This window comes from Pyrus communis, chromosome 17 (assembly GCF_041283825.1).
Source record: "Pyrus communis isolate YQ-2024b chromosome 17, ASM4128382v1, whole genome shotgun sequence".
In the NCBI taxonomy this organism is placed as follows: domain Eukaryota; kingdom Viridiplantae; phylum Streptophyta; class Magnoliopsida; order Rosales; family Rosaceae; genus Pyrus; species Pyrus communis.
In genome coordinates, this window is record NC_142581.1 from 13,187,204 (window position 1) to 13,259,009 (window position 71,806).

A 71,806-nucleotide genomic window follows, 5' to 3' on the forward strand; every position below is an offset into this window, starting at 1 on the left:
CTAGTATAGATTGATTGAACACCTGATTTTACTTATATTACTATTAAGATATTGTGATGTGGCATACTTTTGGATTTATTGTTGTTTTGCATTTGATTTCATACCTATACGTAGTATGATTTTCAAGAAACTATACTTGTTTTACGGCGAAGGGTTATAACATTTTCAAAATGTTTTTATTAAAACTTTATTTTTAGGCCCACTCACCCTTGTTTTTCGCCCCTCCAGGTTTTAGTAGTTGAGCTTTCTTATCGACAAGGATTCTTGGCAAATCTTGGTGCAGACGAATACCTTCGATGGTATAATTCTCACCCTATTTTATTGTACTGTACTTATACTCTAACATCATGTGTGAAATGGGTTCATTCCCGCTCACAACGCACTCTTGTATTTAGGTACTTTTAGGTTTAAATTTATTCACATTTTCCACATCACTACTCTTTATGGCTTCGTCACTTTCCAGGTGTCGGCTAGCATAGCTCGATTTGGAGTCCTAGTGGACATTTCGGGTCGGGGGGTGTCACGTCACCCACGTGCCGCGAGTACCACGGTATTCGCCTTTCTCTCAACTTGCATTTTGCAGGTTGAACTGCCAAATTCTAGAGCTCATTTTGAGCTCGATTCTCAACCAAATTCAGTGATTCAAACACCCATGTAAAGTTAGGGACATAGGGAATCGATCTATACCCATTTGAGGATGTGCCATAATCAGAGTTCATTGAACAAGTGGTCCGAAAGTGGCTCGACGGCCACGATTCATTCCTTCTAAAAATCTGGAAAAATCTCCCCCAACTTGTTTTTTGCACTAAATCACCCCCAATCATAATTAAGGTTAAAAGAACAGTATAAGGCTTTGAAATAAGAAAGATGTGAAGGTCTTGAGGATCACCATGGTCGGGAAAGAAAATGAACAATGATATGGCCACTGTACAGTGCAAATTCCATGGTTGGGTTGCGTTCATAGCTTAAAGTCCTAGTTTTTCGACTGCGAAGCTTGCAGAATTTTTTGGGGTACAAAGTTAGCCATGGTGATGGTATTGCCAAACCACTCAATCGGTGTTTGCAGAGAAAAATTAGGAGTGAGACAAGAAGGAGTAAGGTTGCAGAGGTCGAACTCGCCTGGGTTGATGTCAAGTGGTGTATGGTAGGGGTGTGCATCTCAGCCTCTAAGTGTTGTACACAGATAGAAGAGAGTTTAAGAGGGATGGAGAGTGTGCGAGTGACAAAGAACAAAGAAGAAAAATAATGAGAAAGTTAGAGGGATAAAGGTCCGAGAGAGTTGGAGAGAAACTGAGAGGAGACACGGAAGTGAGGGGAGGATTGGTGTGGGCCCCGCTTGGCACGCAACTCAAAGTCACCAATGAAGAAATAGAAGAATGTCTCCCGTAATGTGAATTTACCAAACGGCCCAGCACGCTCCTTAGTTTGTAAAATCTTCATCGTAACTCCAAATTCAGTTCCGCATACACTTATGCATTCGTACCGTCGAGTACATCGAGAATACAGTAAAATAATAACTCATGTGTCACGAAGAGACGGTCAAAGAAAGTCAACAATCTCTCTTCTAAGGGCATTTTGATCAACTCACACTTTTAAAATTTATAAAATCGTAAAAATTAGGGACGGGTTGTTACAATTTACATTACAACGTATTTCAATTTTAAAATTAAAAACTTATTTAATCATTTTTAAATATACTCTTTTAGTATTTTTCATGTATTTCTTTTTGAATTTGTACCCATTTTTTTTTTTTTATATACCAATTTCCCTTTAATTTTAATTACTACCCAAAAATTTTAATTTTTTTGTGCCCATATTTTTTTATTTAAATGTTGATTTGTACCCCATAATTTTAATTTTTAATATGCTGTTTTTTAATTTAATTTGTAACCATATTTATTTTTGCCGAATGTATCCATGCTAACTTAGATTATTAAAAGGGTTATTTTTGTTCCAATCTCTACTCAACCCATTTGTTAGATTGAAAGTATGTTTGTTTAAAATGTTTTAATCGAAGTCCTTAGCTTCATTGTAACTCTTGCATTTATATCTCACAAATTATGATATTTAAAAAAAATTCAAATAAGAGTAAATAATAGTGTTATATAAGAATTACTTAAAATCAATAATTGTCACATCCCGACCCGGGGCGGATCACTTCCCGGGCCCGCTCCACTACTGTAGCACGATATTGTCCGTTTTGGGCTTACCATTCCCTCACGGTTTTGTTTTTGGGAACTCACGAGCAACTTCCCAGTGGGTCACCCATCATGGGATTGCTCTAGCCCCTTTCTTGCTTAACTTCGGAGTTCCTACGGAACCCGAAGCCAGTGAGCTCCCAAAAGGCCTCGTGCTAGGTAGGGATGGGAATATACATATAAGGATCACTCCCCTGGGCGATGTGGGATGTCACAATCCACCCCTTTAGGGGCCCGACGTCCTCGTCGGCACACACGCGACCAGGGTTAGGCTCTGATACCAAATGTCACATCCCGACCCAGGGCGGAACCACTTCCCAGGCCCGCTCCACGACCGTAGCACGATATTGTCCGCTTTGGGCTTATCATTCCCTCACGGTTTTGTTTTTGGGAACTCACAAGCAACTTCCCAGTGGGTCACCCATCATGGGATTGCTCTAGCCCTCTTCTCACTTAACTTCGGAGTTCCTACGGAACCCGAAGCCAGTGAGCTCCCAAAAGGCCTCGTGCTAGGTAGGGATGAGAATATACATATAAGGATCACTCCTCTGGGCGATGTGGGATGTCACAATAATAGAGTAATATTCTTCTTCGCATAGTTGCAAAAAATACTAATAATAATAATAATAATAATAATGTACCATGCAATTATTAATATTAAAAAAAATAACTATTGGTATATTTTAAAATATAAAATAAAATAAAAACCATTTTAATAATCTAACGATTTAAAGCATACATACACGTAACTACATAGTGGACTGCCTAGCTCGTAGTCTAGCCCAGCTCAGTCACTCATCCGCGATATTCCACCATCACCACCCCCACCTTCTTCGTCTCCTCCTCCACCATTTATTTTCATATTTTAGATTGATGGCTATGTCGAGTTTTCTTCTTCTTATTCGGTTTGAATTGATTGATTAGGGAGAAATCTATTTAAATAATACTAGGTACACTAAATGATGTGACACCAAATATGAGTTTGTTAGTTATCATGAATTTGGTGTAGAAGCGTAATTTGATAGATTCCATTGCCAAATGTTAGCTTTTCCTTTTTATTTTAGGAAAGAGATCCTATTTGGATCTTTTCCTCCAAAGCCCATGAATCAGGTGATCCGGATCTTTGAAATTTGATCAAACGGCTAAAAATAGAGAAATTAGCACTACTACAATATTAGCTTTAGATGTCGGATGATGGTGGCGGTTTAATAAGCCATTATGTCGTATAAAAGATATCTGACACATCATTCAGTTAATGTCGGATAACAATAAAGTCCTATCGGTTATATCCAACATAAATTCCTGACGGATATTTAGTGTCAGATGCAATCGCCATAAAAGTATTATAACCGTTAGTATTTTTGAATTCTTTTATTTTAATATTTTTAACAGAGTCTGGCAGTTTTGAAGTTAATGGTGGCGGTTATAACCAACAGAAATTGACTATTCTATTATTTTAGTTTCTAGCGGTTATTAATTTAGTATTCAAGCGGTTATAACAGACAAAAATTAACTATTTTATTATTTTTACGCCAAAAGTTTTTCAATTTGTTGTTCATTCAAATTACTTCCTCTTGCTCTTCATCTTCAATCTTTTTCTTCTCTTTATCTTCAATCTTTAGATTTTAATTTAATTAGTAAGATAAATTAAGAAAATTTGTGTTCGATTAGTTTATTTTATTCGCTTAAATTGTTATGAAGAAATTGAGATAAATATTTATGTTAAATTGATAATATTTAATATAGCATAAATTGGTAATATTTAGTAATATAGGTATATATTATGTTAATTAATTAAATATTTCACTCTAATTGCTATGAGGATATACAAAACTTGAATTTAATAAATAATCAAGAGTGTAGATAAACATATTTTTGTTAACCTTTTATTGTCTTTTTAATTTGTTTTACTATTTTTGTTAACATCTTTATAAGATTTTATAATTTATAATGATAATTTTTATTAGTAATTATAATAATTTGTGTTTCGTATTATAATTATAGGTATTTTGGGTGGGATATTTCCCACGACTTTGATTCAAAAAAATTAATGGCGCAGAAAATCCGAGGAAGAAAATTTTGTGGCGGTTTTTGGTTATCTTTGTCTATTATAACCGACACTAATCTAACATCCATAAATGCACCGTACTGACAGAAGCATAAAAGCTCTGTCGGATTTTAATTTCCTGGCGGTTTTAGTTGACTTCATGTCGGATATAATCGACACAAAACTGAAAGAATTATAAAAGCTTTGTCGGATTTTAATTTCTTGGCGGTTTTAATTGACGTCCTGTTGGTTATAACCGACAACATTTATTACCCTGAGCTAAAATAATTCAACTTCCCATTTTTACTTCAGCCGTTCCTCTTTTCCTTCTCATTTTCACTTCCAGCCGTTCTTCTCCTTCCCATTTTCACTTCCAGCCATTTCTATGGAGGAACAAAATGAAGGCCATGAATTCCAAGAACAAACTGAAAACGGTGCATTTTAAAGTAATTATATTGTGAGTTTTTTCTTTGTTGTTTTTCAAATACATGACCAATGTTTGTTTTTCATGAATTCCAGGAATACCGGAATATTATACCAAACAATTAATGATTTGATATTTGGTATTCAAAGATGTTTGTCTTATAATGTTTTTTTTTTTTATTTTACTTTTCAGGAGGTGGCGGAGACAAACAAATATAATTGAGAGTTAAAAACTATGAACCATACAACTGGTTCAAAAACTTTTGCTCGGGTGCATGAGGAATATGTATGTGTTGCTAATTTGTAATATATGTAGTTAATATGTATTTGTTGTTCTCTTTTAACATATTTAAAGAAGAACAAGCATGGAAAGGAGCCGGGTCCCATCTCTTTTTTTGGAGCTACCCATACTCGGAAAGATGACTCTTGGATTGATGAATCGTCACAACAGAGAGGAGTAAATGTTTTATAACTCTATTCAGATTATGACTATTTGTATTTCATTCTTATTTATCTTTCAATTTGGATTGATAAATCTATGTTCTAACACATTATTTAAAACAATAATATTGTATTTTTTAGAACACATTATTTAAACAAAATATTATTTAAACACAAAATCTGTGTTTTTATGAACCTTGTTTATCTTTCTATTTGGATTGATGAATCTATGTTTTTATGAACCTTATTTATCTTTCTATATTTCAACTCTTAATAATCTTTTATTATTTTGTTTAAATATTATATTGCAAGACATCTATGCAAGATCTTCAGGTGCTAGTTATTCCAGGAAATCATCCAGGGGTGCATTGGCCAAGGTGCTAGCTGAGAACAACGAATTGAGGAGGAGGGAGGAAGAAACCTCCAAACAGTTGGCGGCGGTAACGGTTCGGCTTGAGCAATCAACCAGTAGCAGCAGGCGATGAACCAACGGATCATGATGTAGCAATAGCAAATATTGATGTTGCTTATTCCACAAATGCAGCAGCCACCACTCAGCCCTCAGGCATCATAGCATTCGGCGCTCAGGCATCACGGTTTTGTATTTTTTTTTTAATTATTAATATTGTTCTGTCAGTTGTGATCGACGAAAAATAAATAGATTTTGTTTTTTTTTTAAATGTTTTTGTCGATTAGAACCGACAGGAACATGATGTGAATCCAACAGTATTTTTAATTTCCTGGCGGTCACGAATGACATTAATTGATAATATCCGACAGTAATTTAGTATTTATTGTCGCATATATCTGACACAAGTTCTGTCGGTTTTAGAGCCTTAACCGACAGAAAATTCATTTCCTGACTCTGGCAATTCTCTCGCTTATTATATCCGCCACTGCATCCATTTTCTATTGGATTTTGCTAAATATCTGACAGTAATATACGTTTCTTGTCGGTTTTCATAGAGACACTAATAAATGATTTCATGATGTGTTAAAAACTAGCACACAAATTAAACCCTATAATTTAGACAATTGTAGTATAAGCAATATACGTTTCTTGTCGGTTTTCATAGACACTAATAAATGATTTCGTGATGTGTTAAAAACCAGCACACAAATTAAACCCTATAATTTAGACAATTGTAGTATGAGCAAGTAGGGATTGTTCTAGGCCGGGGATTAGGAGGGATGCTAATCAACACAAATTAAACTTAAAAACTGAAAACTAAACTAGACTAACAGAAAATAAGAACTAAGGGGGATTTTTGACGAATTTTAAGAAACAAAAGTAAATAGCAACAATTAAATTGAGTTGTAAAGGGAATATGGGTGAAAAGCTAGCTAAAGGATTCTTCTCCACACATGAAACATATGCACATAAATCGATTTCTAGTTATTATTTCTATAAACCATGAATGACAATACCCCAAATTAATTGTGAATGCACTAATTAAGTCTCTTCTCAGACTTTCCTAAGTTCATTGAATTGGACTCAGCAACGCAACCAAATTATTCTTCTCAAGTTCCCTAACTATGAAAAGCATGATAGAGATACATCTCAAAGATCATTAAGTTCTGTGAAAATCATAAGCATTGACAAAGCATTCGTAACTATGAAAAGCATGATACTCCTGCCAGGAATTTACTTAACTCAATCATGACTAGTGATTTTTACTACTTGGAAATATAAGTTCATAACAATTAGGTGAAATTCCCTTATATTCTAGCATCAATTCCCTACATGCAAACTAAGTATGTATCCTTAATAAACATACAAGAATAAGTTTTCTATAAAACAGATAAGTAAATCACATTCATGTTTTACGAAACAATAACTAGATGTAATTAATTCGTATAAAACATATGATCATGGCTTCGAATTCACCTGTAGCTAAAAAGAAATTTAGTTACGCATGTTCAACATAACTGAAAAACAATCTAAAATAAACATTAAAACTAAACAAGGATAGAAAGAACTCTGAAAACTCCAATGGTTGAATGGTAGGTTGCGGCACAATCTCTCCCTCCTGATATTTGCGGCACAACTTGTTTATATAGGGCAAAGGGCACGGCTGAATCCAAGGAGAAAAAGGATTAGGTTGTTTGAATTATCTTAGGACTCCTAGAATCAGATGGGAATTATTTAAAATGTGATAAGGATTCCTTTTGCAGCTGGAAATAAGATAAGATAATGTTGGATAAAATGGGATAATGTTGGATAAGGTTATATAAGATAAGATAACATTGGATAAGATGAAATAAGTTTGGATAATGTTCGATAATAAGTTTGGATAAGGTTCGATAAGATAATGTATTTCCTTGTTTTCCAAGCTTCAACTTTGATTCCTCCATATCTTAGCACATGTTAAACACCAAAAACGTCCAGCCCATATGCTCTCCACACGTGATATTCAATCCAAGTCCAAAACTGCTCCAAATTGCTCCATTTGGCCATTTATTGTCATCTTTACCAATTAGACCTACAATAATACGAAAATAACATAAATTACCAAAATAAATAGAAATTAACGAAGTAAATGCAATGAAATTAGATAACAAAGTTGCATAAATATATCATTTCGTAGTAGTGTAGGAAAAACTTTTAAAAGTCATAATAATTTTTAACCGTTGGATCAAATTTCAAGAGCCTGGATCACTTGATCCATGGGCTTTGGAGGAATAGCTCCGGAGAGGATCTCTTTCCTTATTTTAGAACTACCTTGGGACTTAGGAGTGAGATTAACATAGAATTTCGTTTGAAGGTGAAAAATGTTTGATGACTCACTTCCTCCTAATGTATTATTTAGAGCATCTAATACCATCTCCAACCGAATGGTCCAGAGAGCCAGAGAGCTCGTGGAATCTGAGAGGGCCCCATGGAATCTGAAAGAAGTCAATAGTGCGCATTATTATTTCAGCAGTGCAACATTTTTCACTTGGACAACAAGTGGATTTTAACAATAAGAGTTTGGATTACCTCCTGTTTACTTTTGGTAAGCTAGCTGCTAATTATTTTAGGACCTTTGGTTGACGCTTAAACAGAAAAATGAAGATCACTTGTTTGGGTATGTAGAGGCAATAAGGTTCATTAAGAAGAACGTTAACCAGTGCTATTTAGGCAGTAACTTTACCTGCTTTTGATATGAATATTTGAGGTTAGAAGCCACCATTGGCAAATAAGCCACAACTTCTTTACAGCCGTCATAATCTATAATCCACCACTGGCTATGTATAAAAATTGTTACCAAATAAGCCACATCTATAAACACAATCCTAATATTGCTGGATCCATGTACACAATTAAATATCACAGAATAGTTCAGGTTACGAATAAGATATAACTGTATTAAAATATGTTATAGTGAACTTATGACATATAACCTGAAAGTTGAATTATAACATTCAAGGGGAAAACAGTAAAACCCAACCCTAATTAGTCATATTGATTGATATACCCTCACCTTCACAGCTGTCGTAATCCATTTTGTCAAAATTGTACAAGCCTTCATCAAAATCTCCTAAACCATCGATGTAGCCTTCAATCATGACCGTTGTACTCTCTACCGTAACCAAAATCATCACGTTGGAGTATTCTTCGATGTTAGCCATGTCACAAAACAAAATTAGAACGAGATGTGAAGAGAAAGATGATCTAGAGAGTACAATTGCAGACAAAGAAGAACAAACGCATGCACGTGCGATAAAATCTGGAGAAGTTGGCGTCAAATGTGGGAACTCGATTTGGAGATGAAGAAACACGTTATTGGTAAGAACTGGTGAATTTGACGCGCACAAAAAAAACGTACACAAAATGCCACATAGGTATCTCGTTTATAAAAAATAAAAAAATTAAACAATGATATAAGATAATTCATTGAACTTAATCTTTGGTCTAAGATAATTGTTAATGTTTAATGTTTACGGTTTACACTTTCTCCAAAAAATAAAAAAAAAAATGTTTACTGTTAGCATAATTTCTTTAACTTAATCAATCGTCTAAAGATAATCTCAAATTTTTATTAGGCTTTTATCCAAAATGACCCCTAAAATTGGTACATCCTTCACTTTGGTCATTGAGAATTGAAATCGATTGAAGTGGTTCCTAAATAAGGATACAATGACAAAATACCCTCAATTTGGTCATTATTTATTGAGGGTATTTTTGTTATTTTGAGCATTATTTAATAAATTTTTATAAATAATGACTATAATAATTGATGATAGACAAACTCAGAAATCAATTCGATTGAATATCAAGAACCATTTTAACTAGAAACCTTTTTATTAATAAATAAAAATTGTACCTAACTGTCAAGATCATTCATTGTACTTAATCAATAATTTAAGATAATTTTAAAATATTATTAAAGGCTATCGATACATTATTTTTTAATAAGGTACCGTAGAATCCTCCTTACCGATTACTGGCAATATGCAGAAATGGATTATGGATCCAAATCTCATTGATAGAAATAATAATTACAAAATTTAAGATGGAAGAATAAGTTTTGCGTTTAAGAACACACAGGAAATCATAAGCCCCCAGATATTAACCCCTATATAGAATAGTAAACTCTAAATCTAATAAAAACTGCGAGACAATTATATCTCTACAGCCTGAGCTCAAGCTGTTTTGAACTTTGGTCTTCTGCCCTCGAACTCGTTTACTCGTCACTTTTGGCAGGAGAAGATGCTTTCTGGTTTTTCAGTTGATATGGTGCTATTGCTGCCACCCTTACAAATTAAAATAACCTAATTAGGTAAATATTCAACCATGCATGCATGCTTTGATTCGCTTTTTGCTAAAAAATTTTCAGAAAATATATAATTTTGTAAAGTAGTTTTACCTTTCTTTTCTCTTAGCCAAGAACTTTTGAAGCGAAGCTCTTCTAGCAATAGGCAAATCTGACGCAGCTGCTTGGGGTTGCACCTTCTGAATTTCCTGGTAATTATTTTTAGCGACAACATTTGACTGATTCCCAGAAGCCAATTTCTCCACAAACCGACCAGAACTCTTGGAGCTTCCAATTATAGCCAAATCCATAATCTCCTTTGCCTTCTCAGCCTGCAGATCATTGAAAACCAGCACCTGCCCACCGTAAAAAACAGTCATCGGGGCAACAGATCCAGGCTGCTGATTTCCCAAAACCGCTTCTGGGCCTTTGGTGAAGTGCTGAAACAAATCGATACTGGGTTTCGATGATGGAGTCTGAGCCACCTGATGGGCTGGGTTCGAAGCAGCAGCCTCCATGGTCGTCAGCAAGTTCATTGTTGTGGGAGGGACGACTTGCAGGGTTCTCTTCTCCCTCAAGAATTGGCTCAGCAGGTTGCATGTCTGTGAAAATTTCAACTTTTCAGCTGCCATATCTGATATCTTTGGCGACGAAAATTTTCGATGAAAAAAATTGAGAGCGAGATTTGATGAAACACCTTGGTGATCGTTGCTTAATGGTGGGATTAGAGGGGTGGGAGGGGTGGGAGGAGGAGAGGAATATATATCATATATGAGGAAGTCAAGTAAGGCCGCCTCAAAATTTTCTTTGAATCTTTACAACAACCATTGTCTTTGAATATAATAAGGATTTAATTGGTTAATGGGTTTCGTTTTTATTTTTTTTATTGGGGGTTTTTCAAGCACGTTTTTAAGGTATTACAAAATTTAGAGGAAAGAACATGGGAAAATGATAGGATGATAGGAGATAGGATTCAAACACGTGGAATAGGCGGTCAGACCTTCAATATGTGTTTTTTACGAAAAAGCCCTTTAAATTATATTTCATAATAAAAATAAGGTTATATATTTACAACTTCAGCTTTGAGTCGCGCAATAAACTCATACCTTATCTTTGGACATTGTAATGTTATACATCAATTTATGAATTTATTATAATGTCAAACCTTTCTCTCAAGTTTTGTTAGTTTTCTGTTATCTGCCTACATGGACATCACGTGACCACAATATTAGTGCCACGTAAATAAAGATAAAAACTAAAAAAATCCCTTTAAAAAAAAAAGTGTGGATAATAATAAAAATAAAATTTTAAAATTTTTAAAATTTTACAAACCAAAAGAATTTTTTTTTTTAAATAAAATATTTCTATTTGGCAACGACCTCACTGTTGAAGTGGGTCACCGCTTTGTCGTTTGATACGAGCTCTGCACCACTCAAAAACACTCATTTCGCTGTCTTTACTCCAATGATCCTCTTGCTCTAAAATGACCTAACCTAATAAGGAAATCCCAATTCATTGGGTCTTTTGATACACTCAAATAGAAAGCTCAAAGGCGCAATATGCTCGGAGGAAAAACTATATGATCAAATAAATCACCTTCTCTCTCTTTCCTTTTTTATGCCCTCACGTCACCACATGGAAGGGACATGAGAACTTAAAAAATGGGATCCTATCAACTTGTTCAAACCTAGGATAATAAGCTCATGAGCTTAGTCTTACTTCACCGTCGAGAAACAAAATAAGACTTTCATCTCCAATTTAACTCGGATGTGTGATTTGATCAAAATTTTATTTTTATTGATTTTGAATGAGAAACTATCGTCCCATTCAATCAAATTGGGATTCCCTAGATCTGACATGTATCTTAGTATGAGTAAAAGTAACATGAAACTCATAATTATTGGCGTATTCAGTTGTTCCAGCCAATATCGAGTCAACAGTTACCATCCCACCCCACCCCACCCTACCCACGACCTCGACTTCTTTGTCACCCTAGCCAAATGCAACTATCAGGTCAAATCTGTGACCCAACTTAGTATGCAACTCCTCCTAGACTCGATTCTGAATCGAAATCCCATCTTGTTCTTCATCCATTGAATCTCTGATTCAAAAGTTTTAGTTTTGTTGGAAGAAAGAACAGGTGATTTTGCATCTGAGGCGCTTTCATTCTTAAATCGGTTGAAATCTGATTTTGAGGAGGTTAGTAGAAGTAGGGCGATCTTGATTCGGGATAATTTGCCTCCAGTTGCTTGTGAGTCCAATTTGATTCGCTTATTAAAAAGTAATGGCCTTGGACTTGCCCAATTTGGTTGCAGCAAGGAATCTACGATTGGGTGCGAGTAAAAGGAAGAAAATGGTGCTGAAACTGCTGCTTGGGAAGAAGTCGAGTGAAGGGTTGAAAAGCTACTAGTACAACAACAGTTTGGTGATATACTTATACACTTATACATTTGTAAGTAAGACATCTTAAGTCCAAATCAGAATTCCATTTTATCATAGCTAGCCAATTGTGCAATTTAGCCTAAATTCATCTCTAGGTAGTAAAATATTATCGTTTTACTAAAAAAAGTACAAGACCAAGTTGTTATAGCACCATATTGTTTAATGCGCTACAAATGAATTATTTATTTTCTAATTATAAGTATGGGTAATTGTTTGGGCCCAAAATAATATTATTGGGCCGAGTGTAGGTTTGTGCTCGGCCCAAAGCCGTGTCAAAATACTATGGGCTGCCTGATGATTCCGACTCATTTAGCAGGGATGGTCGAGTCATATCGCAAGAAGGAGTAGTCCAGATAAGCAAAGAGGGTCGAGGAAGTCCTGGTGCAGCTAGGATTCTCGACCAGCAATGGATAAAGCCCCGAAGGGGGTGAGTTCAAAGTCCTAATGGGAGTAGGGTTGTTCGAAGCAAAGTTGGAACAGAGCAAGGACTCCCAATCCAGATAGGGGTTTAACTCGATCTCAAGGAGTTGGTGCTATAAATACAAGAAATCATGCAACAATTGAGGACCTTCAATTCAACATACAATTGCCCTACGCAAAACCTCTCAAACATCTTAAGATTTTTCTTTTTCTTTTTTCTGCCGACACATCTTCAGTTTGGATAAACAGCACTGCGGAGGCAATCGGCGAACACCTTCAGTTTGGATAAACAACACTGTTGCCGTATAATCAGCCGACCGAGGAGCACCTTCAATTTGGATAAACAACACTGCGTCGAGGCCGACTGGTTACCTATCCAAGTCTCTGCCGATAAGGGGTTTTCGAATCCTTATTGGCAGGGGTCATCTTATCAGCCATCTCGGTGAAGTAAGGTGTTACGAGTTACGACATTCGGCGTACTGGATGTCGAGTGATTTTATGATTGGATATTCACAAGTGAGTTTTAGAGTTCGGCATTCTGACGGCCGAACCACGTTCACCATCAAGACATACATCACCTTTGAATATTCGTGTCCGTATAGTCTGGTGTCGATTCGACGTGCTTATACTCTTACGAATATAATCACGGTGATCGAATCGGGCGGCAATGATTTGTGAACTTTGCAGAACCAGCAACCTTGTCTTCAGACTCTAGAACCCAAAGACCGAGAGTGTTCCTTCCTCGGTCGCAGTTGCAAGATAGAGAAGTCAGCAACGCGCTCAACGCAACATCAACGAATTTTACTCCTCGGCCAAGCTCGGCCGGCGAGTTGGCACGCCCCGCATTCAATCGAAGGACTTAGTTAGCTTATTAGTTATTCGGCCTGCGCGCCGCGTAGGGTTTGTAATTTTTAGGGTCAACAGTAATGCTAGGTAAACTAAATTTTTAAACCAAATTTTGTAACCAAATGATGTAGTTGTTGATGATTGAAATATTACTTAAGTGTTGATTGACGTGCTTATTCCCTATTGATAATATATTATTTGATTTGCAAATTTAGTTTGAAAATTTGATCTACATAGCATTATCATTTTAAGTATATTCAGAAGTGCTTCCAATAATCCAAATTTTTTTTAATTATTTACAAGAGATAAATCCAGAATAAATAAATTTTACTTAACACTAGGACGATTTCAATTACAATATAACGGTCTAGTGCGGTTCAAACCAAACCACATATAGATAACAAAAGGAATTTAAAAAAACAATGGCAATTTTTGTAGCTCCAGGAAAATGTGGGGTATATCGGTCATTTCATCACAAAGAAGGGTTTGGTGGAGACGGAGAGTTCGGTTCCTCGTTTCTGTGCCGACAGCGACCGACATGTTGGGGGGACCACGCGTGACAACTCTCTTCCTCGAGATTCGAGACTTGGGCCTCCAGCAGCACATGATGCAAAGACAGTTTTAAATTCAATTCGGGTTGCGCAGTTTCGTCAGTTTACCCTAGTGGCGCATCGCGGTTGCCACGTGTCGAAGTAGGACGATATTCGGCCTTAGTTGGCAGTGGTCCTGCTTATAAAGAGATTTTTTAATATGATTGCTACACGAAATAATATATTATGTATCATTGCACAAATAATGAAATTTTTATGCTAAAAATTTAATAACTTAAAAAATAAAATTTTTCATCACTTCTATTAAAATACATAATGTATCACTTATGTTTCCGTCACAATGAAAAATTTCTCTATAATATGAAATTGTGATTATAATAAAATAGAAATTGCTACTTGCAATGAAAGACGACTCCGATTCCGTTTTGTCTGCAAATAAGGAAGCTACAAGAAGAGTTCAATTTTGGCTCAAGGATAAATGTTGGCGGCATTGCCTAACACACGCGAGTTGGACAGAAAATGGCGTCTTCAGTGGCAGACGGGTGAATAACGTGTAAGAGCCTGCCATCGGAAAGGACAAGTTTTGGAAACACGTAAAATAGTTTAAGGAAATTTTGTTTAAATTTATGTAACTTCTTTCGACACCCAATTTAAATTTTAAATCTAAATTATCATTTTTATCCTATTGCATAATTATCATTAAGTACAAAATGAAATTTATAATAAAATTAAAATTTATCAATAAACCCACACTATAATTAAATCTTACTATCACTCAATGTTTATCCTGTATTCAGTCTGACTAAAACCCTAATAGCTTTTATGGAGAAAAACAAGTTTTTTTTTTTTTATCGATAGATGGTGATTTTAAGTTTTAAATTCTCCAACAAAGGTATGACTTGGTTTATCGAAATTTTTGCTCATCTGATTTCAATTCTTTTTAGAACATAGAAGATGAGTATTTGGGTTTCAATTTATTTTTCGTCAATGAGGCTGCACATAGTTTGTTAAACTTTCTACAATAGTCGTAGTGAAAGTATAGATATATAAGACCTTTTATATGGAAAGTAGAAGTATTTGTAATTTGTTTGGCTTTGGCATATCAGAAAGTGAAAGTTGTTGCCATGCTAGTCTGTCCTCCTATACAAAACCTTCACTTCAACTTCATATTACAATTTGTTGTCGTTCTGATTGACATTTGTTATCCTTCTAATAAATTGCTTGGGATAGTGTATGTTAGTGAGTGCAGGTTTGATGAATTTCTTTCATCAAATAAAATTAAATAATTGCAGCAGAAAAACAAACACACAAACACCGAAACACAAATAAATAAAAAACCATAGCCATGAAAAATGCTATAATGTTGTACGCAGCTCTAGTAAAAATTTGAAACTTTACCAAAAAATCAAGTAAGATGCAAGGAAGCAAAAAAATGCAGAGAGACATTTGAAAAACAAAAAGCTCAGTTTCTTTGAGATTTTATTTTATAATGGGTGCAAAGATAAATATACTTTTTAATTGGGTTTGATAGGGTAATTTAGGTAATAAAATTGGGTTTAAAGAGATATTAATTCTTTAGTTAAAAATAATATGGGTGTAAAAAGTAAGTTGAATGTAGAAAGATGTTAAATGGGTTCAAATAAAATTTCTCAATAATTTATATCTTTTATTTTTGTCAAACACGTAAAATAGTTTAATTAAATGTTTATTTGTTTGCCTCTTTGTAACCGCAATACATTTAATTAAACCTATATAACCGCACAACATTTAATGAAAATAGTTATATAGGTTTGTCTTTTTGTACAATTGGTAGTACCTACACTATGGGGTGGGAGAGTAAGTTAAGTCTTATACTAGGGCTGGTTTAACTTCGCTTTTTGTGAGAATTATATCTAAAATTTCCCACTTACATGTAAAAAAAAAATAACATTAGACCGTAATACTAAGTGACAGATTTACCTTTTTCTACTTAAATTACAATGTTGATTTCATGTTTTATTTGTTGGATTTGGGTTTGTTCAAGAAATTTGGCTTCACAACATAATAGAAATACGTATTTTTATTCTCTCTTGAAAAGTCAATCACCCTAAAACTCATTTCTTTTGAGTTATATGATTTCAAGAGAAAATTTAAGCATTATTCTCTAGATTTTGGTCTATTGGGAACTTTGGTTGTAAACTAAAACTTAGTAAGTATTGGTCATGAATTTGTTACAATGTTGAGAGTAATGGTAATTTTAAGCAACGCCATTACAAATTTCAATCAAAGTAAAGTAATTAAAGGAACAAAAAAATGAAAGAAAATTCCAACAAAATTAGTTATAAGGATCACTACAACAGAATGTAATAAGTTGAAAGAATTAATACTTAATGATGTTTAGTTTAGGGACCAAAACATTCAGAGACTATTGCTCCATTAACAATTAAATTAACCATTTCACACAATTTTTCTTTTTATTATTTAAAAAAGACCATCACTTAGTGGCTCGCCATGGCAGTCCACCCTTTCGGGAGCCGTGATGACTCAAATAGGTATTTCAACCTCTTTATAGCCATCATCGTGCTATTCACCATTGCCAAGAATTGAACTCAAGATGTGCCGTGTGTAATAGTGACTTGAAATTCGATCTCAACTACTGAGCCACCCCATGGTGGTAAGGATATCTCACAATTTAACAACGGAAAAAAACACAAACACAATAAAACATGACGTGTGTACATATACTTTGTCTTTTGTACATTTTAGTCCATCGGGACTATCCGGTTGATTATCTTTGAAGTTTCTTCGAATATTCATCACCAACCATTTCTTCCTAAGAAGAAGTTCCCGTATGCTTAGACTTAATCACTTGATCAAAAGCCTATTTCACTTTTCTAACCACACCATTTGACTGGTTTAAAGTATGATTTTTAAATTAACTCACCTTATTTTCTACATGCATATTGAAAAAATGGACAGTCCACACCATTGGACTGGTTTGAGGTACGATTTTCAATCAAAATCCTGTTTCAATTTTCTAAACCCTATATATTGTTATTATTTCTTAACAAATCACATCGAAATAATGGTAACTCTACTATGGTTGTCCACAAGCTCCTGTTTCATACAACTTCATATCCTTTCACTACAACCAAAGTGTAAATCAAGCAATTACATTGACTACTAAATGTGGATAGAGAAAATACTTTGAGAGCTTGAAGCATAACAATCTAGTCATTGTTCTAAAAATCAGCTTGGGCGAATGTTTAGACAGTGAACGACCGATGTGATTTTGGCTAAAACTAGGCCTGCCTACGCGGCCTAGGCATCGGCTAGCTGGTTTAGGGTTCCATTGGTTTTATTTTATTTTTATTTTTTTTGGTTTAATTAAGTTAAGAGTTTTTTGGGAACCTACCCATAAAGAAACCATATTTCTTTCACCGTTTCGTGTTTCTTTTCTCCATTCTCTCCGCATGATTCCATTTACATATATTGATTCATTGAATCATTGATTAATATATGATGCAAGATTATCTCAATTTAGATTATGAATTTTCGAAATTTCGAATTTTGTTTTGGGTTTTGGTTTTTATCTTACATTTTGTTGCATTGTCTCTGATGATGCCAATGTGAGGTGTATTAAAAACAGAATTTTCATTTTAAAATATTATGTGGCATAAATAGTCATTATATATTGGGTACATAAGTTATTTAATAATACAATATGTGAATGAAACTATTATTAGCACTCCTCAAATTTCATTTTATATTCCTCACCAATGTATTTTTCTTTCTAATTATAAAAAAATTTAGTGTAAAATGAGATTTTTAAAGTGACTATAATCTCTACGTGAAACAACTAATAAAACCCAAAAAAAAATTCAGCTGAAACCTTCAACTCAGTATGTTGCTGGATTTGGATCCCATCCGGATCCAAATTGTGGGGATCCTAGGGATCTTAACCATTCATCGTACACCATGTGATCAGAAATCATTTGACTTTTTTTTATTTAAAATTAAACACAAATAGTACTTAACGAAAACTGACTATACAATGTACGATAAATGACTAGAATATGAAGATCTTTAGAATCCCTATCAAGTAAATCCGGAGAGAATCCTCTTCCTATGTTGCTCACCACTCTTTTAATTAAGGACAAGGATTGTCTACCCTCCCACTTCCGGTACTCTTTTAATTAAATGTTTATTTGTTTGCCTCTTTGTAACCGCAATACATTTAATTAAACCTATATAACCGCACAACATTTAATGAAAATAGTTATATAGGTTTGTCTTTTTGTACAACCGGTTGTACCTACACTGTGGGGGTGGAGAGTAAGTTAAGTCTTATAATAGGGCTAATTTAACTTCGCTTTTTACGAGAATTATATCTAAACTTTCTCACTTAAATGTAAAAAGGAATAACATTAGACCGTAATACTAAGTGACAGATTTACCTTTTTCTACTTAAATTACAATGTTGATTTCATGTTTTATTTGTTGGATTTGGGTTTGTTCACGAAATTTGGTTTCACAACATAATAGAAATACGTATTTTTATTCTCTCTTGAAAAGTCAATTACCTAAAACTCATTTCTTTTGAGTTATATGATTTCAAGAGAAAATTAAAGCATTATTCTCTAGATTTTGGTCTATTGGGAACTTTGGTTGTAAACTAAAACTTAGCAAGTATTGGTCATGAATTTGTTGCAATGTTGAGAGTAATGGTAATTTTAAGCAACGCCATTACAAATTTCAATCAAAGTAAAGTAATTAAAGGAACAAAAAAATGAAGGAAAATTCCAACAAAATTAGTTATAAGGATCACTACTACAGAATGTAATAAGTTGAAAGAATTAATACTTAATGATGTTTAGTTTAGGGACCAAAACATCCAGAGACTATTGCTCCATTAACAATTAAATTAACCATTTCACACAATTTTTCTTTTTATTATTTAAAAATGACGATCAGTTAGTGGCTTGCCATGGAAATCCACCCTTTCGGGAGTCGTGATGGTTCAAATAGGCATTTCAGCTTCTTCCTAGCCACCTTTGTGTGATTCACCATTGTCAATAATCGAACTCAGGATGTGCCGTGTGTAATAGTGACTTGAAATTCGATCTCAACTACTGAGCCATCCCGTGGTGGTGGTAAGGATTTCACACAATTTAACAACGGAAAAAAACACAAACACAATAAAACATGACGTGTGTACATATACTTTGTCTTTTGTACATTTTAGTCCATCGGGTCTATCCGGTTGATTATCTTTGAAGTTTCTTCGAATATTCATCACCAACCATTTCTTCCTAAGAAGAAGTTTCCCGTATGCTTGGACTTAATCACTTGATCAAAAGCCTATTTCACTTTTCTAACCACACCATTTGACTGGTTTAAAGTATGATTTTTAAATTAACACACCTTATTTTCTTCATGCATATTGAAAAAATGGATTGTCCACACCATTGGAATGGTTTGAGGTACGATTTTCAATCAAAATCCTGTTTCAATTTTCTAAACCCTATATATTGTTATTATTTCTTAAAAAATCACATCGAAATAATGGTAACTCTACTATGGTTGTCCACAAGCTCCTGTTTCATGCAACTTCATATCCTTTCACTACAACCAAAGAGTAAATCAAGCAATTACATTGACTACTATATGTGGATAGAGAAAATACTTTGAGAGCTTGAAGCACAACAATCTAGTCATTGTTCTAAAAATCAGCTTAGGCGGACGTTTAAACAGTGAACGACCGATGTGATTTTGGCTAAAACTAGGCCTGCCTACGAGGCATAGGCGGTGACTAGCTGGTTCATTTAGGGTTCCATTGGTTTTTCTTTCTTTCTTTTTTTTTTTAATTAAGTTAAGAGCTTTTTGGGAACCTACCCAAAAAGAAACCATATTTCTTTCGCCCGTTTTGTGTTTCTTTTCTCCATTCTCTCTGCATGATTCCATTTACATATGTTGATTCATTGAATCATTGATTAATATATGATGCAAGATTATCTCAATTTAGACTATGAATTTTCGAATTTTGTTTTGGGTTTTGGTTTTTATCTTACATTTTGTTGCATTGTCTCTGATGATGCCAATGTGAGGTGTATTAAAAACATAATTTTCTTTTTAAAATATTATGTGGCATAAATAGTCATTATATATTGGGTACATAAGTTATTTAATAATACAATATGTGAATGAAACTATTATTAGCACTTCTTAAATCTCATTTTATATTCATCACCAATGTATTTTTCTATCTAATTATAAAAAAATTTAATGTAAAATGAAAATTTTAAAGTGATTATAATCTCTACGTGAAACAACTAATAAAACCCAAAAAAAATTTAGCTGAAACCTTCAACTCAATGTGTTGCTGGATTTGGATCCCATCCGGATCCAAATTGTGGGGATTCTAGGGATCTTAACTATTCATCGTACATCATATGATTAGAAATCATTTGACTTTTTTTTATTTAAAATTAAACACAAATAGTACTTAACGAAAACTGATTATACAATGTACGATAAATGATTAAACTATGAAGATCTTTAGAATCCCCGTCAAGTAAATCCAAAGAGAATCCTCTTCCTATGTTGCTCACCACTCTTTTAATTAAGAACAAGGATTGTTTGCCCTCCCACTTCTGGTGCCCTCCCATGCCCTTCTGTTTGTGTGGTCACGGATAAGCTACGTCAATATTTTATATTACTATTTATTTTTATCTTATTATCTTTATAAAAAATAATATAAAATATTAAAATGATTTAACCGTGACCATATAAAACAGAAGAATATAAAAGGGCATCAAAAATGAAAGTGGAAACAATCCTTGTCCTTTAATTAAATGGCCTAATTTCTATGTTCATGCATGTTGATTGACATTGACAATTCGGGCCAAAGAAAAAAGTGAATATAAAACTGAAAACGTCACGTAACTCCACAGTTTTCTCTTTGCCGAGTACTTTCTGCATGTTGTCTTAAGGGATAGATTTCTTGCTGTACTTGGAATATTATTGACAGGTATTGTTATAATTCATTTAAATATAAAACATGTATTTATGTTTTTGTTATTATATATATTTTTTAAATAAAAAATATTATCTATATTACCAGAAGGTGAATTTAGTCTCATAATGAATTAGTAATAATGTGATTTAAATTTTTCTTTGTCAAGAATCGAACTAAAAATCTCTTACTTACAACTGAAAAGAAATACCACTAGATCGTAATATAAAATAACTATTTTTAAAAGACACATTAATTTACATATATTTATTCTTTTATTTATTAGATTTTAAATAGACACATTAATTTTTATTTTTATTTATCTTATAACCCGAAAAGTTATCAAGTATTCTAAATGCACGCAATTTCTTTTCTAAATACATTCAAAAGTTTCACCCCTTAAACGTTTGTACATATTATTATTAAGTAGTGTTATTTGGACACATATTTTTACTTTTTATATATTCTTCTTAATTTTTAACAAGATTCTAAAAAACGTTTTGACGCTAGTCGAGCGGCAAGCTGGGACCTAGCGCCTAAGCGGCTAGGTGAAGCCTAGGCGGCTAGGTGGAGCCTAGACGGGTGCCTAGGACGACTAGATAGATTAAGTAAATCTATTTTATTTCGTGTAAATAAGTGTCTGTTTATACTTAAAATATATATAATTTCATCATAAACTAGAAAATAAAATGACATATATATTATGAAGTATTGAAACATAATGCAAACATGGGGAGCAAACATATAATGTGCATTTATTTAAGTATTCAATAAGTCTCTTACAATTTATTGGAAACAATAAAATGCAAAAGAAAGTTATTTATTTTTTATCTAAGTGAGTTGAAACCTAGGCAGGTGTCTAGTCAGGTCTGGATAGGCTAGGCGGGTGCCTATGCGGTCTAGACGGGTACCTAAGCAGGTCTAGACATCTTTTCTTAATTTTCAAGCACTTAAGCATTAATCGGAACAATGATCAGACGTTTAGCGTCTAGACGGAAATTTTTAAAAGAATGATTTTCAACGTCAAATCAAACAAATTAAATAATACTAATGCTGAAAATTAACAAAAATATATAAAAAGTAAAATTTACCGACAAAGAAGCAGCCATGCATGTTATAAACGTGGTACCTTTCTTATCATTGTATAGTCTTTGTTGGAAGGTCAGGTCACCCATCACCACAAATAATGCTGAAAAGGTGAAGAAATATGTTAATTTTTAATTTTGAGAGAATGTGGTGGTAGGTCCACAGAGAAGGATGGACTAATGGTAACGGGGAATCATTCAATTTGACTTGATAGGTCAAAAAAGTTGAGAGTTTAAGACTATCTCAAACAATAGGCTAAATGTCAAATTTTCCCTCTAGTCCCTCCCCAAACCCACTTCAAACCCAAGCTAAATCTTTGGACTAAAAGCCGAATGCCAAAGTTAGGGCCAAATACCCCCCAAATTCCCCCATGTGAGTGGACTCGCGGGCAGTTGGGCCACCCTCAACCTAGTCACTCTCCAACCTGCCCACGCAATGAGCTTGCAGACATTGCCCGACAGGGGTGGGCCCTTTTGTCATAGGCTGTCGGCCACCCATAAAAAACCCCAACAACTCTATTTTTAAACCAAGGGCTATGATCTAAGGACCTTTGGTTGATCCAACGATCCAGATTCAAATTTAATTTTTTTAGAATATGTTATTTTAAAATACATTGAATCCAAAGGCTAAAATCAAATATAATCAAATCTAATGGTAAAAAAAAAAAAGATCTAACGTCCCAAATTTAAATCCAACAGCTAAAATAATTAAAAAAAAATATTTAACTCAAAATTCACCCAAAAACTCTATAAATACCTATGTATTTGTTCAAACATCTACACAAAACTCAATTTTCTCCTATAATTCTTCCAATTTATCTTTCTACCATTTCTTTCCATTTCCAAATTGTTCAACATGGCAAGAGAGCATATTAGAGGTCATAATTGGATCTGCGAGGAAGATGTTACTTTATGTTTGGCATGAGTTTCTGTTAGCGAAGATGGTGTAGTTGGCACAAATCAAAATAAGAAAGTTTTGTGGGATAAAATCATTGCAAAGTTTCAAGAAAATTGCAATGGCGGCGGAACAGTTGGTGAATTGAAAGTTGAAAGCTTGCTTTGTGGAAAATTTAGTGATTTTTCAATATTTATCGGAATTTAAATACTTTTAGATTAAAATGTTCATAAAATTAATTTACGATAGTCTACATATTTATTTTTTTTTAAATTAATTTAAGGAAAAAAATAGCCTAAGTTCATTCTTTAATAATCCCGGGCTAAAATTTTAGGCCAGAACAGTTGGAGCAAAAAGCTGTTTCTGGGCTAAAAGATAAATTTTCCGAACTAAAAAATTTGGCTTTTAGCCCAACCTTTGGAGATGGTCTAAGGGCGCATGATAAAGGAGGTGGATTGTCTGCCCTTTCATTTTCATATTCTCTTTATACCTTCATGTGATGTATGGTCACGGTTAAGCCACATTAATTTTTTTATATTAATTTCTTATAAAAATAATAAAATAAAAACTAATAAAAATATAAAATGTTGACGTGATTTAACCGTGACCACAGAAACATTAGGGCATGAGGAGAGTAAGGAAATGGGAGGATAGGCAATCCACCTTTTATGATAAATGTTTCCTTGTTTGTCTTTGTACTAGTTTTTTTTTATTTATTTATTGAAAAATATTTAGTGTCCATATTAGCCAGCAGGCATGAATAATTGGATATTGGTATGGTTGGTTAGTGGGAACTTGCCCGAAATTTACAGAGGCAGATTCTCTGCCCTCCCACTTTTCGTGTCCTTCCGTGCCCTTCTGTTTGTATGGTCACGGTTAAGTCACGTCAACATTTTATATTACTATTCTTATCTCTATAAAAAATACAATATAACTCATCACTTTTTTGTCTTATTATCTCTATAAAAAATACAATATAACTCATCACTTTTTTGTCTTATTACCTCTCTATTTTTTTTGGCTTGGGATAACGTTGGAATTGTTCAGTTTTTTTTTAACATAACTTATCACTTTTGAAATCGTTTGACTTTTTAATATTAATCTACATCAGCTTTGTTCATACCCTTAACTTCACCTCCTGGTATTAACGGCAATTGGGTTGATTTAGAGTCACCGGCCTATTTCCCATATCAGTTGGATAGGGACAAACTGTTCAAGAGGACCACTTAGACATTGAAATTGTATCTTTAATCCGGATATCTTGTACTCAAGATTTCATGAACTATGTTGACCCTCAATTTCTTGAATGTTCTTTTAACCTTTTTGACATGGTTTCACGCTCAGTTAGTGAGGAATTCATGACAGATCGATTTGGCGGGTGTATGTGCCACTTTCGCATCGATGCTAATGAGAACCATTTGGAATGAGTTATTTTATCCATGACTTGAAGTCAACATTTATTATTTTTGCTTAGAAATCAAATGATATTTCTCGGTGGAGAATGTGTCCGAAATCTTTATCAACCTTAGAACTTCTTTGATATGCTCAAATTTTTGAAATGGACTAAGTTTTTGACAGTGGCAGTGGAAGAATTTAATCAACAATTATGAGTATCGATATGGAGTTACCTTTAACCTATCAAGAAATGGTTCGAATATGGTTCAAATGACTATGATCATTTTGTTATATGAGTGAAAGTTGGGAAGTATCATTGTTCACTATCAGTTAGGGATATTTTGTATGTGTAGAGAATGTGAAAGTCAATAATTGTGATGCTGAACCAAGATTATGCTCATGTGGTATTTCAATTGGTGGTAGTTTTACTTAAGTAGAAAAGAATTTTCTTCCAGCCTTAAAACTTAAAGTATTGGCAATAGTTATTTCCTTAAAATGGGTGTTGAAATTTCAACAACAAGACACTTATGAAGACAACTAAGATAGAAGTGGGATGTAGTCAACTTCTTCGGGTAATGTGATCTAGAAGTTCTCTTTGTGACGTGATCAAATGTGGAGGTAGGGAAGGAACAAAATCGAGGCTTCCTTTGATGTGTTCTAAATGAATCCTCACTCTAGATGCACCCCGCTTTTGATTAATGTTGTGGGGATATTGAGGATATAGAGTTCAAATTTCCTGGACAACTACAATTTTCTAATTGCGTCCAGAGGACGATGACTTTTTGAGAAAACTACTCCTAGACTTCTATACAAATTCAGCAAACAGAAACCCGACAAGATTATCATCTTGGTGTATTTATATTTCATCGTGTTACATGTTTCACCTCCAAGCCTTTGGAAGTCGTTATGAAGGTATTGAGTATTAGAAGTTGTTCAATATTGCATTTCTACCCCTAGATTAACAATTAGTTTGAAATGAGTTACTCAGACCTTTATGGACGAGTTGCATCTTGTTTGTCTTACCATTAGCATGGATGCAGTATATCCTTATCTTTATTCTAGACACTTGTAACCACAATTACAATTTTGGGTTAGCTATGGTATCATTGGAGTTGACGTACAGAGCTTTTACGCACAATGCATATTTAATAGACGCATACTTTTGTTAGAATTATGGGTAACTACGGTTACATTCCTGTTTAGGAGTATGGTATCATTTGAAATATAATATAATTATTGTATGTGCAGCTTGTGATTTACTGAAGATTATTGCGAACAAATATTTGATTGATTGAGATTGTGATGTAGAAAATTTATGTTATTGACGATGTTGCCTAAGAAGGTAGTGAATGAATACGATCGAGACTTGTATGTGTATTTCCCATTGAGGGGCAAGATGGTAATATTGCACCCTCGAGAATTGTTAGAACAAGTAGATTATTCTACGTTAATATTTATATTTACTTATTTAATTAGTTAATTGTTGTTTGGGCTTGACCCAAAAATATTACATGCTTAATTTCAAAGTACGTTACACTTTGAACACGTTTATGAAAAAAAATATTATATTTTGACATGGTACTGAAGGAGAAGGAAAGTAGGAATTTGGAGGCATGAAAGAAGAGTCACTACACTCCGATCATGACGGAATGTCATCCTCTTTTATGTAGTCCCTATAACTTGATGTCTTCCTCGTGTATGTTTACATACATATCCCTCTTTAATTTTGAGTATTCTACATTTAACTGATGATTTTAAATTTCGAGGACAAAATTTTCTTAAGGTGGGTAGATTGTGACAACCCGTTCCAAATTTTACGTTTTTATTTTATTTTAAAAGCGTGAATTTATGAAAATGCCCTAGAGGCAAGGATTTTGACTTCCGTTGACCATCGGCTTGAGAGATGTGGGACTTATTCTTTTAGCATATTCTCGTATTACTCGTTGGTACGAACGTATAGGCGAAAGCCATTTGCGAATCCGAATTATAACGGTATAGTTACGGACGTTCGAAATTGATTATTCAAGGTTTAGTTCTAATTAAATTAAATCCCCACTTTGTGGGGTGAAGCCAAATCAGAAATGAGGAAAGAAAAAAAGAAAGAAAAAAAGAAAGAAAGAAAAAAAAAAGAACAGGGAAGTAGCCTTCCCGTCGACCTACACCGACCACAAACTCCCATTTTCGAAGGTCGATTCCGGCCAACTCCGGTGGAGTTTTTCGACACCACCACCACCATCTTGAAGCTCTCATTCCTTTCTACAAAACTCATCCAAGAACCACCTTGATTAACCATGGTATATGGCGGTTGGAGGCCACGAAAGTCGACGAAAATCAACAGTGGTCCGGCCACTCTTTTCGATTTTCCGGCAAATCGGCAAAGCAATGGCCGATGCCACCACTTGGGATTTGTAGCCCATCATCCCAGGAGCAAAACCCAACCAACTTTGACCCAGTTGGACCACTGTAGAAGACGAATCGACACCGGGAAGCTTTAGGCACCCACTGGCTTTGTGGGCAAAATTGACCATCTTCCATCCACTTTTGGACTTCATGGCAAGTATGAAAGTTGCCCCACTCATTGAGATATTCATTTATGTGAAGTTTGAGAATTTTTGGAAATAGTTGGATTTTCCGACGAGTCGGGTTAACCAACCACCACCCATGGTGGCGCGTACGGCGGCGCGTGGCCAGTGGGCCGCCAATGCTATTTTTAGGCTATGTCGAATGTCTTGAATTCAATTTTGATATTTGAATGACGTAGGTTGATCGTTGGAACCTAAATTCGTTACGATACGTTACTTGATAAAAATGTGAATCGACGATCCGACCGTTGGATCGTCATCAAACTTGGGTACATTATAATACGTAATATTTAAAGATCATAGGAATTTATGGATCAGGAATCCGACATACGGATCTTCTCGAATTGGATTTGTAAGTTAGTAAAATAAATGTTTACGGCCACTTGGTTTTGGGCAATTGGCAGAGATCCGACCGTTGGATCGTAATGAAATTTTAATATGTTATTCTAGAAGAATATTGTGGATCTTTGGGAGTTGTGGATTAGAAATCTGATATGCGGATCTTCTGGGTTGAGTTATACAAGGTGTAGACCCTACCGTCGATCTTTGATTGATAGTTCACTTGTGGTCAATGGGTCTCAAACTATTTTAGAATGTCCTTGAGGATGTGTTTTACGTGAATTATGTATTTTATTGATAAGAGTTCTGAGATGTGATTCGATAATTGGTCGCAGGCGCCAATCATTCGAGACGCCTCGATGCGTGCGTTAGAGAATCATAGCGTGGACTTCAGGTGAGTAGATATTTTCCTTTTATCGTACATATTATTGATAGTTCCATCGACACTTTTAAATTGATTTAGATATATTACCTTCATATAATTATTATGAATACTTGAAGTACTAATATGAACTATGAATGGTTTGATCCCTGTTTAGGGTACGTAGGCAGTCTAACGAGACGTTAGATGCAGCCATAATATATTTGAGACAAAAGCCTTATTTGGGAAATTGAGTAATGCGAAGGAAATTGGTAAAGGCAAGTTTTAGTTTTGTGAATTAGTTAGTTAAATTAGTGTTAATTGGGCTTGTCACGAATAGTTATTGATTGTACATTTTACACCGTATTGTGTATAATTTAAAATGCTACGACATGGTTGAGTATTAGATTACATCATGGTATATCTATATGTATATTACTTGCACATAATTATTGTGAATGCTTTGAAGTGCAAAGGTGAACGCAGGACATCCAAGTAAATTCAGGTGAGTTTATGGTATTAGTTGAATCGATGAAGTTATAGCATGACTACATTTATGTGTTAAGCAACTCCGATACTGTCGTACTGGTTGCCCATGAGTTGTACATGTTATATTGAGATGCATTGAGAGCTCATAAACCTGCACCCCAGTGTTAGTGCTCCCATCTTTGGCCAGAGCAAGTCCTTCACGTGATGTTTGCCTCCCGCACCTTACGCTCACCTTGGACTCAAGGTAGGTGCACAGGTCTGTCGTACAAACCACTATAGGTGGTTCCGACTCGTAGGTGACCCGCGATTATTCGCCCAGTCTTCACGTGACTTGAGCGTACTTATTTACACCCATTCCTGTCGTACAGACCACTAGAGATGGTTCCGACTCGTGTGCAGGGATATTTGATGAGCTATAGATTAAGTCGTACAGGTCACTATAGGTGACTCCCGACTTGTATGCTAGCATTGATTGATGAGATATGGATACCTGCACCTCGGTGTTAATGTTGCCGCCCATGGTCAGGGCACAGTCTTTCACGTGATGTTCACCTCCTGTACCTTACGCTCACCTTGAACTCAAGGTAGGTGCATAGGCCTATCGTACAGACCATTATAGGTGGTTCCGACTCGTAGGTGACCCGTAATTATTTGCCCAGCCTTTACATGATTGTAGCACTTGAGCGTACTTATTTACACTCAGTCCTGTCGTACAGACCGCTAGAGGTGGTTCCGACTCGTGTGCAGGGATGATTGATGAGATATGGATAAGTTGTATGGGTTACTAGAGGTGACTCCTGACTTATATGCTAGCATTGATTGATGAGATATGAGTACAGTCGTACGGGTCACGTTAGGTGATTCCGGCTGTTGTATCATTTTATATCGATTAAGTTCATTTGGCCTACTTATTAATGCATTGTAGAGTCTATGGATATGGCATACCCGTGATTTTGGCCATTTTTATTTAGCATGGGTGGATATATATATATATATATAGTACTATTTTATAGAAAACAATAAGGGATTTACAGTGAGGGGTTATTATTGTTAGAAAGGTAATAGTTTTGGGAAGCTTGGTTTTACTGCTTACTCACAATTTCTGTTTTGTACCCCTCCAGGTTATAATTGCTAAGTCCGTATTGATGAGGATATATGGCTAATCTTAGTACTGGTGGCTACTTTTAAGGGTATGATTCTTACCCACACTACTGCACTTTACTTATGCTTTGACATCGCGTGTGAAATGGGTTCGCTCCCACTCATAACACACTCTGGTGTTTAGACACTTTTAGGTTCAAGTTTATTCACACTTTATGGCTTCGTCACCTTCCAGGTGTCGGCCAACACAACTCGATTTGGGGTCCTAGTGGACATTCCGGGTCGGGGTGTATCATTAAATCCTTGTGCATCACATCTACTAAAATTCAACTTGATCACCAATCACAATACTTTACTACAACCCAATTGAAAAGTTAAGTTTGCCATAATACAACTAAGGTTCAAACTTCAAAGTTTCAAACAAAGTTCAATGTCAAAATGCCTTATGGCATTAGTACAACCAAAAAATTAAATGGTTCATGGAATTCAGCAAGTCTTGGTTTTCAACTTACTTTGCATCGTTCAAGTTTCAAACATTTGCCTTTGCTTTTCCTTTTGGACACTTATTCTTCAAAGGTTTAGGAGGCATTTGAGCTTGTGAATGGGTTTAAGAAGGCAATACTTGTGAAGTTGCATCTTATAAACACAAAAATGGAGGTTCTTATGAACTAGAACCTTGAGATTGCTTTGGAGCTTGTTGTGGTTGTGGATCAAGAGTAAGAGAGGCAATGCTTGAAGCTGATTTGGCCAACTCTACACAATACAAAACATAAAAAATATAATTGATGTTTAGTTGAAAAAAGAAAACAAAGAAAGTTCTTTTACTTCAAATGATATACTTACCCGATTCAATACTTTCATAGAACTCAATGTGGTCAATCGAAGGTGCATCATCCTCCAAAGTAATAATGTTATAGCCCCTCAACCAATTTTGCATGCATATCAAGGCCTCCATCGATTTAGGAGTTAAAGAACTCCTAAAATCCGAAATCACTCGACCACCGGTGCTAAAAGCACTCTTCTATGCCACGGTCGAAACTTGAATTGCAAGAATATCTTTTGCAATTGCGGCCAAGATAGGATACTTATTCCCATTCACCTTCCACCATACAATTTAATACTTACCCGATTTGTCTAACCATATGCAACAGTATCACCAATCTACAACACATAAGCATTAAAGAAAGTATATATGTATACATCTTTCATAAAGCACAATTTGTTTAAGTTATATATCAAGATAAGCATTGTTAAGCTCCTAGCGCATCGATTTCCTTAAATTATTGACAGGTCATGCACTCATACAGATTCCATCATGTGTTTTAGAATACTTGCAAATTTTAAATATATTAAATTTTATTTACTTGGCAAACTCCAAACAAGACAATTTTGAACCAAATCAAGGCAATATAGTACAATACGACTTGGTATGAGGATATGAGTAAATAAAGAAAACAAAATCCAAAAAGAAGCAGGTGAAAACAGTGGAGGGCGGTTCCTAAAGAAATTAATAATTTAGAACTTAAATTGATACTTGGGTCGTTCCTAATCTAGTTCCCTTTTTTATTCACAAACCCTATCCCTAAAATTAATTATAAACCCTAACCCAGTTCCCCTTTTGAATCTTTGATTCAAACGAACCCTAACTCTAAAATTAATTTAATTAAAATTTCTCTTAACTAAACTAACTAATACAAGTTCTAAGTTCTTACCATATTAGCTGGAATGAAGAGCAGGTGAATGATTTGCCAAGTTTGTTTTGCAAAGCTTTTGATTTGCAGAGTTTAGGGCTTGCGGATGAAGGGGATCTGGGGATGCAAGCAGTGAGGTCGCAGAGATGCAAGCACCGAGGGCATTGATGTCGACTGTGGAAGAGATGAAGATGAGAGAGAGATGAAGATGAGTTTTGAGAAAGAGAAAGACAGACTGATGTATCATGTATAGACTCGAATAGTGGTGCAAAATTGGATGAGTAGTGTAGTTGAACTAATTAAAACATAACATTCAGTATATGGTGCGAATTCTACGGCTCCAGTGCTGTTAAGACTAGCTGAGGTGTCGCTGATTGTCAACCACAGTGCTGTTAAGACTAACTGAAGATGCGCTTGACAAAGTTAGAAAGGTCAGTGGTTTCTCAAGAATGAGAGTGTTTCGCGTAGAGCGAGAGTTTGCACAAGGCAGAGATAAAATCCTACTAGAACTAGACTTCCTCAACATATTTCTCTTCATACGGATTGAACTCGACTACTCCTACTAGTCTGGGGATTCTGAACTATACGTCTTCCAATATCCAATCCATTTCCTTATTTTTACCAAACTCTCGAGAATTCAAAGAATATTCTCAATTTACCTGCTTATTGAGGACTCCTAGCGGAATCAAACCTTGACCGAACCTATCTAGAAAATCCAAGTATCCTTCATTAACTTGAACTCAACCAGAATATTCTGGACTAGGCTGAGATATCTAATCATGGGCCTAGCACACAACTCACTCGGCCCAAAATTTATTAATTTGAGCTCAAACAAAAGCTAAATATAAACAAAACCATTCTTTAGTCTAGAAATGCATTCTTGCTTCTGGGAATGTTGTTTTAAAGGGTGGGCACTTGAAACTGAAAATCAAAACCGAAACACAAAACAAATCGGACCGCACAAAATAGTTTGGTTAAGCGGCTATGAAACGGTTCGGTTAGGAAAACGATTTGGTTTCAGGTTTGGCTTTTGAAAATTGCACCAAGGTCGAACTGCACTACAAATATAATAAACATTTAATTAAATATTCATATTAGATGTCATGTTTTAATTGGTTGTTTGTTAGAGTCCATACATTTAGATGGACTCAACCACACTCGAATATTATAATTCATCATTTGCTTCAAGTTTGCTATTGTCCCAATTTTAGATGAAAATAGATTATCAAAATATCCTCACTTAATGCACTAACTGTTGACATGCGTTCATTAACTAATGTATTATGTAGAAAATGAAACCATCTTGTACTTAGATAAGTGTATAATGTCAACTTTACAATTTTTCTTAAGAACCGAACCGCAAACCTCAACCAATATACGAAAACGACAGATTCAGTGTTCGATCGCCGCAGCAATCCAAGAGCTCCATTGCCTGGCTGAGCCAAACTCCCCGAGCATTGCCAACAACATGGAATTAATGGAGTCGCCGAGAATGACGTGGCTTAGTGGACAAATTTTCTATTCGGTGAGTTCTCATACCGGTCAAAAGTCATAATTGAGTTCTTCAAGTTACAGTCATGTGACATCAAAGGCTGTCAAAGGCATTAAATTTTGGACCTTGATCGGAGTTCGGCCATTAAAATATCCAAAGGCCGAAGCTTATGTCTCGTTTTATGAATGCTCGACTATGGTGGATCCGTTGAAGGGCGGTAAAGCATAATTTCCTCAACCATTCGATTTACGGGCTGAAGTTCAAGAAAATTAAGAGTAATGTTTGGATCTGATTTTTTTTTTTATTGACCTCAACAATCGAGATCGTTGAGTGAGTAGAGTTCTAGAATGCTGGATGAAAAATTAAGATAATCTTGTTATTTTAAAAGATAATATTATGATTTTTTTTTAATCATAAATTATCTTTTAATATTAATTATCTTGACATTTTCTTCTACAAGATAAGTGGGATACAAAATATATATCTAACTGGGAAGCAAGCAGTATAGGGTTGTATTTCCGCGTTTATATGCCTATGTTGCATATTTTTTAAAGAAAACTAATAATAAAAAAAAAGCTTTAAAACTTTGCATTTTAACAAAAAATCACCTAATTACTCTCTAGGAAATTGGCTTGCCTCAGATATTACAGGATACAACCTTTTTCAATAGACAAATTTTTATTCCAACATCACAGGCGTTTGATCATTCAATATCTTTCAACAATACTTAGAATTAACTTTAATCTTGCATTGCAAAACATGTCACTTCCATTCACAAACTTATAGCCTTTGACAAAGCAAAATAACACAAACACACGTCTAGTACTATAATCTCGTAAGGTGTATTTTTATGTGTATAATAAATAATATATATATATGTATGTATGTATGCATGTATGTAAATTTCACTCATACCTACTTAAGGCAAAAGAAAAAATATACGTATATACACAATGTAGTACCGTTAAGTTTCCTAAACAGTGTAGTATCGTTAAGGTTCATAAATAGTATCATTAAGTTTCATAAACAGTATAGTACCGTTAAGTTTTATAAACAATGCAATAAATTTCATAAACATCAGTTTTTTTTTTTTTTTGATTAAAATAAACTTAGCCCAAGCCATTTTCATGAAAGTTCCCTATTTTTTATGGAGCTGAAAGATAGGTTTATGTAGAATTATTAGAGAGATGGGCCAAATTCCAAATTCCAACTTCCAACAATTTGATATTGTCTCCAACTTGATGGTAAGATAGATTTGTGTAGAATTATCAAATAAATGGGCCAAATGTCTACTTCCAACAACACCGATATTGTCTCCAACTGGGTAGATACCACCTGTACAATCCGTTAGTTGTATGGATTTATCACAAAAGACCTCAGTATTAGTTGAAGTGGGATTACTATATTTAAACTCTTTTTTTCTCATATCTACGATCGATATGAGACATTTCAACAATTTGTTCCCTCTTTGGCCTTGTCATTTGACAAGGAGGGCAAGTGATTGGATGGAAGAAATCATGGAATTAGTGCATGCATAAGCGTATGCAAATAGGATGAAGTCCAACAGCAAATTGGATAGGACGACATTTGCAAGTGCAAGGCATATGGGCATTGAATAAAAAAGCAAGTGATGGTTTTGGAAATGAAAAGATCCGTGTGTGACTATCGGAAATAGATTATGTCCGGATCTCTTCCTCCTAATTCATCAAGTTCGGAAATCTGAGTTGTTGAAATTTAATCAAACGGCTATAAACAGGAAGTCACTTTAAAAGGTATAATAACTTTAACCGTTTAATCAAATTTCAATGGTCCGGATCTCCGAACTTGGTGGATTAGGAGAAAAAGATCCAAAGAGAATCTCTTTCCGTGACTATCCAACCAATTTGGTTATGGGATAAAGTATATAAGTCAGTCGGGAAGAGATGGATTAGCGTGCAGAGTTATCAAGTGGCCTCCAATTGCATGAAAGTGTCAAAGTACCTACGTATCAAAAGAAAGGAGGAACAAAGTGAAGAAACAAAACCCATTTTCTCTTTTCTACATGTTTTATACAGTTTCAAAACCCACAATACCTCTCGGGCATTCTTTCTAGTAATCCCTACTTGTTATCCAAATATGCATGTGGTCGGTGCTTTTCTCAGAATATTTCCATTACAAAGTCTTCAGGTACAATCGAAATTGTTCTGCTTATCATCCAAGCCGTGCGAAGCCGTGCCTTGCCTATCAATAAGAGATGCTTAGCAAACAGTGAACCCCTTCAAATCAACACATAAATTTACTCTGCGCAAACTCTTGCACTGCAAAACCTCTCAAACCCTCATCCCTATTTCAAATGTAGAACAAGCAGCTGACCGCAAAAAGAAAAGGTAAAAAACAGAAACTACAACCTACAAGAAGAAGCCAACTTAATCCAGTAGCTTTATCTAGGAACAACAGGAAGGCAAAGCATGCAGCATAATAATTTCATTGTCCCTCACAATATAAACGGCGTCGTTTTAAGGGTTTACAGGTTTGGTTCAGTTTCATTTCTGAATCACTGAAACCAAACCAATAGATTTCAGTTCAATTCGGTTTTCCTACTTCGGTTTAGTTTTTTTCAGTTCGATTTTTTTTTTCGATTTGGTTCAATGTTTGGTTTGATTTTTTCGGTTTTCGATTTTTTCAAACCCACCATTATATTTCCCATCCTTATAGGCCGGCTGAAGTTTTGGTGCAAGTGTAGGACAATATGATTAATTGTTTTGTGGGTCCAAAAAATGGGGCAACCAAATTGAACAGATCTTGACGGGCTTAGAAGATTTCCATGTATAGTTGTTGGGCAAGCAAAGAAAAGTGAAATCAAACCCAACTCAACGTTTGTGTGGTCCACCCAAATTCTGTTTCCAACCTCTCAATGTCTTGGATCATCAGTACTCAGTAGTGGGCTAGCGTTTCCTAAGATAAAAAACAAAAAGTTGAAAACTTGTTTGATAATTTGTTCAGTTTTCAAATAACTTGAGATTAAAATTAACAACAAAATAATTATCAAACGACCTTTAAGTAAAACACAACTTTAGAATATTGTCATTTACTTCTCTGAACTATCATCTAATTGCCAATTTATGTCTAAACTAAATTTTCAATGAGTTTATACCCACAACTATATATATATAAAGATCAACTTCAACCTTATCGTAAAAAAATACGGTCTATCAGTATTTATTTTTACTTATAAATGAGAGATTTTATATTCGATTCTTATTAATAACAAGTTTGAACCAAATTATTATATCAATACCTATTGTCGAATTTTATACTAATTACAATTAATAATTACTTGATATACAAAACGATAACGAAGAAGTAGGATTTAGAGTTGAGAATTGTATTCTAACACATTCGTATTGACCAGTAAGATGGTACGATCACCGAGAGTTATATTAGCAATAACCAATTCTTTGCTAATTTGAAGCTAGATTCCATATGCTAATGTTAAACTTTATCTTCCAAAATTGAATCATAGTTTACTCAAATATAAACAAATATTTTCATATTTCCACTCAAGTCAACCCTTCTCTTGCAAAACAACAAAAAAATAATAATAATAAAATGAACGTCACACAGCTGGAAATATAGGTTTGCCAAATAAAACCCACAGTCCAATTAAATATCTGTACTATTACTATAATTTTAATAATTATATTGTACTCTAATTGACATTTATCAATGCTAATACATTGAACCAAGATCGTAATTTGCCGCTGGAATTATATAGTAATCCGAGGTTCATTATTAAATATAACATTAATTAATAAAACTGAAAAGGAAATGTCACCAAGTCAGTTGTAAGATCAGAATTGAGTCATTCTATGACATAAATATTAATTTTTATGTTCATACACGAAGGCCCAATCGTTTAGAATCAATCAAGGTCCTAAATCCGGTTGGCCCAATTTCAACTGGGTGGGGTGGGGTTAAGGGCAGTAAGTTACGCGGTTTATCTCTACAATAAAGGCAAAACTCAAGAATACATGTTGGTTCATCTTTGTTAGAGTTATAGTACAAACTAGAAAACATTGCCCGTGCGTTGCTGCGGGATTAAGAATCATATGAAAAATTATGTTTCCAAGGTATAAAAGACTGTTAGAAAAGATTAAATATAGGAAAAGATATTATTTAGTCGGGTGTAACCTTTTTTTTCCACTGTTAAAAAGAGGTCTTATGTAGGGTGTAACCTTTTTTTGCCACTGATAAAAAGAGGTCGTATGATTTTTTTTTTTTTTCTTTTTTGTGAGACATTGTAGTTGCCTCATTATCGGTCTCATCTTCAAGAAAGAAGGTTACATTGTACCTGTGTTTAAATGTAATTTAGAATGTTAAATATCAAATAAAGTAAAAATAACTTGCAATTTGCATAAAAGACTTCAAATTATCCATAAAAAAGAGTAAAACTTCCTGTGATTTGGCCTCCACATAAAAGAAAGATTAATGAAGGATTTGTACAGTCAAACTCACAATTTAATAACAAAAGTTAAGTAATAAATATAATATGTCAACTTATTCATTACTTGACAAATGACGTAAACATTGATAATTGATTTTATCACTGAAAAAATAATTTAAGAACCAAGTTAAAACCCATAGGCTTATTCCATGCATTTTGAAGGGGACCTAGTTTCCTTTTTAATTTTACTTGGAATAAATAACACTTTACATTTCATCTACAACCTAAAACAACAAAACAATGTAGGAAATGGTATAAAACAAACATTAAAATACAGATGGTAAGGCCCAAACCTATGATTGAAGATATTTGATTGCTAAATGATTAGAGCTTGAACTGGTTCTAAGCAACTTCTACCCTTCATACTCATCAAATGATCTGTAATTGCAGCAACAATAAAAAAATCCATAAAAATCACTTTAAAATGTCTGCCAGATACCAAAAAAAATTCAAATTTTCTCAAGATTTAGCCTAACCATTTTGCTAATTCCCATCAATAACATTTTTACTGCATTTGACGCCAGTGGACTAAGTTCCTCATTTGTAAGCAAAACCAATTCTTTTTTTACACTGTAAATATCATCAAGTTTAATCTTTTTATCTCCTTTTATTCCTACCAACTACAACCTCTTTTTATCTCCTTTTATTCCTACCAACTGCGACCTCTCTCCCAAATTACACACTTTCTAATATCATTTTCTCACCAATTATTACAACAAAATTTCTAACTTGTTTTCTTTTCTTCTCAATATTTACATGGGAAATAATTTGAAATGGTGGAGCTTTTGACTCAATCTCATGGACATTACAACAGGACATCCAATCTCAAGATGGAATAAGATTAATCAGGCGGGAATTATAATGGAAGACCTTTTTAACACCACTTGGTCAGCACCTTCAGCAACTTAAACAGTTTGGCTCTTAAATAAGCAAGCGTGTTTGTTCCTCATAAACGAAAAGGTCAGAACGACATGTGCTTTAAACACAATATTCATCCCCAAATTGAAAACCACCAATCCAAAAAAATAAATTAGATGCACTGACAAAGCTAAAAAATATGGCCAATATCAAACTCACCTTGATGCCCTGTGGATCAGCAACCATGGTCGGAGAAGAAGAGAGAATGAAGCTGCTCTAAAGGTCACCGAGTATCAGGTTCTGAGTGGGAGGAGAAATTAAAAAAAAAAAAAAAATTTCAATCCATTTATAAATCCAAAATCACAAAACCCCATATTTGAACAAAACAAAACCCCCAAGATGTAAGACTTGAAAAACTTACCAGAAAACCCTAGCTTTTCTGGGCAAAAAATTCCTTCAAATCAATCTGAAACACTGAAGAAGCTTACCTGAGTTCAATAAAGATCAAAATTTAAGCAACTTTCTCACCTGGAAATGTTGGATTAGATGAGCCCAGAAATTCCAATCGAAACCAAATTGGTACAAATTTCTGAAACCAAAAACCAAACCACATCAGATATTCTAAAAAACCATCTAAGAAAACGTAGAAAATTGAAACCTAGTTCGGTGAGAAACATACAACACTTACTTGCAAACAGTGATCAAATCAGCCAAAAAATAATTCCAATCGAACCAAAAAAAGGCCGAAATTAACAATTCTGATAAGTAATCGAAGAACAACAAAATCAACGAAGCAGCACAACGACAGAAAATAGAATCCCAGGCGAAGAGAAATAGGCGGCGACAAACGAACTAACTCGAGGTATGCAAGAGAGGAAAACGGAAAGAAATATCTAGAACAACCGAAGCCAAAGCACCCAGTGATGAAAGACACGTAGAACCATAAGGGCAAAACGGTCTTGTTACTGTAGAAAGGCAACACCAAAATGGAGAGGACGAAAAATTTTGAGGGGCTGTTTCGCCATTTTACTGCTCTAGAACAGTACCGGGGAGTTTGAGTTTTAGTATATATTAATATGTCGTAATGAAATACATGTGTCAAGACTATTCTGATTGCGAAAGAAAATCTCGTCATTTGTTATGATTTTTTTTTTTTTTTTAACAAACGATAATGTCTACTCTAAGGGGGTGGGGGAGTGGGCTAAATCTTACATTAAGCTAATAACGTGTTTCAAATTCATCTTTGGTGAGAATTGAACCTAAAAGCTCTCACTTAGAAACGAAGAAGAATATCATTAAATTATAGTACTAAATGGTAAAATCCTGACAGTATTAGGGTAACATTCTGAAGTGACTAACTATTCAGTATTTGCAGTCAAATTTAACTAAACTTAACCACCCTTCTAGATTGTTCCTAGCAACTTATAAGGGATAGTGTGCTGTACTTGTAGCCTACCTTAGGCACCCACCATACACCATATTATTATTTATTGCACTCCTCCAAAAAGGAAAAGGATCTGGCGAGAATCATTTTTTTAGGGATCTAAAGAATTCCGTGATCTTACCTGTTCATCGTATATCATGTGATCAGTTTTTGTTAGGTACTATTCATAGTTAATTTTAAAATAATTTATGACCGTACGATGTAAAATGAACGGATGAGATCACGACATTCTTATGATCCCTGAAAAAAGGATACGGCGAGGATCCTTTTCCCTCCTAAAATACTAAATTGATTAATGATATTATTTTTTTAAGAGACAAAACTGCACAAAAATATGCTCGCATGATCTTGTTGCAGCTTAAAGTATTGTGTTATGCTCCCTTCAAAACTAATTTATTAGTTTTTATTATATTATATTAAGATTAATAAGATAATACCAACTAGTATCACATTCAAGTGATATTGATCTTTATTTGTAAGTGAGAGGTCTCAGATTTGATTCACATAAATTGATGACAAAGTATGTTGAGATCGATACTTAATCAGTAATAGACACATTAGAGCATCTCCAAAGGAGATGTCAAAAAGTTCAATCAACAATAACAGTGAAAAAAGACATCAATGGTGTTTTCCAACCGAAATGCAAATTCCTATGTAGCATGACATGAAATGACAGAAAAGGGAGTTGCTGCCATATTTGAAAGCAACTTCAAATATGTTCTTAGTGAGCAATAAATGTTTTTTTATAATTTTAATTGTTATCTTTTGTTTTAAGAATACTAATTGCAATTATGATAAGCAAATAAGATAATAAATAATAATTTAAATTTGAGATATCGGGTGGAGAACAAAATTGAAAAGAAAAAAAAAATCAATTTGCCACATAAACTCTCAAATTTAAAATTTATGTAAAAATTGACATCTTCTTTAAAGATAATCTTATATGATCATGTTCAAGTTCTCTCATTTAGAATAGCATATCGTTGTATAAAAAAAATTAAATTAATATGATTTAATCGTTTATACGAGTAATATTCTTAAAGAGGTGAAAAATGTTGCATGTGTGCGTGCAAAGCATGCATGCACGTGAATGTCGGCCTATTTTGGCAGTAGATTAGTTGACTTCATTAATTTCATAATTAAATTCTTTATTAGTTTAATTGGGTGCAGTATGTGGCCGAGGCAACAGAAATCTTAGGAATATTAATAATAATTGGCTAAATAATGCTAATTAGTATACTAATTGTCTATATTAATTTTAGACAACAGAAAGCTTAGGCCAGCCAGGAAATCATGTTCTCTTTCGCTGGCTTAGCACCTTACCATATCATGACAAAGCCTTTGGGCCGTCCAAGCCCAAATTGAAAACAGTTGTGCTTTAACTTTGGGAATCAAGAATATTCCAAGTATTCTGATTTGGGGTTTTTTTTTTTTTTTTTTTTTTGACGAATTTTGATTTGGGGTCTAAAACTACGTTTCCGTCATGCAGGTGCGAGATTGGATTAAGAGCAAGATTTTTTTTTCTTTTTTGGGTACAAATAAGGGAGATTAGTTTGTTACTAATACGCGATGTGATACCTTCCTTCTATGTTCAAAAACATAAAAAACGAATATTATGAGTATAGCACTGTAGGAGGGGATTCAAGTGACTAAATATTGATAAGCATTACTAGAGAAACTAGTTTTTAATATACTAGTTGCTGTTGTAGTGTTTATCATATATAAGAAATTGTCACATTAATTGGTAACTAAAATGTAGTCGTGGAGGAAGTGATCTAGACCAATGTTCTAAAAGACGGTAGACACTAATTGGGCAGCGGGTTGGGGCCTAGCGGTTAGGTAGGGGCTAGGAGGAGTCCTAGGTGTACTAGGCGGGTTAAGTAAATTTATTATATATTCTATAAATAAGTGTATGATGATACATAAAAAATACATAAGTTTATTGGGATACATAAACTGCAAAATAAAGTAACATATATAAAGTATTAGAACATAAAGTTTAATGAAAACAAGGGAAATATGCATGTAATGTGTGGTCACCTAAGTATTTAACAAGCCTTATAATTTATTTAAAAAAAATAAAATGTAAGATGATATCTAGTTTTTGTCTACTGGCAGTTGAGATCTAGGCAAGTGCCTATGCGAGTTTGGGTGGGCTAGAATAGGCGTGTGCCTAAGCAGGCTAGGTGGCCTTTCTTAAATTTCAAATGCCTAGGATTAACTGGGGTGGTGGCTAACCGCCTAGTGCCTAAGCAGAGCATAGATGACGCTAGGTATGGATTTTTAAAACAGTGATATTGGTAATATAGAGTTTAATTGTTTTCCCCTATGCCCTGTGCCAATCCCTGGATGACGTTTTCTATGTTACTCTCATTCTTCTAAGTTTTCAGTTGTTTTCTCTAATGTAATGTAGAGTTTAATTGTTTTTCGATCTTCCTTCTCCTTTAATATTTTTTTTTCATACAAGTGATGTTCTACATTAGGGATTTGGATTGTCTGCCCTCCTCATCCCATGCCTTTTCTGTGACATCCCGTCCCGGGATTATTAAAACGCACGTGTGAAATTACATTATTACCCCTAGTTCGTTTTTTGTCACGTTGTGGGTTGTTTTGTGTGGTGTGGCATGTGTTGGACCACACACACACACACACTCACAGACACTGTCACCCCCCTTTTCCCTCTGTCTCTTCCCTGTCTCTCTCCCCCGAGCTCCATTCCTTCCTCTTCTCTCTGTAACGTACGGACAACACACAAAATCACCCAAACCTTAGCAGATCGTGGAAACCAAAGACACCATTCAACTCGTGAGGTAGGGGCGAGCACAACCATACCATTTTCAGGTGAGGAATACTTCGTTTTCACGTCGATTCAACAATGGCCGATTTGAGTACTGTTCATGCAAAATTTATACATTGAGTTTTTGAGCATTTGAAGCTTATAGTTGTGTTTGTGAGGTCCCCAGGAGCTTGGGAGTAGCTCGTTGGGTGAATTTGGACGTCAGGATCGTTGGATGTGGAGTTGGCCGAGTTTTGAAGATTTGGACAGGTATAATCTCGTAATTTTAGGCCTTAAAACTTGTTGGGACATGTTCTACTAGCTCTAGGGTTGATTTTGGTGTAAGAAACGTGGAAAAAGGTGGAAAAACGAGCGAGAAATCGTGATTTGCAGGTTTTCCGGCGACGGCGCCGGCGTCGGGGACTGATTGGAGAAGGAGACGGAATATTCCGTCAAAGTTGACGGAATATTCCTGACGCCGTTAACGGCATCTGGTTAGGTTTAACGGAATATTCCGTTAGTTCAACGGAATATTCCTGACGGCGTCTGTTGACACCGTCAGTGTGCGTGGCACGTGGCCGCGCGTGGGGGGCGCGTAGGTCCGTGCCTTGGCCGGCGCGTGGGGGCGCGTGCGGCGGAGGAAAATTATTTTAAAAATATGGTTGTGATCCTGAGGTTGTGTAGAGCATGTTGGTATATTCATTTGTCCATTTTGAGCAATGTATGAGAAGTTATTATGAGAAGTTGGTTATGTGCTTTAAAGTTAACGTTTTTATAGTTGTTTCGCATTTAGGTGACACGTACCCCGAGGACGAGCGTGCACACGCGAGACAGGGGGGCAACGACCCTTCTACATACCAGTGAGTGGGCTTTTGTTTTCCGTATATACCTATATACATTTGTATTCCCAGAAATTGATTTAAAAAGGGTTATTTGCCTTATGCCATGCATGTTATTATTATCGTTTATGCATCATTGCACGCATTAGTAGTGGCATACATATATATGCATATTGGGTGCTGTGGACGCACAGGTAAGTGCCAGGTAAGTGGTATTCATATTTACTTTCAGCAGTAGTTTGAGAGACTTAGAGAGCTCATAACCTGCACCCCCGGTGTTAGTGCTCCCGCCCAGAGTAGGGCACAGTCCTTCACGTGATGTTCACCTCCCGCACCACACGCTCAGCTTGGATCCAAGTTAGGTGCATAGGCCTGTCGTACAGACCACATTAGGTGGTTCCGACTCGTAGGTGACTCGCGATTATTCGCACAGCCTTCACGTGATCGTAGCACTAGAGCGTATATATATGTTACACCCAGGCCTGTCGTACAGACCACCTTGAGTGGTTCCGACTCGTGGGCAGGTTCAGTTATAGAGTTGAGATTTGAGCTCTAGATGCAGCCGTACAGGTCACGTTAGGTGACTCCGGCTGCCAGATGTTATGATGTTGATATGATTTATACCTGGGCACTTACATTCATTATGAGGCTTTGGCATGGCATATCTTGAGCATGATTGGCATACCCTTGAGCATGTTTGGCATGTTTATACATACGTTTATATGTTTATTTTCTGGGAAGTATACAGGTTTTACGGCGAGGGGTTAAAATGTATTTTGCTAAATGGTTTTCAAAGAGCTTTGTTTTTGCCCACTCACGCTTTTTGTTTTGCGCCCCTCCAGGTTCTAGTTGCTTAGCCGTTGCGGTGGTTTCCCTTGAGGGCTTTCCGGCGTTTCTGACAGACACTCCCCCTTGTAGGGTCGCCTTCGGGCGTACTACTGTTGTCGTTTTTGTTTGGACTGCTTTAGACCTGCTCTGAAATTGTATCTCACTTACTAGCACTTATATTAGTACCTTGTATGCTAGTTTTTAATTACTCGTACTTTTATATTACTACTTTATTAGCTTCCGCACGTGCACATGGCTACGTCACCTTTATGTGACGGCCAGCACGCTCCGATCTCGGTCGGGGTGTGTCAGTTTGGTATCAGAGCTTAGATTTGGCAGTCCTGTGTCCTTGTGAGTATTCTAATGGTTTTGGTGTCTTCTGTCAGAACTATGCCGCCTCGTCGGGAACCCCGTCGCTCTTCTGAGCCTAGTTTCCCCGATATTACTCAGTTGGGGGAAGCTTTTGCTACAACCATTCAGTCAGTGATGCGCCCTCCCCAGAGGACTCATCTGGAGACTATGTACAATTTGAAGTTGGATAAGTTTAAGGGCAGTGAGGGGCATGAGGGCGCAGAGCGCTGGCTAGAACACATAGAGAAGACTTTCCGTGTGCTGCATAATCAGGGGAACTTACCTATGGAGAGGTGGGTCGAGACGACCGCATGGTTTCTGGATACGGAGTCGGCAGCTTGGTGGGAGCAGGAGCTTCATAGGTTGACTCCGGATCAGAGGACTGATTGGAATGTTTTTACGGAGTTGCTTAGGAGAAGGTATGTGCCCCCTGAGTACATTGACCGTAAGAAGCAGGAGTTTTCCGAGCTAAAACAGCGGAAGATGTCAGCGAATGAGTACTACCGTAAGTTTACAGACTTGTCTCGTTACCATCCTGATGTCGCTGGTAATCCGGCGGAGATGCTTCGTCTTTTCCGTTTGGGCACCAAGAAGAAGTGGCGTTCTATGGCGTCTACAGTCCACAGCGAGACTTACCGGGACTTCTATGAGATACTGTTGAGGATCGAGGACTCTGAGAATATGTCGAGCGACACTGATGAAGAGAAGGACAGCAACCAGAAGAAAGATGACAAAGGCAAAGGTCAGGCATCGCTCGGGCCCCGTCAGACTCAGAACTTCAAGAGAGGTGGAGCTAGTTCTAGTTCTTCGAGTGGTGGCTTCAGTGCCACTGGACAGGGTCGTGGAGGTAGATTTTCTGGTGGCGCTAGAGGCCAGAGGCAGGGCGATGGTGGGCGAGGCAGAGCCCCAGTTTGTCGTAGGTGCAACAACCGGCATTTCGGCGAGTGTAGACGCGGCAGCAACGGTTGCTTCACGTGTGGACAGGTGGGACATAGAGCAGCGAATTGTCCCCAGGGTCAGCAGCAGCAGAAACCACAGCAGACCTTTATGCCACCACCTGCACCACTCCAGCAGATCCAGGGTCCTAGTAGTTACGGCCAGACGGGTCGAGGTGGTGCCTACCACTATCAAGGTGATGTTGTCCCTTATGCTCCGGGGCAGTATCAGCACCCTCAGGACCCCTATTTCCAGGGTGGCTATCCCCAGTATTCAGGCGGCTATATGCCGTATCCTCCAGCTCCAGCGGGTGGTTCTCAATGGTATCAGGGAGGACAATATCAGCAGGGGGAGATTGCCACTAGCAGTGCAGGGTCTTCGAGACAGTCGGGCCAGCCCAGTCAGGGGCGTGGTGCTCAGGGACGCGGCGTTCAGACGAGCAGAGGCCGCGGTGGGCGTCAGCAGGGACAGGGGCGTCTTCACAATATTTCTCTGCAGGACGCTCAGAACAACCCAGACTTGATTATGGGTACGTTGAACATTCTTGGTTGTTTTGCTAGAGTCTTAATTGATTGTGGAGCTACACATTCCGTAATTTCTCATACGTTTGCTCAAGTGACGCAACCTCGCCCCACACCTCTAGGGTATGATTTAGAGTTTGTTATGCCTAGAGGAGAGAGTTGCGTTGTAGATTGTGTGTACCCAGGATGTCCGGTGATCGTAGAGGGTGTTGCTCTGTCAGCCGATCTTATCCCGTTAGATATTGTGGACTTTGATGTGATTCTGGGCACGGATTGGTTACATTTCTATCGTGCCAACATTGACTGTTACGGGAAAGTAGTTACGTTTCATCGACCTGGACTACCTGTGGTTACTTTTGTTGGTGAGCAGAGCGGGGTGAGATATGGCGTTATTTCGGCGCTGCGAGCGAAAAAGTTGTTAACTAAGGGTTGTCAGGGGTATCTGGCTCATGTGGTGCTAGATGAGGCTGTTACTAGCACAATTGAGGATGTGAGAGTGGTCAGACACTTCCCTGATGTATTCCCCGAGGATTTACCTGGTTTACCCCCAGATCGAGACGTAGAGTTCACTATTGAGTTGCTTCCAGGTACCAATCCTATTTCTTTAACTCCTTATCGTATGGCTCCTGCGGAGTTAAGGGAATTGAAAGTTCAGCTGCAGGAGTTAGTGGATAAGTGATTTATCCAGCCTAGTACTTCGCCTTGGGGCGCTCCAGTGTTGTTTGTGAGGAAGAAGGATGGAACTTTGAGGCTGTGCATCGACTACAGGCAACTCAATCGGGTGACGATTAAAAACCGTTATCCGTTGCCGCGTATCGATGATTTGTTCGATCAGCTGAGAGGTGCTTGTGTGTTCTCTAAGATAGACTTGAGGTCTGGTTACTATCAGCTGAAGATCAGTAGGGATGATGTCCCTAAGACGGCGTTCAGGACTCGTTATGGTCATTACGAGTTTCTGGTTATGCCATTTGGGTTGACGAATGCACCAGCCGCCTTCATGGATTTGATGAATCGGGTGTTCCAGCCCTACTTGGATAGATTTGTTATTGTCTTCATCGACGATATTCTGGTGTATTCTAAGTCGAAAGCGGAGCATGTTCGACATCTTACTTTGGTGTTGAAGAGGTTGAGGGAACACCAGTTGTATGCTAAGTTTAGCAAGTGTCAGTTCTGGTTAGATCAAGTTGCGTTTTTGGGACACATCATTTCTGCTCAGGGTATTCTGGTTGACCCTCAGAAGGTGGCAGCTGTGGAGAGCTGGGAGCAACCACGAACCGTCACCGAGGTGAGAAGTTTCCTTGGTTTGGCAGGATATTATCGGAGATTCGTTAAGGATTTTTCGGTAATTGCCTTGCCACTGACAAGATTAACGAGGAAGGATGTTAAATTTGAGTGGGACGATAGGTGTGAGTAGAGTTTCCAGCAGTTGAAGCATTGTCTCACTCATGCACCTGTTTTGGCACTCCCAGACGATAGTGGTGATTTCGAAGTGTATAGCGATGCTTCCTTGAATGGTCTGGGATGTGTATTGATGCAGCATGGTAGGGTGATTGCTTATGCTTCGCGACAATTGAAACCTCATGAGATGAATTACCCTACTCATGATTTGGAGTTGGCTGCTATCATCTTTGCGTTGAAGTTGTGGAGACACTACCTCTACGGAGAGAAGTGCAGGATCTTTACAGATCACAAGAGTCTCCAATATTTTTTTACTCAGAAGGAACTTAATCTTCGTCAGCGGAGGTGGTTAGAGTTGCTCAGCGATTACGATTGCACGATTGATTATCATCCTGGTCGTGCGAACGTAGTGGCTGATGCACTTAGCAGGAAGTCGCAGGGCCGCATTAATGCGTTATACGCTAGTCGTGTTCCTCTTTTGGTTGACTTGCGTGCTACGGGAGTAAGGCTAGGAGCCGAAGATCGAGATGTGGCGCTACTTGCTAATTTTCAAGTTAGGCCGATACTTGTTGATCGGGTACTTGAAGTCCAAGTAGCTGATCAGGAGACGCAAGAACTAATCCAGGCTCGAGATCAAGGAAGGAGGCGAGACCTCAGAGTTCGTGATTCGGATGGCATGTTGATGCTAGAGGGTAGAATGTTCGTGCCAAATGATGTGGAATTGAAGAAGGAAATTCTCGATGAAGCACATATCTCGGCTTATGCCATGCATCCAGGAGCTACTAAAATGTATCATACCATTCGACCATTTTATTATTGGCCGGGTATGAAGAGAGAGATAGCCGAGTATGTGAGCAGGTGTGCTGTTTGTCAGCAAGTTAAAGCAGAGAGGAAAAAGCCGTTTGGGTTGTTACAGCCACTTCCCGTTCCGGAGTGGAAATGGGAAAATATCACCATGGATTTTGTGTATAAGTTGCCGCGTACACAAAATGGCTTTGACGGCATTTGGGTGATCGTTGATCGACTCACTAAGTCGGCTCATTTTATTCCGGTAAGAGAAAAGTATTCTTTGAGCCGGTTAGCGGAGTTGTTTATCTCGAAGGTGGTGAAGTATCATGGTGTCCCAGTGAGTATTGTGTCGGATCGAGATCCACAATTTACATCAAAGTTTTGGGTAGCTTTCCAGGAAGCTTTGGGCACGAGATTACTTTACAGTACGGCATATCACCCACAGACAGACGGACAGTCAGAGAGAACTATTCAGACTTTGGAGGATATGCTGCGAGCTTCGGTGTTGCAGTTTGGTGACGCTTGGCACCAGCGGTTGGATTTGATGGAATTTGCCTACAACAACAGTTTTCATTCGAGCATTGGCATGGCGCCATTTGAGGCCTTGTATGGCAGAGCTTGTCGCACACCGTTGTGTTGGTCAGAGGTTGGAGAAAGAGTTTTAGTGGGTCCAGAGATTGTCGAGGAGACTACTCAGAATGTTCAGGTGATCAAGTCTAACCTGAAAGCAGCTCAGGACAGGCAGAAGAGTCTAGCGGATTGGCGTGCTACGGACAGAACATATGAGGTCGGAGATTGGGTATTTTTGAAGCTTTCACCGTGGAGAGGTGTTGCGCGATTTGGAAAGAAGGGGAAGTTGAGCCCTAGGTACATCGGACCATACATGGTCACAGAACGAGTTGGTGAGGTAGCTTACAGGTTGGAGTTGCCTCCAGAGTTGGCTAGAGTGCATAATGTTTTTCACGTGTCTATGCTCCAACACTATGTTGCTGATCCATCTCACATGATACCTCCTCAACCGTTAGAGATTAATCCAGACTTGACGTATGACGAGGAACCGGTGACGATCATTGATTGGAAAGAGAAGGTTCTGAGGAACAAGACAGTGAATTTAGTGAAAGTTTTGTGGAGGAATCATTCAGTTGAGGAAGCTACGTGGGAGACAGAAGACCGGATGAGGGATTTGTATCCTCGTTTGTTCTTTGACCACTAGGGGTTGTTACTGGGTTGTTTTGAATTTCGGGACGAAATTCTATTAAGGTGGGAAGGTTGTGACATCCCGTCCCGGGATTATTAAAACGCACGTGTGAAATTACATTATTACCCCTAGTTCGTTTTTTGTCACGTTGTGGGTTGTTTTGTGTGGTGTGGCATGTGTTGGACCACACACACACACACTCACAGACACTGTCACCCCCCTTTTCCCTCTGTCTCTTCCCTGTCTCTCTCCCCCGAGCTCCATTCCTTCCTCTTCTCTCTGTAACGTACGGACAACACACAAAATCACCCAAACCTTAGCAGATCGTGGAAACCAAAGACACCATTCAACTCGTGAGGTCGGGGCGAGCACAACCATACCATTTTCAGGTGAGGAATACTTCGTTTTCACGTCGATTCAACAATGGCCGATTTGAGTACTGTTCATGCAAAATTTATACATTGAGTTTTTGAGCATTTGAAGCTTATAGTTGTGTTTGTGAGGTCCCCAGGAGCTTGGGAGTAGCTCGTTGGGTGAATTTGGACGTCAGGATCGTTGGATGTGGAGTTGGCCGAGTTTTGAAGATTTGGACAGGTATAATCTCGTAATTTTAGGCCTTAAAACTTGTTGGGACATGTTCTACTAGCTCTAGGGTTGATTTTGGTGTAAGAAACGTGGAAAAAGGTGGAAAAACGAGCGAGAAATCGTGATTTGCAGGTTTTCCGGCGACAGTACCGGCGACGGCGACGGCGCCGGCGTCGGGGACTGATTGGAGAAGGAGACGGAATATTCCGTCAAAGTTGACGGAATATTCCTGACGCCGTTAACGGCATCTGGTTAGGTTTAACGGAATATTCCGTTAGTTCAACGGAATATTCCTAACGGCGTCTGTTGACACCGTCAGTGTGCGTGGCACGTGGCCGCGCGTGGGGGGCGCGTGGGGGCGCGTGCGGCGGAGGAAAATTATTTTAAAAATATGGTTGTGATCCTGAGGTTGTGTAGAGCACGTTGGTATATTCATTTGTCCATTTTGAGCAATGTATGAGAAGTTATTACGAGAAGTTGGTTATGTGCTTTAAAGTTAACGTTTTTATAGTTGTTTCGCATTTAGGTGACACGTACCCCGAGGACGAGCGTGCACACGCGAGACAGGGGGGCTACGACCCTTCTACATACCAGTGAGTGGGCTTTTGTTTTCCGTATATACCTATATACATTTATATTCCCAGAAATTGATTTAAAAAGGGTTATTTGCCTTATGCCATGCATGTTATTATTATCGTTTATGCATCATTGCACGCATTAGTAGTGGCATACATATATATGCATATTGGGTGCTGTGGACGCACAGGTAAGTGCCAGGTAAGTGGTATTCATATTTACTTTCAGCAGTAGTTTGAGAGACTTAGAGAGCTCATAACCTGGACCCCCGGTGTTAGTGCTCCCGCCCAGAGTAGGGCACAGTCCTTCACGTGATGTTCACCTCCCGCACCACACGCTCAGCTTGGATCCAAGTTAGGTGCATAGGCCTGTCGTACAGACCACATTAGGTGGTTCCGACTCGTAGGTGACTCGCGATTATTCGCACAGCCTTCACGTGATCGTAGCACTAGAGCGTATATATATGTTACACCCAGGCCTGTCGTACAGACCACCTTGAGTGGTTCCGACTCGTGGGCAGGTTCAGTTATAGAGTTGAGATTTGAGCTCTAGATGCAGCCGTACAGGTCACGTTAGGTGACTCCGGCTGCCAGATGTTATGATGTTGATATGATTTATACCTGGGCACTTACATTCATTATGAGGCTTTGGCATGGCATATCTTGAGCATGATTGGCATACCCTTGAGCATGTTTGGCATGTTTATACATACGTTTATATGTTTATTTTCTGGGAAGTATACAGGTTTTACGGCGAGGGGTTAAAATGTATTTTGCTAAATGGTTTTCAAAGAGCTTTGTTTTTGCCCACTCACGCTTTTTGTTTTGCGCCCCTCCAGGTTCTAGTTGCTTAGCCGTTGCGGTGGTTTCCCTTGAGGGCTTTCCGGCGTTTCTGACAGACACTCCCCCTTGTAGGGTCGCCTTCGGGCGTACTACTGTTGTCGTTTTTGTTTGGACTGCTTTAGACCTGCTCTGAAATTGTATCTCACTTACTAGCACTTATATTAGTACCTTGTATGCTAGTTTTTAATTACTCGTACTTTTATATTACTACTTTATTAGCTTCCGCACGTGCACATGGCTACGTCACCTTTGTGTGACGGCCAGCACGCTCCGATCTCGGTCGGGGTGTGTCATTTTCCATCCTCTCCTATATTTTGTGGTCACGGTTAAGCCACATCGACATTTTATATTCCTATTGTATTTTGTTTGATTATTTCTATAAAAGAAATCAATATAAAATGTTAACGTGGCTTAACCGTAATCACAGAAATAGGAGAGGATGGAGAAGGTAGACAATCCAAATCCCAACATTAGTTCATCGATAAGTATCAAAACATGAAGCGAAGCATTTCCAAACTGCAGGATGAAAACGGAAGAGCAATTCGTGTTTGATTGCCTTGAATGGGATGGTCAAAATTCAATCCCAATCGGCTCTTAAGTCTAAAATAAGGACACATCACAACCTATATATATACCATCATCCCTTTTCCTTCCTTTCTTCTTCACTTTTTCTTTCTTTCTTGTCTTTTTGGGTAACGTCTTAGCATGACCTTCTCATGTTGGCCCTTCCCCTCTCACCAACCCAACACAAACATTTCCCCCATCTTTACATGGGTCAATCGACCCCCATCTTCACTAGTCTGTGTTCTCCTGAAAGTTTTTGTAATGATATTGTAAGGGCGACGCTTTAGGGTTGCAGCGTCCTTCCTTCTTCTATTCCCTTACATTGCCTGGCTTTATTTCTATTACTTAGTTTGATGCTTGCTTCTAAGTAGGCATTCATTGTGTGTTTGACATCTTTGCCTTGGTAATGAGATTTCCAGTTCACCCAAAAAAAAAAAAAAATCCCTTCCCAATTTTACAATAGTAGTTGGGAGGATTACATAATGGATCGATAATATGATATCAAATTCCTTATTTACGAGAATCAAATATAAATGGTATCATTTACAATTAATGATGACTACCACTCAATTATAGTACTCGTGACATTCAATAATTTAATTATTTAGCAAAGAATAATAATAAAAAAAATGATCATGTATTATACATCTCCTTAATACAACTAAAATTCACGCCGTTCTTAAGTAAGTCTTACCTCTCTTAAAACGTGAAATATTTACCATTAGTCGCGTGAGCAAATGATCGATTTCTAACCGTAAATTCATGTAGGGAGCGCTAGCGGATGCAGTAGGGATCAAAGGGAGTCACTTGACCCTTTGATGTGTAATCTTTATCGTGGAAGCTGTATATTGACTCCTTGGAATTTCCACTGGTTGATAATATATATATATATATATGGAGTTTTATTTTGGGTTTCCACTATGTGGATGGTCACTATTCGGATTAATTTGTAGGTATTTGAAAATTAAGAAATGACATTTAAACCTACATAGGTCGTTACTCTCATTTAGACAGAAAATCGATAACTTCATTTTGAATATTTTTTTGTTTAATAAATTGTAGGAGACTTGTTGAATACTTGGATGAACACTCATTACATGCTTATTCTCTATATTTTCAATATGTTCTAATACTTTAATTTATATGTCATTTTATTTTGCAATTTATGTATTCCAATACAATTATGTATTTTTATACGTATAAATAGATTTACTTAAATCTGTCTAGTCCACCTAGCCACTTGCACTAGGCTCTAGCTTACCACCTGACTAGCACCTAGTGACTTTTAAAACTTTTGTTTTGATTAATTGGTTGTGCTTTATTTTGGTTACTTGGTATAAGGTTTGTGTCTTCATGTTGGTTACTTTTTTTAAATAATTTTAGCTTGTAATCTTATTTTTAAAACTTTTTTTTAAGTAGTTTAGAAAATGGCGATGAAGATTGACCCTAACAAATTAATGGTTGTCTCTAAGAAACCGAATGGTGAAAATTGTTTTAAAGGTCAGAGTAGTACTTGATAGTCTGAACTACCAAACACAAACCCATATTTTTTAAATTTTAAATTATGAATAAATATACTATTATTTCATGTTATTTTTGTCTAAACATTTTTCAGAACTTTTACACTATGACCTTTTAGGGCGAAATTTCTGAGCCCGCCACTGTGTAGGTGAGTTCATTAAGCCCATGCACATTTACAATCAGTAATCGATCATGAATCAATTATGTACAACTAACCATAACAAAATTCCCAGTTTGTAAAAGGAGAACTTATATGCACCCCTTAGACGGAACCGGATCCCCTCCGGATCCCCTCCGGATCCATATATATTGAGCTTGTTGAGCTGACGATCCGGACCGTTGAAATTTGATTCAACGGCTACAATTATTATAACTTTTAGAGGCCCCTTGTTTGTAGCCGTTGGATCAAATTTCAATGGCCCAGATCACCTACTCAGCATGCTCAGTGTTATTGGATCCGGAAGGGATCCGGTTCCCCCTTAGATGACGCCATTTCGATGTCTTAACAAATAATGCAATCACACGTGCCAATCTCTCTCTACTTAAACATAACGCAGATTAACTTTTAAGATAAGCGATAATCCTAGTGAAACCAAAATTTTCAACTAAATTTACAAATCAAATCATGTATCACTAATAAGAAATAAGCACATTAATCGGTAATTAATTAATAATACAATTATCAACAATCACATCATTTAGTTTACACAATTTCGTTTAAGCATTTGGTCTCCTTAACATTACTTTAACACTCTGTTTGGATGAAGAATTTTAAGATTACTAAGAAATTTTAAAATGAAGGAAATTGAAATGATGGAATTTTATTTTCAAGAATTTGTGAATTTTCTTGTTTGGTTAACCTAAAAGAACAACAGAATTTGAATACATAATTTGTTATTTTTAAACTCTTAATCATAGAAAGTTGGAATGACACATATTCACATCAAATATAAACTTAGGAATTGGAGGTTCCAAATTCCATTTTTTTTTCTACGTAAAAATTATAAATTTCTACATTTATGATTCCAGAAATTGATGCATGTTAATTTATAAATTTTAACTTTTGTCAAAATTTTAAGTTTATTTTTCTCATCCAAATATAAGACCATCTTCAAAGGAGATGTCAAAATGTCCAAATCAGTAATAACAGTAAAAAAAAGACAGCTGCAATGTTTTCCAACCGAGAAACCAAATTTAATGTGGCATGATATGGAATAACAGCTCTCCCCCTTGCTATCAAATTTGACAGCAGCTTCAAATATTTTTTTAATTAATTTTTAAACGTTATTTTATTAATTTTTTTATCAGATATGCAACTCTCCTCTCTCACTCGAACCTGAGAAGCGCTGCTCGTCCTTCTTCTTCCCTTTTCTCATAACCAAACCCAGAAACTAACCTCACGATCTCAACCTAAAACCCAAATGTAAGACTCCATTTCACACAGTTGCTCAAACAAGAGCTCTCGAATCCTCGTTGCAATGCCTGGGCTACGATTCGAGGAAGATCGTCACCAACAGATTGCAATCCCTCAGCTACAATTCCTCCACCTACAATCCCTTGACTTTGGTTGTGGCCTTTGGATTTCAGGCGAGTTCGAGTATATCGATGTGATGGTAGAGGACGATAGGTTGTTGATGGAGAAGAGAAGCAGGTATACAAAGATTCAGAAAATAGAGAACGAAGATGATAGGAGAAATCTAGAAAGAAGGGGCATAAAATAATTGTTTAATAAAATAAAAAGAAAAGAAAATAGTGTAATAAAATAATATTTAATTTAACATACCCGGTAAAGAGCAAAATTTTAAAAGAAATCAAAATACCACATAAGTTACCAAATTTAAATTTTATGTTTAAAATTTAACATCTTAATCTCCGACGGTCACACTACATGGTAACGAAAAGGCCCCAGGTGTCAAAAACATAGTCCAGCTGATCTTTTGCTGCTTCCGTTTTACCCTCCTTCCATTTCATTTCATTTTTCCATTTTCCACCACAACTGACAAAAATTTAGCAAAATCCCACAGCTGCCTTTTTTCGAAAGACCATCATCCTATTTCCCTCAACTTCCCCATTCTTTCCCCAAAATTTCAATTCCCCCCACCACCACCGCAACCTCTTAACGCAGCGTTTCATTTCATGGAATCTCCACCGCCGCCGCCGCCGCCTTCGCTTCAAGAGCTAGACGCGGCGGAGAAGATTATTCTCCTCTGGGACTCCACGGCTTCCGAGGAGGCCCGGGAACGAATGATATTCGACGGCCAGCGCGACGAAGTCGATCGCTACTTACAGGCCGTCGATGAAATCCAACACTCCTTGTCCTCCACCACCCTTGCCTCCGAGGATGACCAGTCCAAGCTCAACTCCGCCATCCAGATCGCCATGGCTCGGTTGGAGGACGAGTTCCGCAACATCCTCCTCAACCACACCACTCCCATCGAGCCCGACTCTCTTTCCTCCGCCGATCCGAGCTCGTCAACTCACTCCGGCATCGCTGATTCGAGCCCCGAGTTCGAGGACTACCCGGCTGAAGATGACAGCGGTTTGACCACACCTAAGGCCTCCTCCGTCTCTGCGGTTGACGTCGACGAGCTTCTCCAGCGCGGCGATTCGTCGAACACTAGCAGCTACAGGTCCGCCAGCAGCATCCGCGAGCTCGATCTCATCCCCTCCGATGCGGTCTTCGATCTCCGCAACATCGCCGAGCGGATGATCGCCGCCGGCTACCTACGCGAGTGTATCCAGGTGTACGGCAGCGTAAGGAAGGGGGCGGTGGACTCCAGTTTCCGGAAGCTAGGGATTGAGAAGCTGAGCATCGGCGACGTTCAGAGACTTCAGTGGGAGCAGCTGGAGACCAAGATCCGACGGTGGATACGCGCCGCAAAGGCCTGCGTGAGGACCGTCTTCGCCTCCGAGAAAAAGCTTTGCGAGCAAATATTCAACGGCATCGGCACCGCCATTGACGATGCTTGCTTTATGGAGACAGTCAAGGGCCCCGCGATTCAGCTCTTCAACTTCGCCGAGGCCATCAGCATAAGCCGGAGGTCTCCCGAGAAGCTCTTCAAGATTCTCGACTTGCACGACGCTCTGATGGACTTGATGCCAGATATTGAATCCGTTTTCGATTCAGAGTCATCGGAGTCGATTCGGATTCAGGCGGTGGAGATACTGTCGAGGCTGGCGGAGGCGGCGAGGGGGATTCTATCGGAGTTTGAGAACGCCGTGCTTCGTGAACCCTCTAGGGTTCCAGTCCCGGGCGGAACGATTCATCCATTGACTCGGTATGTGATGAATTACATCAGTTTGATATCGGATTATAAGCAGACTTTGAATGAGCTTATTGTGACGAAGCCGTCCACGGGGTCGCGCTACTCCGGCGACCCCACGACTCCGGATATGGAGTTCGCAGAGCTAGAGGGGAAAACCCCTCTGGCTCTGCATTTGATTTGGATTATTGTGATTTTGCAATTTAATTTGGATGGCAAGTCTAAGCACTATAAGGATGCTTCAATAGCTCACTTGTTTATGATGAACAATGTTCATTACATTGTTCAAAAGGTCAAAGGGTCCCCGGAATTGAGGGAGATGATTGGAGATGATTACTTGAGGAAGTTGACCGGGAAGTTCCGCCAGGCAGCCACTAGTTACCAGAGAGCTACTTGGGTCGGGGTGTTGTATTGTTTGAGAGACGAAGGGTTACATGTGAGTGGGAGTTTTTCTTCCGGGGTGTCGAAGAGTGCATTGAGAGAGAGGTTCAAGTCTTTCAATGCTATGTTTGAGGAGGTTCATAGGACTCAAGCTACTTGGTTGATACCGGATACTCAGCTTAGGGAGGAGCTAAGGATATCTATTTCAGAGAAGTTGATCCCAGCATACAGGTCGTTCCTTGGGCGGTTTAGGAGCCATATAGAAAGTGGGAAGCATCCAGAAAATTACATCAAGTATACGACCGAGGATTTGGAGATGGCTGTATTGGATTTCTTTGAGGGGTACTCAGTATCCCAGCACTTGAGGAGGAGATCTCAGTGAATGTGATCAATTGAAGTTAAGTTTTGCAAGTTTAGAAACTAGGACACATTCTTTGAATTTTTTGGGAGTGTTTGGGTGATGACGGTGCTGGTCGGTCTGGGGTTCATCAAGCTTTCCATTTCATTAAAAACCCTATATAGTTCAATATTCCGTTGATTGGGGGAGGTCAGAATGTTTTATGAAGATCTCGGTTGGAGCACTACAGAGTGGCCAAGTCTGCACGCCCGAATGCTCCTGCCCTGTAAGCATGTTATTTATTATTACTACCACGGTCTAGATTTTGTTTCATTTGTTCATACTCGAATTGTCTTGTGTGTGCTTTCTTCCAATCTTTTTTTAGCATCAAGAAGCCGTTTCTTGTAGTAGCTCCAGGTTACTTGTACATCATGTCATATTTTTAAGCCTTTAATAAGCAAATTGGAAAATTGAATTTTAGATAGGGGTGCCTGGGCTGCTTTTGTAACAAGGGTGCCTGGGCTGTCTCCCTCTTTCAGTTTTCGGCGAGGCAGCTTTGTTTCTCATGTAATTAGGTATCGTATGTATCTCTGTACCGTACAAAACTGATGATTACAGATTGAATTTCTCGACCCGAGATCTTATTCAAGCATAGCACTGTTTTAGCCCCTCAACTCAAACCAAGGGAAGGGGAGGAGGGCGTAACCACCAAGACAAACCACCGCTTGCAAACCGCCAATGATACGCATCTTTTTTCTCCTTGGAGAAAATTCAGTAGCCAAATAAACAAATACATTAAGGACTAAAAAGCAAACATTAAACTACGCTAACTAATTTTATAACCTCAACAACATACAATTTTATATGCCATGATCCTTGCTCCTCTGTGATTCATATGTTCCCTCTGTCGTGTTGGAGCAGCTGGATGTTGTTGCAATGCCAACAAATATTCCAGCTGGGTTCTCTTCTTACTCTATCTTGTCTTCTTCATCGCCGCCATTTGACGCCCCATTACTGCCTTGAAGCGGTCTAGTTTCAAGAGCACTACCGGCATCCTTCGCAGGCGTTAGGGCCGGTTTTATGAGCGTCGAAGTCGTATCGTCCTTGTCAAACTCTTCGCTATCTCCAGAGTACGCATATCTAATAAAAAAAGAAAAACAGGGCGGGGATGCGGTCACTAGAGTTCAAGTAAACTATGGGAGATGTCCCCTGTATTTACCTTGTTAAACAAGAACAAAGTTTAGTGAGGAGGATGAAAGAAGAAGAATCATGGAAGCCAGGTATTTACCTTGTTGAGGTCTGCGATGGCGCCCAAAGAATGCAGACGACAAATAGAAGAGAGAAAGATAAAACTTGCCAGAAGGCAGGGACGATCCATGCGTTCTGCCACTGCTCATTGTAAACATCATTTGATTTGAAATATAGCTGCAAGGACAAAGTCGAAAAACATCAATGTGTAATAACTGACTTAAACAAATTAAAAACAAAGAGAGCTCCACAAAAACGCATTCAACAGACGCAAATCATTTTGCGCAAGTAAAAAGTATCCTGAGGATGCACAAGATTACCTCATAGCATATCCAACCCACAGCTACAATAACAGTCACTGCCAAAGCGTTTGTAAACTTTCTGTAAATGTCTAGTTTAACCATCATTCGCCTAGCCTGTCACAACACACAAGCAAGAAAAAAGTTATCAGTAAGGTAGTTAAGGTTCTTCGTATCACATTATTTATGCCCTTCAGTAAGCCACAGACACGAAAATTACAGGGATCAACTGTTGGGGCCTGATGGCAAATGATCGGATAAATCAAAATCAAGTACACGTAGTTGGCATATACCACATCTCGAGATGAATAGTAAAGGTTGGTTCTCATATTCCTACATATTCAAGCTCCTTTATTCTTTCATTTTGGTGAAATGGAATACACAAATTGAGAAGATTTTATTTTATATCCTCATACCCTAAGAGCCTGTTTGGCGGGCTGGTTGGGATAGGTTGTGACCAATTAAAATGGACTTGAGTCCAGTCTATTGTTTGTTGTGTCAAAATGTGAAACGGACAAGACTGAACATGATGGGTTATGAATCCACAATAGAGTGGGTATCTAACCTACCCTTGTACATGGATTACAAATCATGTCTTACCTATCCTTATCAATCCAATCCTATGCCCAAGGCCCAATACCATCCAGTCCACCAAATAGGCCTGCCTGTTTGGTGAGCTGGTTGGAATAGGTTGTCACCAATTAAAATGGACTCGAGTCTAGCTCTTTGTTTGTTGTGTCAAATGTGAGATGGACAGAACTTGACATGATGGGTCATGAATCCATAATAGTGTTACAAGTCCTGTCGTACATATCCCTACCATTTTAATGGTACTCTTAGGTAATTTACTACATAGAGAAATAACATTTCAAAGATATGCATATTCAATAAGAAGCAACTAGTGTGAAACTAGTAAACAAAGCTCTTAAATGAAAATTAATTCACCAAAATCTTGGGACGAAAACCAAAGTACCTGAAGCTTATTTAAAGTTGCGGAGAGGGAAGTAAATATCCAAAGAATGAAGAACGCATCCAATATTGCCACAGGAAGAACCAAGAACAATCTCGCCTTTCCGGAAAGATCACTTGCTGCACCAACATTTTCTACCATCTCAAGAACTTCTGATGCCAAGAAGAAGGTCAATCCAAGCAAAATCACCTTTGATGTAAGCCCACCAAGGGAAGGCCTCACAACACCATAACCCATGGAGACCATTAAGAGTATCACCCGTGCTACCGTACGTTTAACTGTCCCAAACGTTACTGCCCATGCAGTTATCCCAGTTGGCCTAACCCCCGTCTCGTTGAATTCAGCATACTCAAAATAGCAGAGAGCCATCTCAAACATACCGAGGGTTATTACCAGAGTGATGCAATTCTGCAACGGGAACACTTCTCTCCAAAATCTTGCATACTGCAAGAACCAACCGACCCCAAGTACGACAAAGGCAAGGGACATAAACCCATAGAAATTCATAAACGGAGCCATTCTACCAGGTAAATACCCGCTAGGATTTTTCCATATAGTTTTCCCCTCCACAACCACATCCTTAATACTCGGATCACAATGAATGAAATACAAATTGTACATCCCGGTTTTTATAATCTGTATCGATTTGGACGGCAATGTGGCAACTTCCTCATTTTCTTCAAATGATACACCAAAAACCTGGGGCCAACCTGGATTCTCAGTCAACCGGCGGTGAATGATCTCTCCTTGTGCACACACCCCGAGTTTTGCGAGATCCCCCGAGCAACATACTGCTCTTTGACCGCCGTAAGCTGAACCGCCAATGGTCTCTCTATCTTCCACCTCAAAAACAATGGCATGGACTGGCCATGAGCTCAAGTTTGCTGATTCTCTGCTTCTCCGAAACGTAACCTTTTCGAAGCTGGTTCCAAATTACAATAGCAAATCAGATACTTTTTGTACAAACAGGGTTTAACATATGTAAAAGAAAGACACAAGAAATGGGCTAATCGCTTTCAACAGTTGCAGTAAAACAGCTTTCGGCTTTTTAGTTTTTACCAAGCAAGCAATTTATCAACCAGAATTCATGAACCCCATATATCAAATATTCAAATGAACTCGAATGTGCATCAGATCTTAGCCAAATGCAAGTTAAAACTGGATGTAGGAGTTCAACGATGTACTTTACCGTATGTAGGAGCCACCGCTGGCGGAGACGGAGGCGGACTGGGTAGAGGCGGAAGAGTAAATTCCCTCGCTTCCGCCGTGGACGACGAAGGCGCTGCCTTTGGTGGCGAATCTCTCTGCGGCGTACTCGTGGACCGAGGCTTCCGCGCTCAAAACGCAGAGCAGAAGAGCAAGGAGAGCAGGAGCTGGGGAGCACCACATTATATTATAAATTCAAATTCCTAATTCCCAACTTCTATAAAATCCCAGAAACCCCCAAATCTGAGTGACAGACGAAGAGAAACAAGTACAAGCTTCTCTCTTGTAGACCTCGTTTGGTACTGAGTTGATTTAAAAAAAAGCTGCTATAAAAAACAGCTGGGAGTTATTTTTGTGTTTGGTAAACACTCAGCTTCAGCTTTTTTTCACAGTTTTGGATGAAAAAAAGCCAAAAACAAGAAGCTGCAAAACCTAGCTTTGAAAAACCGGTTTTTTTTTCACATTTGTTTTACATAAAAGTTTACCAAACACTCTAATACTGCTTTTTTTTTCTTTTCAAAAGCACTTTTACAAAAAAGTTTACCAAACACTCTGCTGCTTTATTTCACAGCTGCTTATTCTCACAGCACAGCAGAAGCAGTTTTTTTTCAAAGCACAGCAATACCAAACCAGCCCTTAGTCTCTGTGGTCGGTGAAATGAAGTCTGACTGTTTTTGTCTACCTACCCTCACGAATCCAGATCCTCGCCGGATCCTCTTAGTTTGTAAGTATTTCGGAGATTTGTGAATCATGTTCATGTATCGTACAATGTACGATCAGAAATAATTTTAAATATTTTTATTTAAAATTATACACAAACGATACCTGATAAAAACTGACCACACAATACACGATAAACGGACACGATGAACCAATCTCCAAGATCTTCACCAAAAGGATCCGGAGGATGTTGTTGGTACACTCACAGACACTCCGTTAGGATTATGTTATTATGTTTAATTAATTATTGTTTTAATATTGTCACTCAGTACAGCGGTCTAATGATAATTCTCTTAAGTTGTAACTGAAAAATTTTAGGTTTGATTCTATCATATTATTGCTAGCACCTACTCTCTTAGTGTAGATAATATCGTGTGAGTGGGAGGTTAGAGCCGTCATATGCCTCATCTTTTGTTGTTGTGTTTTGATATCTGTAAATGCGTCTAATTAATTGTTATTTATTTTTTAAAATATAAAAAGTATCTCACCATGCACTGAGGATGGACAAATTCCTTTTCTCATACCGTGCATGGTTTATGACCCTCAGAAATGCTTTTCGAACTCAGGTTGAGAGTTATAAACTTTTGCTCCTATTTCACTAAACCGACCCTAGAACGTGCATGATTTATCTGTTTTTATACAAACATGATTATTATTTTGTTTGCTTTGGACGGTTATGTGACGAATGCAATGAAAGTCAATGCGGTCGGTGTCATGGTGATTATATTTTTCATTAATTTTTGGACAGTCTACCTAAACTTCAGAAAGCATAAAAAATGTACTCTATGAAAATTATGAGACTGAAATGTTGGTGAAATAAAAAAAAAAGTAAATTAGAATCTGAATTATTATCTGAATGAAAATTAGATCTTTAAATTATTTGTTTTCAGACAAATCAGTTATTAAATTATAAAAAATTACCAATTATATCCCTAATATTAGATTTGAACTATTATATTTAATTTTTCGTCAATTTAAGTTACGATACTTTCATATGATACATATTGAAGGGTTGAATGGTAATTTTACATAAAGAAATAGTGTATGATGTTAACTTTGAAGGGTAAATTAGACGTGAGATTTGCAACTATATGAAATAGTAAGGGCTTATATTGGAGAAAATGATGGTATGAGACTTTAAAGTGTGCCAAAGTGATTTAAGTTGACGAAAGTTAGATAAAATAGCTTTGAATATAATATTATTGATGAAATTAGCAATTTTTAATGAATTTAAGAACTTATTTTACTGAACAAATAATTTAAGGATCTAACTTTCATTGAGATGATAGTTCAAGAATTAAATCAGCACGTCATCCATAAAAAAAAAAAAAAATGCATCATGTGTTGTAGTAAAAGAAAAATTGCAGTAACAATCCAAAAAAAATCATCGTATCCTCCTTGCATTATTGCCAGTACAGTCGGCCTGGACCCGTAAAGCAGCTAGATAGAGTCTATATTTCCTGCATCAATAATCAATATGTAAAGGGTCCAGGCCGAAAACACGAGCATTTGTCATCTTAGAAGGTTTCCTTACAGTGACACCAAATCAAATCTTCGATGTGTCAAAAGACAAATATTCTTGCTGTCAATGGTCTATGAACAAGCTATATTAGGGTTCCCTAGAACTTTTGAATCCACAAAAAATAGTGAAACTTTTAAAGCAAAGGGATACTTCCATCAATTAAGCCAAATATTACAGAAAGAAAATTGAACTACTGTTCATTGAAATTCTAATTTCTGGAGATTTGACATCTACCATGCACGAACATCAGCTAACTACCGGAGGAAGAAGAGAATGAAAAGCACTGCTACAATATTTGCAGAATGGGCAGCTAGTAAGTCCACGAACTTGGTAAAACTCCGTTAATCCATATCAAGGAACTCCATTCTTTTTCTCATTGTACCTTTAAGATCAGAAGCTTCCCTTTCTGCTTTCTGTGCCTGCCCAATTACAAAGCAAATCATCACTACATGTTTCCCACAAAATAGTAAAGCGACGTATCCAAATATAACAAAGCGGAGCCAAACGTCACAAAAACACTGTCAAAGAACAAATGACAAACGTGCAAACCGAAAAAGAAATGACACACATTCAAATTACATAAAATCTTGACTGAAGTTAAACCACCGATTGCTGTGCCCCAGCATCAGAAAAGCCCTAATTCTGTTGAAATATCCTACATCAACTGTATCTCTGAGAAAAGAAGAGTTTAGAGATCCGAACCCCACTCCAACTAATTCTGAAGTCTTTTGTAATAAAACCTCACACCTGACGGATTGTATAGGTGGTAATTACCAAGTTGGGGACAATATCGGTGTTGTTGGAAACTTGGAAGTGGGCCTTTGGCCCGTCTCTCTCTCTGATAATTTCACCAAATTCAAACCCGCTGGGAACCAACCCGTTGAAGAAATTCTGCCTCAACTTCAAATAATTACTATCAGTTTTGGTTGACCTAAAAACAAGTTTCTGTTCACCTAGTGATTCCAATACATAAGAAAGAAAAAAGGAAAGAAAAAAGGAAAGAAGGAAACATTTTTCTAACAGTATTTAGAATTACCCCTACCAACACAAACTTTTGGGCTAATAATCACCGTAGCCTTACTCTAGTGCTGTTGGATATTACATTTTTCTAACAGTATTTATATTTACTTTGTATTTTACGTATACTTAAGTTGATACCAATAGAACAAGTGACACTCTTATCCCGCCATTCATCAGTACGCTTACCCTTGAACATAATGCTTAAGGCACAACTAAGTTGGCCGATTAAATCATCCTATAAGTTATAGAATCAAGCTTCCTAAATTGTGATGAAGCTGTGCTTCAAACTGCACCATTAACCTACTAATTTTCATTGCAGATTTTCGTCTCAAGTCTTCATAATATTTGTGTTCAAACCAGGTGCTTTTAAACTACACAACATAACACTGGAGTTACAAACTCAATCTAAAACAACTAGTAACTTGAACATTTGGAGACCAAAACAGATGTTAATTCAACAAAGGAAAAAGAACGAAATTGAGGTAGTTTATATCAACACACCATTTATAAAGATTATGAGCTGATAACACTTACCCTTTTAATTTCTGCAGCTGAAACACGAGTCATGTGCGGTGGAAGTTCCTCCCTCTCTGAATCCTAAGACATCAAGTGCAGATATAAACATTATTCAAAGATGCATATTTTGAGTTATAGTTGACAAATCAACAAATATTGTATCATACCAGCTCGCCGATTAGAACAACATTCTCCCCACGGATTACATACAGACCCAAAGGGATATCACAGTAAAGATCGCCAACAATGACTCTCTCACAAGCACCCTCGAGAACAGCATTGGCTGCAAATCAGAAACAATTATTACTTCAGAATCTTCAGCGAAATTACGGTATCTTTTGCCCTCAACAACAGAGGAAATAATGTTAGTACCAAATTGATCAAACGATCGAAGTATCCCCAAAAGTTTTCGACCATCACGGAGCAGCACAAGAAGTTTCTCTGCAGCATGAAAGCATATGACCACCACACCTTTAGCAGTAAGAAAATGAATGGTTGACCCACCATTACTAAACTCCAGACTCTTTTCACTAGCACTCAACTCAAAAATTCAACATTGAAACCGAGATTTAAAGGAATACTCAGACAGCTAAACTTCAATACAAGAAAACAATTTATTCTGCAGGACCGTACATGCAAATTATCTGAATTTAATCAACAAATACGAGAAAAATACTCAAATGGTAAAAAGACCAAATGTTTCAACTATGCAAGAATACAATTAGTAAAAACAACTAGAAACTAGAAAGAATTACCATTAACTTCATGTAACTAATGAAAATTCATAACCCCAGAAATAAAAAGTATAAATTAGAGAGAGAGAGAATACTGTCAAGATAGCTGGCCAGAGAAGTGGAAAGGTAGACATCTTCTGGGCCTGCCCAAGACATTGATGCTGCTTCTTCTCAACTCTAAAAACTCGAACTTTTTCGGTTTCTCAAAAATCACCGAAAAATTCACCAATTTCCAAACCAACAATGGCATTGGCAGCTCAGCCTTCTCCGTGTTGCCTGCCCAAAACCCTTCAATTTTTTTTGGAGAAAAAGATCCTAACTTTGACGAACTGAGCAAGAAAATCCTAGCCTTTTCAGATCCAAAAACCCTAGAATTGAGGAGAGACAGAGGATTGGAGGCCTCTCTTCCGGATTGATGGGAACGGATAGAGTGTTAATAAAAAAAATACTCAGATCCAATCGCCCCGGAAGAGTTTGAGAGGGGGATTTGGCCGAGAAAAAAACAGAGGTTCGAGGGAAAGTGCGAGAAAATGCAGAGTAAATAGAGGCAGGGTGATTTTATTTGTTAGGTGGAGAATTACCATTCTAGCGTTTGGACTTTGGAGAGTGACGTGGCGGGGATGGAAATTAAGTCATCTCCAACCCTAAGGGTCCAGAGGGTCAAAAATAGTTCGAAAATCGTCTTCAATCTAGAACTAGACTAGAGGACTTGTGGAATCTGAGAGGGCTCCACGGAATCTGAAAGGGTTGGAGGGTTGGAGGCCATAAACCCTAAATCCTTAAGCTAAAATTCAAATGCAACGACTAGCTGACGTCAGCTAATCGCTGCATTTGATTTATTTATTTATTTATACAATTTTATTATTATTTTTTATTTACAAAATTTTTCCTATAACTTCTATTTCACAAAATTTGTTCCATCTTTTTTTTAAATTATATTTTTTTCCTATAACTTCCTAAGCCATTATACAACATTAAATTAAATTAAGTAACATGAAACAACATTAAACAATATGAAACAACATTAAATAACATTAACCAACATACAAATTATATAACATAAAAAAAACATTTAACAACATGAAACTTAAACAATATTTTTAAAAACATTTAACAACATAAAACTTAAACGCCTACTCCATGCTTGTGGAGCCAAAAATATTCACAAGGCGACACGTGAATTTTTGGATAAAGAAGACAAAAATACACTTGAGGCATATCAGGATTCCTACGCGCAAGTAGCAGGCAATCATCCTCAACCAAGTCAGAAATGCCCAAAAAAGGTAACAATTCAAAAATTCATCTCATCAAATCCTTCTACAAGGTAATCTCTAAAATTTATTTCACCCCATATATCTTTTACCTAATTTCCCTTTTTTAGTTAAATCAATTAGCTAATTATTACATAACCTAGTTATCTATTTATTCTAAATATTCAATAACCACCAAAACATTCCCCTTATGTTTATTTAGCCAATTAATAACTATTAAAATTGGCTAATTAAACCAAAATTAAACCCAAAAACCCACCTAATGGTCTGCCACTCTTTCTCCAAAGAAGACTGGCCCATCCCTATAAATAGGCTCCCATTTTCACCAAAAGATCATTCCACACTCTTGCTAAAATTCTCCAAAACTCTCAAACACTTTTCTCTCTAAATTCTAACTTTAGCATCGAAGGTTCTTCGGCCAAAGCCCTCCCCATTCATTGTGGGCGCGTGAGGCTCTTGGCCTTGACCTAAGGTGTTATTTGTTTGTAGGTGCAATTTTGTCCAAGATCAAGGAGGAAAAAAATTGCATCCACAATGCTTCTTTTAGCCTAAAGATGTGCAACAAGATCCTGTTGTAAGTACTTGTTTGTGGCACGAGAACGTATCATTCTATAGCCTCATGTACTCATTTATAGAGATACTACCAGTTCTTGAATTGAAAGGCAAATTAGGCCCATCATATATTTTTGCACAAGCCCTTCTTGACCTATTTGGATCTTCTTGGTCGTCATCGGACTCTCCATCAATATACCCATCTCGCTCATCCTCCACTATCGTATTGTGTAATATGATGCAAGACATCATGATGGAGTCCAAATTTTCTTGACTCCACCCTCTTGTCAGTTCGCTAATGATCTTCCACCGTGCTTGTAGAATACCGAAAGCTCTCTCAACATCTTTCCGGTATGCCTCTTGGTGTAAGGTAAACAACTTTTCTACGTCATTCCTAGGGTTTGGAATTGCTTGGATAAGTGTCGCCCACTTTGGGTAGATGCCATCTGCCAAGTAATACCCCATATTGTATTGACAGTTGTTGATGTAGTAGTCAAGTTAAAGTGCTTGACCTTCCCATCAAGTTTTTGAAGAAGGGTGAACGCCCAAGAACTGTAATGTCATTTTGGGATCTAGGGACTCCAAAGAAAGCATGTCAGATCCATGTGTTATATGAGGTAACTGTCTCTAACACAACAATTGGCTTTCTCGACCTTCCGCTAAAGTCTCATTGCCATCCGATGGGACAGTTCTTACAATCCTAATGCATGCAGTCTAATGACCGTATCATGCCCGGAAACCCACGGTCTTCAGCTTTGCGAAGGAGCCGATTCAAATCTTCTTGATTTGGGTCGTGGAGATATTGGTCTTTGTAAACCTGAACAATTGTGTCACAGAATTGTTCAAGAGTATTAAGGCATGTAGACTTAGACATACCATGGGTTTCATCCATCGAATCAGCTGGGGAGCCATAGGCCATCATTTGAAGTGCAACATTAACATTCTGATGAGGTGAGAAACCAGGGCGCCCTGCTCTGTCCTGCTTCTGTCAAAAGTATGGATTGACAAGTTAGACATCATGAAGTAAACGCTCGAAGACATGACGCCTCATCCAGAAGCGACGTCTGAAATCTTTTTCTATGTACACCGAGTTGGGGTTGAAGTAGTTGTTCATCAGATTGGTATGCGACAACACTCTGTTTCGTGGTTTGTAAGAGTGACCAGCAATAGAGTCACCCCATTGAGGTTGTTCCTCAGTTGGCTGACACACCATGGCCGCAGCCATGGCTGCTACTCTGTTTTGTTTGTTGTGTTTTACTTGAACTTCTTCAGCAGACTCCTGATCTTTTCGTCTCATTTGCACCCATTTTGTTTTCAATTTGGAATTGGATGAGGACCCCCAGTTGGAATCCGAAGAGGATCCAAAGTTGGAATTCATTGCAAACTTGAATTGAAAAAGATTGACTTGAAATAAATTGAATTCAAAGTTGTGTGAATTATAGCCTAATATCCACCATATTTATAGGAAAAGAAAAGTTCAAATCCAAAGGCTAGCTGACGTCACTTAGCCGTTGGATTTGAATTGAAGTTGTAGTTTTTAAATAATAAATTATGTTTGGCCCTATGGTCCTTTGACTCTCGGTTGGAGACGGAGACAAATATGGCCTTGTATTGTTCATTAAAATATTAATTTCTTGGAGGGTCAGAAGGCTAAAACGAGCCCTCTGGGTAGCCCTCGGTTAGAGATGGCTTTAGGGAAAAGGATCCTTGTCAGATCCTTTTTATGGGGATCCTAGGAATTTCGTGATCGTGACCATTTATCGTACATCGTACGGTCAGAAATAATTTCAAAATTTAAAATTAAATATAAATAGTACCTAATGAAAACTGACTGCACGATGTACGATGAACAGTCACGATTGTAGGATCCTTAAGATCTCTAGGAAGGGATCCGGCGAGGATCCTTTTCCAGAAATTAGGAGTGTGTAGTTCCTCTATTGGGTTTATTTTGCCTAATTTTATTATTTGATGTCCCAATTGAAAAAATTGATTTAAATCAACACTTTGTATAAGATATTTTCTCTTCAACTTACTTAGTTTGGAGTTTAAAACGTCCTCCCCATAGGTTTTTTGGTTTTTTATTTTATTATTTTATTATTTTTTATTTTTTTTGGAACAAAGACATATATTAAAGAGAGTATGATCATGGTCACAACCAGTTCTCGTACAATCAAATGAATAAATCTTGTGTGCCACAATAGGGGAATGCTGGAAATGCATGGGAGTGCATGGCAAAGGTGTGTTTGGTGTGCATATGGCTGATTTATTTGTTGGGAAATCATGTGGCTGCCAACTAGGGTGAATGATTGAAGTGGGAATGGAAGAATGTGGCTGCAATGATGAAATGAGAAGGCTGGAAATGCAAGGGAATGTGCACGGCAAAGGTGTGTTTGGTTGTGATGGGAGAAAATGGATGAATGATTAAGAGTGCATGTGGGTGAATTATAGAATGGGAAAGTATGTGAGTGACAACTAGGGTGAATGGTGGCTGCAATGATGAAGTGGGATGTCTGAAAATGGGATGGATTTGCACGGCATAGAATGTGTTTTGTGTGCATGTGGCTGAAATTGGTAGGTTATGCATGGGTTAGGATGGTTTTTGGGAAGAGAATGGGCTAGGCCCTTTGTTTTATGTCCTAAAGTGCATACAAGGCCTTCAATTTCGTCCAACACTTTGGCTCCAAGCATAAGCTATCCATTCCAAGCCCAATTTTGCTCCAAAATGCTCCAAAATGCACCTTTTTGCTTCCTTAGCCATATGAACCTAGAAAGACACGAAAATGGCATAAAGGACTAAAATAACTAAAGAAACACAACGTAAATGCATGAGAACAAGCCAATTAAGTCGCATAAATATGCTCCTATCAAATTCCCCCACACTTAGCTTTTGCTAGTCCTCGAGCAAAACAAACAAACTAACAAAACGAAACAAAACAAAACAAACAAAAGACAATCTAAACCTTCCAACGTTGCCTTAGGGATTTCCAATGCACAAGATATGTTAAAAATCGTTATCTCCACAGATTTAAGTCATCTTCACACTTAAGTACATACTTAGTCATAGTCACCACATACTAGTTCACAATTAAGCATTTAAAACCATGTTTTGAATGTAGTAACATGCCTTAGAGAATTTGCTCAATTTCTTACAAGATATGCACTCAATTTTCACTAAGATTTTCTAACTACACACCCTAATCTAGTTACATGTGAGAAGATTGATGTAAACATGAAAACGAACACTCACATATATGTATCTCAAAGGAAGCAATTTCTGGAGTTAATAAGCATGTTTAGGTATGATCTCATGAATGGAATGCTCCTACTTAGATGCGAGAACCAGTGACACCATATGCTCATACCAAGTTTAAACTCCACAAATTGAAACACATAACAATCAAGATTGAAGTCACGGGTTATAATGGGGCTTGGGGTGTGTGGATAACAAAGAAGGGATATGGAAAACAAAGGTTCTTAAAGAAATAGTGAGCAAAGCACTTGAATCAACTTAGAATTCACTTTTGAATGAAAACTCAACTTTTGAACAAAAAGGGAGAACAAGCTCTTTTTCCTTTCTTTCTTTCTTTTCTTTTCTGTTTTTCTTTTTCATATGTTTTTCACAATTTTTTTTTTGAATCTCAAAACATACATAAACACTTAAGAACAAAACATTCTCTCCCCCACACTCATTTTCTTTCATAATGTAACTCAAAAGGAATTCATTTAAGTCATGCTCACCATCTTTTAAGAACAAGGGTGTGGATTGTCCTAAACTAGGCTAGGTGAGGATAATGTGGGTTAACAAAGAATAAAGGCTAAACAAGGCTCAACGGGGGTAAAACTTACAACATATACGAAATATGGGAAGTAAGGCTATTTGGCTATGGTGGCAACTACACAACTTCATCTTGATGTATGTTATGCAATTCAATGTCATGCTTTGAATGAAACGGATATAAGTTCTAGCATTTAGTTCTATCATGATACAATTGCATTCTAAGTAGCAACCAAGCAAGGAATAATGAGATCATGCAACAACTTTAGAAAACAAAGAATCACAGATTATAACTCTCCAAAGAAGGTAATGGCTCGAGTCTCATAGGGTTGTAGCGTTTGTTTGAGTTCCTTCCTTCAAGCATGTTACAAAAACGAATTTTTCTTTTATGATTGCATGTGAAGTCATACATTATAACAATAACCAAGCATATACCAAGAGTAAATCAAACTTTTCTCTATGTTTATAACTCTTTTTAACAGTCATGCAATTACAAACCAAATCCTTATCATTGTGTTGGAAGGTACCCTAAGACACAAACACACAAAAACGACTCAAAACACTCTTTTTAGGCTTTTCAAAACATGTTTTTCAAATTTTTATGTGATTTTCAGAGTTATAAAAACAAAACATACTAAAACACTCTAAAACAACTTAAAAACACCTTAAAACAGCAAGGAACAACATTTGAAGTTATGGGTGATAAAATCCCACGAATTTGCATCAAATATACTTAGTTACCCCCCCCCCCCCCCCCACACTTAAATCAAACATTGTCCTCAATGTTTTAAGCATAGATTCACACAAAACATAAGTAAACACACAAACAGCACTTAAACATACTAAACATGGCAGAATGTAACTAACAAAGAGAAGAGTTTAGGGACGCAAATCTGGTTATGGAGTGTAAATTCCATCTTCTCCTTGGTGATTGCATTGAGGCTTGATATTGGTG

General features: G+C 37.3%; 5 protein-coding genes and 1 long non-coding RNA gene across 11 annotated transcripts; 2 read left to right on the forward strand and 4 right to left on the reverse strand.

Annotated features, from left to right (window-relative positions):
* Positions 1–9,545: 9,545 nt before the first annotated feature.
* Positions 9,546–10,733, reverse strand: LOC137708426 (protein TIFY 10B). The gene is made up of 2 exons (XM_068447503.2): positions 9,960–10,733; positions 9,546–9,846 (listed from the first exon to the last, which is right to left on the reverse strand). Exons 1-2 carry the CDS (start codon positions 10,475–10,477, stop codon positions 9,777–9,779), a joined length of 588 nt encoding a protein of 195 aa, XP_068303604.2. The 5' UTR covers positions 10,478–10,733; the 3' UTR covers positions 9,546–9,776.
* Positions 10,734–36,465: 25,732 nt separating this feature from the next.
* LOC137713469 (uncharacterized) lies at positions 36,466–38,943 on the reverse strand. 3 transcript variants are annotated; one of them, XR_015958275.1, is made up of 4 exons: positions 38,291–38,943; positions 38,089–38,169; positions 37,305–37,389; positions 36,466–36,858 (listed from the first exon to the last, which is right to left on the reverse strand). It is a non-coding gene; the product is annotated as an uncharacterized LOC137713469 (long non-coding RNA). The 3 variants fall into 3 exon arrangements; XR_011065309.2 differs by lacking the exon at positions 36,466–36,858 and having other exon boundaries at positions 37,089–37,389; positions 38,291–38,458; positions 38,558–38,943; XR_015958274.1 differs by lacking the exon at positions 36,466–36,858 and having other exon boundaries at positions 37,089–37,389.
* Positions 38,944–44,146: 5,203 nt separating this feature from the next.
* LOC148689493 (uncharacterized) lies at positions 44,147–51,142 on the forward strand. 3 transcript variants are annotated; one of them, XR_015958851.1, is made up of 3 exons: positions 49,427–49,543; positions 50,046–50,127; positions 50,949–51,142. XR_015958851.1 is itself a non-coding variant. In XM_088689950.1 (2 exons), exons 1-2 carry the CDS (start codon positions 44,147–44,149, stop codon positions 50,129–50,131), a joined length of 1,497 nt encoding a protein of 498 aa, XP_088546076.1. The 3 variants fall into 3 exon arrangements, 1 of the variants encoding a protein (XP_088546076.1); XR_015958852.1 differs by having other exon boundaries at positions 49,449–49,543; positions 50,061–50,127; XM_088689950.1 differs by lacking the exons at positions 49,427–49,543; positions 50,949–51,142 and adding an exon at positions 44,147–45,572 and having other exon boundaries at positions 50,061–50,131.
* A 3,816-nt stretch (positions 51,143–54,958) lies between these two features.
* Positions 54,959–57,498, forward strand: LOC137708606 (exocyst complex component EXO70A1). Its single transcript, XM_068447724.2, has one exon. It carries the CDS (start codon positions 55,174–55,176, stop codon positions 57,061–57,063), a length of 1,890 nt encoding a protein of 629 aa, XP_068303825.2. The 5' UTR covers positions 54,959–55,173; the 3' UTR covers positions 57,064–57,498.
* Positions 57,499–57,630: 132 nt separating this feature from the next.
* On the reverse strand, positions 57,631–61,020 carry LOC137708607 (uncharacterized). The gene is made up of 5 exons (XM_068447725.2): positions 60,725–61,020; positions 59,539–60,457; positions 58,587–58,682; positions 58,307–58,443; positions 57,631–58,158 (listed from the first exon to the last, which is right to left on the reverse strand). Exons 1-5 carry the CDS (start codon positions 60,922–60,924, stop codon positions 57,987–57,989), a joined length of 1,524 nt encoding a protein of 507 aa, XP_068303826.2. The 5' UTR covers positions 60,925–61,020; the 3' UTR covers positions 57,631–57,986.
* A 1,933-nt stretch (positions 61,021–62,953) lies between these two features.
* Positions 62,954–65,784, reverse strand: LOC137708439 (sm-like protein LSM1B). 2 transcript variants are annotated; one of them, XM_068447519.2, is made up of 5 exons: positions 65,349–65,784; positions 64,892–64,960; positions 64,687–64,802; positions 64,538–64,600; positions 62,954–63,402 (listed from the first exon to the last, which is right to left on the reverse strand). In XM_068447519.2, the coding sequence occupies exons 1-5, from the start codon at positions 65,407–65,409 to the stop codon at positions 63,325–63,327; spliced, it is 387 nt and encodes a 128-aa protein (XP_068303620.2). In that variant the 5' UTR covers positions 65,410–65,784; the 3' UTR covers positions 62,954–63,324. The 2 variants fall into 2 exon arrangements, with proteins under 2 accessions (XP_068303620.2, XP_088544677.1); XM_088688551.1 differs by lacking the exon at positions 64,892–64,960 and having other exon boundaries at positions 65,349–65,545.
* Between the last annotated feature and the right edge of the window lie 6,022 nt (positions 65,785–71,806).

Coding starts and splice junctions, on each gene's coding strand:
- LOC137708606 (XM_068447724.2), top strand. CDS start 55,174: ATGGAATCTCCACCGCCGCCGCCGCCGCCTTCGCTTCAAGAGCTAGAC.
- LOC137708607 (XM_068447725.2), bottom strand. CDS start 60,924: ATGTGGTGCTCCCCAGCTCCTGCTCTCCTTGCTCTTCTGCTCTGCGTT. Junction 58,683..59,538: donor CAACTTTAAATAAGCTTCAG/GTACTTTGGTTT, acceptor GTGTTGTGACAG/GCTAGGCGAATGATGGTTAA. Junction 58,159..58,306: donor CCATCGCAGACCTCAACAAG/GTAAATACCTGG, acceptor TTTTTTTATTAG/ATATGCGTACTCTGGAGATA.
- LOC137708426 (XM_068447503.2), bottom strand. CDS start 10,477: ATGGCAGCTGAAAAGTTGAAATTTTCACAGACATGCAACCTGCTGAGC. Junction 9,847..9,959: donor TTGGCTAAGAGAAAAGAAAG/GTAAAACTACTT, acceptor TTAATTTGTAAG/GGTGGCAGCAATAGCACCAT.
- LOC137708439 (XM_068447519.2), bottom strand. CDS start 65,409: ATGTCTTGGGCAGGCCCAGAAGATGTCTACCTTTCCACTTCTCTGGCC. Junction 64,961..65,348: donor TCTGGCCAGCTATCTTGACA/GTATTCTCTCTC, acceptor TTCATGCTGCAG/AGAAACTTCTTGTGCTGCTC. Junction 64,803..64,891: donor TCGATCGTTTGATCAATTTG/GTACTAACATTA, acceptor TCTGATTTGCAG/CCAATGCTGTTCTCGAGGGT.
- LOC148689493 (XM_088689950.1), top strand. CDS start 44,147: ATGCCGCCTCGTCGGGAACCCCGTCGCTCTTCTGAGCCTAGTTTCCCC. Junction 45,573..50,060: donor CAACCCAGACTTGATTATGG/GTACGTTGAACA, acceptor TTTCGCATTTAG/GTGACACGTACCCCGAGGAC.